This window comes from Bufo bufo, chromosome 1 (genome assembly GCF_905171765.1).
Source record: "Bufo bufo chromosome 1, aBufBuf1.1, whole genome shotgun sequence".
Lineage (NCBI taxonomy): Eukaryota > Metazoa > Chordata > Amphibia > Anura > Bufonidae > Bufo > Bufo bufo.
In genome coordinates, this window is record NC_053389.1 from 303,438,801 (window position 1) to 303,510,889 (window position 72,089).

Sequence of the window (72,089 nt, forward strand, 5' to 3'; positions counted from 1 at the left end):
GAACGAAAAGACTTCTAAAAAAACGTATCTCAGAACATATTACTAATATTAAAAAGGGCCTAGAAACCCATACACTGTCCAAACATTTCAAATTAATGCATGATCAAAACCCGACAGGCTTGAAATTTGCGGCAATTGACAAAGTAGAGAAAGGATGGAGGGGAGGGGACCACATAAGTAAAATGTCCAGACTAGAGTCCCAACGAATATATGAACTGAATACTTTGATGCCAGGTGGATTGAATGCAGAATTCGAGTTATTCGGATTCTTGTAAATTGGTGGATGTCCCCCGTGGACGGCAAAACCCCTGCAGGTTTTTCTCTTTCCTGGGGGGTTCGGCCCTTCGTGGGGGACCTCCACCCAACATCTTATTCCCCATTTTTTGGGAAGTCTCAATCCACCCTGGTTTCCAAATGATGAAGAAGAATGGAAGTGTTTTTAGTTAAATTAATTAATAAATTATATATTTTAAAATAACAAATATAAAAGTTTTTTCAGTTGGGAAAGTTTTTTTCGTTGGGAATGATGCACATGGTCCCCATAGGAAGTTTTATCAGTGGGATATGGAAGATGAAATGAAGTGATATGAAACTATCACTATATTTGGTTACTAAGGGGTTAATGCCCTAATCCCTGGGAATGACATGGGTCATCTGACTATCCCATTGTTGGTGTATTTTATTTTATTTTATTTTATTCTATATTTACAAACTGCAGTCACATGCAAATGACAGGGGATAACAAAGAATGATCGCTATTTAATTTGTTATTTATAACCCCCCGACTATTAAATCAATACCGCATAGATACCGCAAGAGACTTTTTGAAAATAAATAAAGCCAATGAAATATACATATTTTTTGGTGTAAAACAAAAGAAGTAAATCAAATATAACAATCTCATATAGGAATATATTACATATAGGAACCGGCGAATATTAATGTGCATTAAGTAGCATGTTAGTTGGAATTTAAGTTTTATTATGGATAATTGGGTTGAACTGAATGGAATGGACTTTACTCCGTATCAGTCTTTGAGTAAAATGAGGAGGATCATCATGTGTTTGAATAATTACAATTTGTATGGCATTATAAAAGCAGACACTTGCGGGGGAGTCACTACCACTGAAGAAGGGGCAAGTACCCCGAAATGCGTTTGGTGAAGAAGACCCCCAGAGTAATCTCAAGAAGTACATGCTGGAATTATCAAAAGCTGTGCGGTAATTCAAACCCATTGAGGATTCTGTGTCTTACCAAACCCTGACACGCCGGCGGTTACAAGCGCAACACATGAGGATATACAGGAGTGTGTCGCAGATCAGCCGACGTGGGGAAAAAGCAACTTTGAGTCCCAGTGCTGACCGGCTCTTTGCCACTATGGAGCGATAGCCAGAGGACTGTAAGGACACGGGAAGAAAGGCACAGCATCACCCAGCTACTACAGGAGTAGCCTAGAACGTTATTGGCCTCCAAGTCTACCAGCACAAAAGAACCACACTGCACAGTGAGTATAAGCGGGACGCCGCGAGTACACTCACTTAAGTAAAGTGTTCTGACCACAGTATTTTTTACTCTCCTCCAACGAGTTAGGACTGCGAACTCTATATGACTTTGTGAGGCTAGTCATTAACCTAAGCCACCAGTCGGGATATCCAGTTTTTTCGCTGTACATGGACTGATCCCTTTCCATCTTCAGCCCCAACACGGCTGGCTATATTTATTAGATCTATTTATTGCCAATAATTTAATATTTATTTTATCCCAATTCACTTAATAATAGGTTTTATTGTGTTAATGTGCTCATATACTAACTGATTGTATTTTATATGCGTTCTTAGAGTAATTGAGTGTATTTTATCTTATATGTCTATTAATAAAAAGTATGATTCTGCATAAGTGAGTGTGCCCAGTATACTTTTTTATCATTATTTATACACTTTTAGAGGAAGGGCGGATCCTCTTTACCAAATGCCAACTTTGTATAAAAAAATGGGAAAAGTTTTCTTTTGCCAAGATATTTCTCTGATTCTCTTTATGTATTTAAAAGTTTCTATCATATCCCCTCTGTCTCGTCTTTCTTCCAAGCTATACATGTTAAGGTCCTTTAATCTTGCAGTACGCAGCCCTGCAGGGTGAGCGAATGTGAGGTCACAGGGGTAGTTAACAAACCGAGGGTTGTTCTTGGTACTCACAGTTTTTATATACCCTGGGCAGGTGTACAGCAGTGATGGAGAGGCTGGCACATGGATCCTCTGGGGCACTCTCTGTGTATAGGGACCAGGCCAGGTGGTAGGTGAGGTGCCCTGGGTGTGGTGGGTTTAGTATGCCTGTGGCAAGATCCCTTATAGTTCGTGACGTTAGTGCCGGTAACGGTGGCACACCGATTTGTTGTAGGAATAATTGAGGTACACAAAGTTGCAGTGAACCAGAACTTTTTTTTACTGAACAGTCCAACTATATACAGTCTTCAGTTAGTTCCATATGTATAATGTTGAATACAGGCAGGCTTCATACAAATGGCAGGCAAAGTCTTTGCAAGATACTCAGAGGGAATAACACTTACAGATCAGGCCGTACTTTCCTCAGATCCTGTCTGGCTTTCACCAAGGCCCGCATGCCCTATTGCTGGCTTTATCCTTGGGTAGGGGAACCTTCCTCTGGTATATATCTTCTTGCTGTAATTATCCTTCTGCCCTTCAGCTTTCTATTTGGCTGGATAAAAGTGGCTCTGCACTGTACTTTTAAAGGTGCTAGATATCCTCAGGAGGCAACTTCTTCCCCTGGATTAACTTCTGAGCTTCTCTGGGTCAGGGACCTCAGGCAGGCTAGCCTGAGCTACTTAGCCTCCTGGCTTAGACTGAACTAACTCTTTCCTGTCTGGGCCTAATTATATATACTAGGGGGTTCCCTAGCTCCCTCTACATCCTAGAAAGGAGGAGCTAGACCCCTAACAGGCCTGGTACACAGGAGATAACATTAAATTATCCATTACAATGCAATATAAAATGCAATAGCACTTTCCCACAGGAGGTGGGGCAACATGACCGTTAGTAGTGCCCACCCTTACGTAGTGGGACACTACAATCTTTCCTGCCAAGTTTTATCCTGCAATCCATGTACCAGTTTAGTAGCTCTTCTCTGAACTCTCTCCAAAGTATCAATATCCTTCTGGAGATATGGTCTCCAGTACTGAGCACAATACTCCCAAATGAGGTCTCACTTGTGCTCTGTAGAGCGGCATGAGCACCTCCCCCTTTCTACTGGTAATTCCTCTCCCTATACACCCAAGCATTCTGCTAGCATTTGTCTGCTTACCTTTAAGTCTTCTGAAATAATGACCCCTAAATCCCTTTCCTCAGATACTGAGGTTAGGATTGTATCACTGATTTTATATTCTCCTCTTGGGTTTTTACGCCCCAGGTGCATTATCTTGCACTTATCAACATAAAATTTTAGTTGCCAGATTTTTGACCATTCATCTAGTTTTCCCAAATCCTTTTCCATTTGGTGTACCCCTCCAGGAACATCAACCCTGTTACAAATCTTTGTGTCATTAGCCAAAAGACACACCTTACCATCAAGGCCTTCTGCAATTTCGCTGATAAAGATTCATAGTCTTGTCATAAGACTATGAAACCAATAACATATAAAGCATCATCAATCCTTACATAAAGATTCACTACCATGAGACTACATGACAATAAATCCACATGAACTCCAAAATGAGACACTGTACACCTCCAGGAATACCTATAATAAAAAGAAAACTTTAAACCACATCACCTGTATAGAAGGGGGGAGGGTTCGGGTGGCAAGGGAAATGTTTAGGGAAAGTATTATTGCACTGTTTATATGTGTTTTATCTTTGTTTTCACTGCACATATCTGTCAAAAAGAAATATTACCTGTAATTTGATCCAATATGTACCTTTGAATGTAAATGTGCTAATTATATCAAAACCTAATAAAATGTATTTTTAAACAAACTATGAAACCAATAGATGGCGCTGTTCATAAATCATGAACAGCGCCATCTATTGGATTCATAGGCTTGTCATAAGACAATGAAACCAATAGATGGTGCTGTTTATGAGTCATGAACAGCGCCATCTATTGGATTCATAGTCTTTTTATAAGACTATGAATCGAATAAATGGCACTGTTCATGAGTAGTGTTGATCGCAAATTTTTATCACAAATTTTCCATGCAAATGGTGTTTCAGCTGATAAACAATTTCAGCTAATTTGCATATGCCCACGGTTATGCAAATGAATTTACATGACAAAACTGTATAGAAAGGTTATTGAATATTATGTTACGACAATCAGAAAACCTTTTGTCACCCTAATGATAATGATCTAGGTGTGCAGGTCCACCCAAGCCAGTTACAACATGAAGCAACTTTGAGGTTTACTGCCTCTCAGTCAGATGAGAGCTGGTTTTAAATGTTTCATAGTGCACACGGCTGCCATTGTAAGGTGTCTCATGGATAGATTGTTGGCTTGCACATACCCAGCATTTGGCATATAGCCTTTGTGTGGTTGTCTATTGTATGTCATAGGCAATGGGAGTCCAAGATGCATCCAGATATCCTTCCCATGCTGTTTTCATACCGTTTTGGTGGTGTTTCCATCAATTTCTAACCTTTTTCTGTGAACCAGACACCCTCTCTTCTACAGAGCACGGGGTGCCTGGTTTAATGCTCATGTCTCCCATTGATTTTCATTACAGAGATCACCAGATCCATCATATTAAGTGGCCCCTATGTCAAGTTCCCTCTCTTTTACAAGATTTAAGGGGATGTGGCGGGGAAGACCTAAGCCGGTTATCCATCTATTATAAAAGAGAGTGAACTGTTGGGGAACATTATAATAATACAAGGGAATAATAATACTGTAGGTATTAATGAGAGGTGGCATTATAAATGCAGGAGGGTACTGCTTGGGGGCATTAAACATACTGGGGACAGTACAGGGGTGCAAATGATAAATACTAGGGCATTAAATATAGGTGGCACTACTGAGGGACTTTTTAATCCTTGTGCTCATTAACCATATGAGTGGCACTACTAGGGTATTATAACTGCATTATTACTACATGGGTACTATGGGGGCATTATTATTGGGCACAATATGCAGGGCATTGCTACTAATAGGGGGCACTCTTGGAGAGCGTTATAACTATTGAGGGCACTGTAGGGGGCCCTACTACTAATAATGACAGTCTGGGATAGAGTTATTTCTATTGGTGGGACTTTTTGGAGCATTTTGGGGACTATATGGCACTGTATATTTTTGCAGTATAGTATTTGGGGGCATTGGGAAGCACAGCAGGTACAGTATTGGGGTAGAAGCAGGATAGCACTGTTGCAGAACTAGGAGAGGGAGAATGATGGAAAAGTGAGGAATTTAAGATGTCTGTGTGTCAAACTCTGCAGACGTGGCTGAAATACTTTGTCATGGCAGTCTGGACAAATGGAGAAGATGAGGAAAGGGAACATCTATATCTGGGGAGCCATCACTGGATGTAAAAGGTATGTGGTGCTGTATGTAATGTTCAATTCAAATATTCCTTTATTAGTGGGGCTGAAAGGAGAGGTTGGACTGAGAATTTGGCATGGTGGTGGGGACGCCACTTCAGCTTTTACCTCAGGCAGCAGAAAGCTAGAACTGACCCAGGCTGTAACTTTAAACTGTATCTGCGGCCTAAGAATGCAGTTACTGTTGTGGACAGATAGGGAACCGCTGCTGGAAATAGGGATTTCCTTCTGGCTGTCTTGATTAGGGCCTCTAGACATAATTTTGTAGTGGGCTCCAGAAATGCCAAGCCCGCCCCTGTGTGCCTATTGGAACTCTTGCCATAATATGGGAGCAGTCATCTCATGCTCGCACAGTGCCGCCCTTGTTCCACTCTGTAGCTCTCAGTGCTCCATTTTACATTCCAATAAAAATTCTTTTGCAAGTCAGGACTCTGACTGCAGCAGTAAAATTTGGAAATCTAGATTCAAAATGAGAAGACTGAGCACTCAGCAGGAGTCATGTATCAAGCCGACTCAATTAAAATCATAGGGAACTCTCCCACCGTGGTTTATCAAGTCTGCTGCTTCTGACATGAGTTTCTCATTCAGCATAAGATTCCTGCAGCAATGACATGCTGAATTAATTGTGCATAAAACCTACAGAAAAACTATGGTGGGTAATTTAGAAATCAATACATGCTTTAAGCGTCAATGTGTTAATCAACTTCTCACATGAAAAGGCACAGCGGTATTAAAACAACACAGAAAACAGGTGCATTTGGTCTGTGTATGTATAGCCAGCAAGCATATAATGCTTAAACCTGGAATTATAAAGGTGGAACAGTTTGGTGCATTGTGATTAATGATAAACGGATATGAACAGATTCATTAAAGGGATATCACAGTTTTGATAAATACAATGTGCAGATAGGTTCTTCCTTTCCTCTTGGCTCTGCACTGCTTGGGATAGGTGGCACAAGATGACCAGAACAAAACATGATTTTGCAATATTGCGTCACAAGATGTCTATGTGCAGTAGCAGGGTTCTTATAAACTGTTTTTGTTGTGCATGATGTTATTTAACCCTTTCAGGACCAGGCAATTTTTTGCAAATCTGACATACAGTCATGTGAAAAAATTAGGACACCCTTTGAAAGCATGTGGTTTTTTGTAACATTTTTAATAAATGGTTATTTCATCTCCGTTTCAACAATACAGAGAGATTAAAGTAATCCGACTAAACAAAGAAAACTGAAGAAAAGTCTTTTCAAGATCTTCTGTAAATGTCATTCTACAAAAATGCCTATTCTAACTGAGGAAAAAGATAGGACACCCTTGCCCCTAATAGCGAGTGTTACCTCCTTTGGCTGAAATAACTGCAGTGAGACGGTTCTTGTAGCCATCTACCAGTCTTCGACATCGGTCTGAGGAAATTTTACCCCACTCCTCAATGCAGAACTTTTTCAGCTGTGAGATGTTTGAGGGGTTTCTTGCACGTACAGCCCTTTTCAAGTCACCCCACAGCATCTCAATGGGATTCAAATCTGGACTTTGACTTGGCCATTCCAGGACTCTCCATTTCTTCTTTTTCAGCCAATCTTTGGTTGATTTACTAGTATGTTTTGGGTCATTGTCATGTTGCATGGTCCAGTTCCGTTTCAGCTTTAATTTTCTAACTGATGGTCTCACATGTTCTTCAAGCACCTTCTGATACACAGTAGAATTCATCGTGGATTCTATGATGGTGAGCTGACCAGGTCCTGCTGCAGCAAAGCAGCCCCAAACCATGACACTTCCACCTCCATGCTTCACAGTTGGTATGAGGTTCTTTTCTTGGAATGCTGTGTTTGGTTTACGCCAAACATGTCCTCTGCTGTTGTGTCCAAATAATTCAATTTTGGACTCATCTGTCCAAAGAACATTATTCCAGAAGTCCTGGTCTTTGTCAACTTTATCGCTGGCAAATGTCAGTCTGGCCTCGATGTTTCTCTTGGAAAGCAAAGGTTTCCTCCTTGCACACCTCCCATGCAAGTTAAACTTGTACAGTCTCTTTCTGATTGTAGAGGCATGTACTTCTACATCAACAGTAGCCAGAGCCTGCTGTAGTTCTCGAGATGACACTTTAGGGTTTTTGGATACCTCTTTTAGCATCTTGCGGTCTGCTCTTGGGGTGAACTTGCTGGGGCGACCAGTCCTGGGCATGTTGGCAGTTGTTTTGAAAGCCCTCCACTTGTAGACTATCTTCCGGACAGTGGAATGGCTGATTTCAAAATCTTTTGAGATCTTTTTAAATCCCTTCCCAGACTCATAGGCTGCTACAATCTTTTTTCTGAAGTCCTCTGACAGCTCTTTTGCTCTCACCATGGTGCTCACTCTCACTTCAACAGTCAGGAGCACACCAAACTAAATGTCTGAGGTTTAAATAGGGCAAGCCTCATTCAACATGCAGAGTAACGATCTACTAATTATGTGCACCTGGTGTGATATACCTGTGTGAGATCTGAGCCAATTTAAGAGGGAATACATGTGAGGGTGTCCTATCTTTTTCCTCAGTTAGAATAGGCATTTTTGTAGAATGACATTTACAGAAGATCTTGAAAAGACTTTTCTTCAGTTTTCTTTGTTTAGTTGGATTACTTTAATCTCTCTGTATTGTTGAAACGGAGATGAAATAACCATTTATTAAAAATGTTACAAAAAACCACATGCTTTCAAAGGGTGTCCTAATTTTTTCACATGACTGTATGTTACTTTATGTGGTGATAACTTTAAAACGCTTTACTTATCCAGGCCATTCTGAGATTGTTTTCTCGTCACAGAGTGGTAAAATTTAGTAAAAAAATTTCATTTTTATTTATAAAAAATAACAGTTACAATTTTTTTTTATAATTTCCAAATTTCCAAATTTCAATTTCTCTAGTTTTAGAATAGATAGAAATACCTCCAAAAATAATTATTACTTTACATTCCCCATATGTCTACTTCATGTTTGGATCATTTTTTGAATACTATTTTATTTTTTGGGAACGTTAGAAGGCTTAGAAGTTTAGAAGAAAATCTTGAAATTTTTCAGAAAATTTCCAAAACCCACTTTTTAAGGACCAGTTCAAGTCTGAAGTCACTTTGTGAGACTTACGTAATAGAAACCACCCAAAAATGACCCCATTTTAGAAACTGCACCCCTCAAGGTATTCATAACCCTTTTGGTAATCCACAAGAATTAAAAGAAAATGGAGATAAAATTTCAGAATTTCACTTTTTTGGCAGATTTTCCATTTTAATCCATTTTTTCCCAGTAACAAAGCATTGCAGGGCACAGAAGGAAAGGAACGCCATATGGTTTTTGAAAGGCAGATTTTGCTGGAATGTTTTTTTGACACCATGTCCCATTTGAAGCCCCCCTGATGCACCCCTAGAGTAGAAACTCCCAAAAAGTGACCCCATTTTCGAAACTATGGGATAAGGTGGCAGTTTTGTTGGTACTATTTTAGGGTACATATGATTTTTGGTTGCTCTATATTACACTTTTTTGAGGCAAGGTAATAAAAAATAGCGGTTTTGGCACCGTTTTTTGTTTTTGTTATTTACAATGTTGATCTGACAGGTTAGATCATGTGCTATTTTTATAGAGCAGGTTGTTATGGACGTGACAATACCAAATATGACTATTACATTTTACATAATAAAGCATTTTTGAAAAAAAAATATATTTTGTGTCTCCACATTCTGAAAGCCGTATTTTTTTTCTTTTCTTTTTTGGGCGACTGTCTTATGTAGGGGCTCATTTTCTTTAGTATGAGATGATGGTTTGATTGGTACTACTTGAGGGTGACTTTTAATCGCTTGGTATGACACTTTTTGTGATGTAAGGTGACAAAAAATTGCTTTTTTGACACACTTTTTTATTTACGGTGTAAACCTGAGGGGTTAGGTCATGTGATAGTTTTATACAGCAGGTTCTTACGGATGCGGAGATACCTAATATGTCTACTTCTTTTTATTTATTTAAGTTTTACACAATAATGTCATTCTGAAACAAAAAAAAAATATTTTAGTGTCTCCAAAGTCTGAGAGCCATAGATTTTTTTTATGTTTTGGGCGATTGTCTTAGGCAGAGTAGCATTTTTTCGTGATGAAATGACGGTTTGATTGGCACTATTTTGGGGTGCATTTGACTTTTTGATCGCTTGCTATTACACTTTTTGTGATGTAAGGTGACAAAAAATAGCTTTTTTGACACCGTTTTTATATTTTTTTTCTATGGTGTTCACCTGAGGGGTTAGGTAATTTGGTATTTTTATAGAGCAGGTTGTTATGGACGCGGAGATACCTAATATGTATACTTTTTTATTTTAAGTTTTACACAATAACAGCGTTTTTTAAACCAAAAAATTATGTTTTAGTGTCTCCATATTCTGAAAGCCATAGTTTTTTTTTTTTTGGGTGATTGTCTTAGGTAGGGGATTATTTTTTGTGGGATGAGGTGACGGTTAGATTGGTACTATTTTTGGGGGCATACACCTTTTTGATCGCCTGCTGTTGCACTTTTAGCGATAGGAGGTGACAAAAAAAGTTTTTTAGCACAGTTTTTATAAAAAAAAATTGACGGCATTCATCTGAGGGGTTAGGTCATGTGATAGTTACCTAATATGTCTACTTTTCTTTTTTTTCTTATTTTTTAAAAATTTATAATACAATTTTTACTCTATTTTGGGAAAAGGAAGCTTATTATTATTTTTTTACTTGAAACTTTTAATTTTTTTGTGAAACTTTATTTTTTCACTTTATTTTTTGTCCCACTCTGGGACTTCAACTTTTTGGGGTCTGATCCCCTTTACAATGCTTTACAATACTTCTGTATTGAAGCATTGGCTGTAATTGTATTACTGAATGTAATACACTTCAGCCTGCTTGCCTGTGAGATCCGCATCTCCTGCACCCCCCCCCCCCCTCAATCACCATGTACGGCACTAGTCTTTAAATCGCAGACATCTGCGCCGTACATGTACAGCGCAGGTCGTTAAGGGTTTAATGTACTACCTTGTAATTAGTGTTGAGCGAATCGAAGTCCATGAAGTAGAATTCAATCTGAATTTCAGGGAAAATTTTATTTGTCGGGAAGCTGAATTTCCTTGGGCTTTGTGGTAACAAATCAATTTTTCCTGAATGGTGGTAAAAACAAAAAAATACTTAAATCATCCATTTGAGCACAAAGAGCAGGCCACCGTCATCTTGATTGAAGATCCTGCGCAAGCACGGAGACGTATGATGGCACCATGCTGGCAGATGTGATGACACGGCATCTGGGGGGGAGCAATAACAGCTACAGTGCAATCACCGCTCCCTGTCTTTACACCCCCTACTTACAAAGAAATGTGCTTCATGACGAAGCAATTTGTTACAAAGCAAATTATCTTGTAATATTCTGCGAAGCAGCCAAATCGAATTTTCCCATACTTCGCTCATCTCTACTTGTAATGTACCAGCATATCTCTGTATGGATCAGTCAGGGTTAATAATCCTGACTCTACCCCTGTAGGAAGTTAGGTGATGGACTTGGGTCTGCCCCTAGCTCAGTTAATTGTCTACTAGTGGAGGAAGTGAGGCAGCTACATGTGCTCACGCCTCAGAGAACTAGGCTTTCCTCCCAGAGAATCAATATCTCTGAGAAAGTAACAAGGAGAAAATCATCTCTATTTTGCAGTACTCCAGAGAGAGAAAGAAAGAACTAAAAGGTCCAGAACCTACATGGCCAAACATTGAGGTAATACTGACTCCAGCACCATACTCTACTGTATATATCTTGCCTTGCACCTGCACTAAAACCACAACCATCAAGCAACAGTAGGGTACTAAGGAGGGCCGAGGGAGTACGGTCTGCACTGGGTTCCGCTGTCAGGGGGTTGCCAGAGCCTAGAAGCAATGAGCGCTTCCATTAATACAGATGGAAGTGCTCATTACTGGAGTGCCGGGAGCTGATGTCCTGTCACTCAGCTCCCCACGCTCTGTCTCTCTCGCACTGAGCGGTGAAGCAGAGAGACTTTTCCCTGCACCGCCATTTAGCCTGCAGGCACGGATCGGGCTGCTGCTTTGTGTGGGAGGAGTCTGGAGCCCAGCAAGCTGCCTAAGCTCCGCCCACACAGTGCTGCAGAACGATCTGTACCTGCAGGGGACAGAGGGATGTCATCTTCAGGAACAGAACAAGGTAAGTAGGTACTGTTTTTTTTTTTTTGTTTTTTTTAACAGAGGGGGCACAGAGGGCATTTCTACCTTGGAGGGGGCACAGAGGGCAATACTACTGCAAAGAGAGCACAGAAGGCTTTACTATGACAAAGGGGGCACAGAGGGCAATACTACTACAAAGGGGGCACAGAGGGCAATACTACTACAAAGTGGGCACAGAGGGCAATACTACCACAAAGGGGGCACAGAGAGCAATACTACTGTGAAGAGGGCCCAATGGGAGTTTCTACCACATAGGGGCACAGAGGGCATTACTACTACAAAGAGGGCACAGAGGGCATTACTACTACAAAGGGGGCACAGAGGGCAATACTACTACAAAGGAGGCACAGAGGGAAATACTACTACAAAGGAGTACAGAGGGCATTACTAATATTAAGGGGGCACAACTGGCATTACTACTATTAAGGGGGCACAATGGGCATTACTACTATGGAGGGGGCACAATGGACATTATTACTATGAACGTTGCACAGAGGGCAATATTACTATAAATGGGAAACACTTGCCATTATTCCTATGAAGGGGGCACAATGGGCATTACTACTGTGAAAGAGGCACAATGGGCATTACTACTATGAAGGGAGAACAATGGTCAATACTATTATGAAGGGAGCACAATGGGCATTATTTCTATGAAGGGAGCACAATGGGCATTACTACTACTATTATATGGGCATAACTACCATTAGGGGGCACATATCTAGAAAAAACTACTGTGAAGGTTGTACAAATAGGGCAATACTACTGTGAGGGTGTACAATTTTTTAGTATTGGGGGGACGGGTACCAGAGAAAGGACCCGCCTGGGTGCAAAACACCCTAGCCACGCCACTGTCAAGCAGGACCCCCCACATTAGAGCGTGTACTAAGGGAAGAAAGGGTGTGCCTTTTTATCACTGCATTAGAGTATGCATCAGAGTAAGAACTGCCTCTGTGTATGATTATTGCAGCCAGAGCCACTACAAATCCTCCACTTCGATCCTCCGGGGCTTGTGGCATTGGCATATACTATATGGCCCTGATTTATTATTCTTTCACTCTAGAATTCTGGTTTAGTAAAGTTGCAAAATGGGGCTTTTGTGACTTTTTACAGTCTCTTGCTCAAAAATTTTGACTTTTTGCATTTTTACACCACTCACTCCAGTTTTGTAATGTGGGTAGAAAAGTCGGTGTGATTAAGTTAATGTTTCACTCCAGATTTATCATTGAGACTTTTTTTTAAAGTTGCAAAAAAGTGCTATACAGTTTGCCCCTTCTAGACTTATTCTGCTAGTTCTGCTCAGTACAGACATGGAAAAAGCTTTCGATAGATTGGCAGTTTCTACGGAGGTCTTTATTGCGCTTTGGTGTCCCAGCCACTTATGGACAGGCGGTCATGTCACTTTATACACAACCGAGTGCGAGGATTAGGGTCAACAGGACATTGTCTGTCCCATTGACATATATAATGGAACCAGACAGGGTTGCTCGCTTTCTCCCACTCTGTTGATCCTGGAAACACTACTCCAGGCAAAAAGAGAACATAAACATATTCAGGGCTTTAGGGTGGGAGATGTCATACACCAAAATTCGGCCTTCACAGACGATCTCCTCGTATTTATCACTAACCCAGCCACGGCTTTCCCACACATCATTGACTTGTTTGAAGAAGCGGTAGTGGATATCCTTATTCCTATTCCCAGTTGAAATGCCTAAGTATCTTTCTAACAAAATAATAAGATATGCTTTATAGGGAAAATTACCCACCGCTGATCTGTAAGGTCAAGGACATATTTTCCTCCCTCTCTATACCTTATGTTTCTTGGATGGGGCGCAAGAATCTACTTTGCACGTATGTCTTGCATAAACTATTGTACTTGCTCCAGATGGTACTCATTTTTCTTTTTTCTTAGCCAGTCCTTCTTCTTTATGGTCAAATCAATTTTTACTTCCTTTCTATGGAAGGGGAGAAAGCCTAGGATAGCATATGATAACCTCACTTTACCTTGCTCCATAGGAGGATTTGGTCTCCCAGACCTATTGATTTATTATAGAGCTATTCAGCTCAAACATTGGCTCTACCTTTGTGTCACCAGTTGTCAGTTGTTGGGGGCAGACATTGGGCCAGATTTATCATTACTCTGACAGCTCACTCCACTTTCACATATGGCTAAAGTCAGTTTTAGCTAAGTCAGATTTATGATCGGCCCTATAAGACTGTGATAAATGTGGTTTGACAATAGCAGTTTATCCGTCAGTAAGCGGCTTTAAAAAAGTTGGACGTCTTTACAAAAAAGTTGTATGTTCTTTTAAAAAGTCGCATAAGATAAGCATGGTCCACACTGGAGTGATTTTGTGACTTTTTAAATTGTCGCAATAGTAAATCTGTCTAGAGATTCGTTTACATAATAAAACACGCCCACTTTCAGAAAACTGCCGAGCATAGTGCAGAGCCAATAAGAGTCGCAAATTTTTGCGCAGTTTAAGTGATTGCGCAAAAATTTGACTTTTTCACTCCATTATTCTGACTTAAGCTAATGATAAATCTGGCCCATTGAGTATGGCGCACTAGGTGACCAACAAATTAGTATTCTGTGGGGCTTGGATGAACCTCAATAACAGTTCCCCACTGCTGTCCAATCTTCCTCCGTCCCTTCCAGCTTATTTGCTTCCATACTATGTTCTCCCTTCTCTTACTCATGCTCTGAGTTTCTAGGCTAGACTAAAGAGTAAGTCAGTTGGAGAGCTTTTAAGGGAATTAGGAACAGAAGAGAGTATATCAGCTTATTGTTCTACAACACTCACATCTGGGAGTTTTCTAGAGAAAAATGAACTCTTCAGTTCCCTCATTGCCCTGATCTTGGCAAAGAATGATTCAGGGGACCCCACTTGGCTAGAAAAATCACTCAAACCAGTGCATGACCACCCTAGGTGGATTTCCTTCCATTTCTTCGCCCTTTCCTCTTTAAAAAAAAAAAACATCCGGTATACATAGGCAGTTGGGAGAAAGAGCTACAGAGATGTTTTACTGAACCTGAGATTGTTACCATTCACCTTAGGTCCCATGGGTTCTCTACTTGCATTTGAATGCAGGAACAATCATTTAAGTTTTCCACTATATGTTACAATTATCCCCAAAAAACTATTTCAAATGGTCCTATCCCAATTAGACCTATGCTGGAGGTGCATGTATTCTAATCTTGTCCACCTATTCAGGTGTATTGGCAACAGATACAGAACAGGATCAATGAGATATGCAGTACTCAGATTCGATTGTCCCCCAAATCAGTTCTCTTATGGCTACAAAATGATTAGTGGTCTCCAACAGCACATAACTTACCCATTCTACTAGTACAGGCAGCACGCCTTTTAATCCCCCTAAAGTGTCTCAGTAAAGATGTGCCAACAATTGACCAATTGTAAAGCAAACTTGATCAACTATGTAGATTAGAGGAACTAGCCAGTTGGTCCTCCAGACAACATGCCAAATTCCAAAAATTATGGCAAGCGTGGAGGCAGTATAGAAGGACCCAAGGGACCTAGGATTCATGAAGAGGCCTTAGTGCTACAGTGTTTTGGAGAATATATATTTTCAGTTTTTAAAAGGCCACGTACCCTGAACTCGAAAAATTTTGAGGACATAGTTGACTGGCTTACACAGGACACCCAATCTTCTACAGCTTCCGCTCTGAACCTTGGCGCACCATCCTCCTCCAGCTCAGCTTCGGGCACCTCTCAAGTTACCATTCGCCCGCCCGCCGCCACCACCAACACTAGCACCACAGCCGCTTCACTGTCAGAGGAGTTATTTACACATCAGTTGGAAGAAATGAGTGATGCACAACCATTATTGCCAGAGGATGTAGATAACAGGGATATGTCTCAGTCAGGCAGCATTACACACATGGACATACGGTGTGATGATGATGATGTTGCACCCGCTGCTGCTTCCTTTGCTGAGTTGTCAGATACAAGTGAAGCGGTTGATGATGACGATGTGTCCGTGAATGTCACGTGGGTGCCCGCTAGAAGAGAAGAAGAACAGGGGGAAAGTTCAGATGGGGAGACAGAAAGGAGGAGGAGACGAGTTGGAAGCAGGGGGAGGTCGTCGCAACGAGCTAGTGGCACAGTCAGACAGTATGTATCGGCACCCGGGGTCAGCCAGACAGCACGCCAATCAACGCATGCTGTTGCCACCACCAGAATACCGTCATTGCAAAGCTCAGCAGTGTGGCATTTTTTTAGTGTGTCTGCCTCTGATAACAGTGATGCCATTTGCAACCTGTGCCAAAAGAAATTGAGTCGTGGGAAGTCCAACACCCACATAGGTACAACTGCTTTGCGAAGGCACATGATCTCACATCACAAACGCCTATGGGATCAACACATGAGTACAAGCAGCACACAAACTCAAAGCCACCATCCTCCGCCTGGTCCAGCATCTTCAGCCACGTCAACCACTGCTGTCCTCCTTGCCCCCTCTCAACCACCCGCCACTCCGCCTCTCACCTTCAGCAGTTCCTGCTCATCTGCCCACAGTCAGGTATCTGACCACTGATACCTGGTCTGCAAAGCACGGTCAGGGCAGGTATATCACGTACACTGTGCATTGGGTAAACCTGCTGACGGCTGCCAAGCATGGAATGCATGGCTTTGCAGCGGAGTTGGTGACACCGCCACGACTTGCAGGCAGGCCTGCTGCCACCTCTTGCTCCACATCAACTGCACCCCCCAGCTCCCCAGGGGCTATTCCACATCCCGGATATGACAGTGTCACGTCGTCTTGGGGTTGACTTGCCTGAAAGCAGAGAGTCACACCGGACCAGCACTCCTGTCCGCCCTGAATGCACAGGTGGATCAGTGACTGACCCTGCACCAACTGGAGATCGGCAAAGTGGTGTGTGACAACGGAAGCAATCTGTTGGCGGCATTGAATTTGGGCAAGTTGACACATGTGCCGTGCATGGCACATGTGTTGAATCTGATCGTACAATGCTTTGTGTATAAGTACCCAGGCTTACAGGATATCCTCAAGCAGGCCAGGAATTTGTGTGGCCATTTCAGGCGTTCCTACACGGCCATGGCGCACTTTTCCGATATTCCGCGGCGAAACAACATGCCAGTAAGGCGCTTGATTTGCGACAGCCCGACACGTTGGAATTCAACACTCCTAATGTTCGACCGCCTGCTCCAGTAAGAAAAAGCAGTCAATGAGTATTTGTATGAACGGGGTGCTAGGACAGCCTCTGCGGAGCTGGGTATTTTTTTGCCACGTTACTGGACGCTCATGCACCTTGCCTATAGGCTCATGAGTCCTTTTGAGGAGGTGACAAACCTAGTCAGTCGCACCGAAGGCACCATTAGCGACCTCATCCCATTTGTTTTCTTCCTGGAGCGTGCCCTGCGAAGAGTGCTGGATCAGGCCGCAGATGAGCGTAAAGAGGAAGAGTTGTGGTCACCATCACCACCAGAAACAGCCTTATCAGCATCGCTTGCTGGACCTGCGGCAACGCTGGAAGAGGAGTCTGAGGAAGAGGAGTCAGAGGAGGAATGTGGCTTTGAGGAGGAGGAATAAAAAACCACAGCAGGCATCCCAGGGTGCTCGTTGTCACCTATCTGGTACCCGTGGTGTTGTACGTGGCTGGGGGGAAGAACAGACCTTCAATGAGATCAGTGAGAACGAGGAACGGGACATGAGTAGCTCGGCATCCAACCTTGTGCAAATGGGGTCTTTCATGCTGTCATGCCTGTTGAGGGACCCTCGTATAAAAAGGCTGAAGGAGAACGACCTGTACTGGGTGGCCATGCTACTAGACCCCCGGTATAAGCAGAGAGTGGCTGAAATGTTACCGAATTACCGGAAGTCGGAAAGGATGCAGCAGTTCCAAAACAAGTTAAAAAGTATGCTTTACACAGCGTATAAGGATGATGTCACAGCACAACGGGAATCTAACAGGGGAAGAGGTGAAAGTAATTCTCCTCCTACCACGACCACGCCAGCAAGGACAGGACGCTTTACAGACTTGTTATAGCTTGCTATAGCAGCGGCTGCAACAATACCTGGTTTTTCAGGCATGTGTACATGCCTAATTTTTCTGGCCTCTGGTGCTGCACTGTGGCTGCTAAAACAAAACAAAAAAAAAGGCACATACATGTGTCAATTCCCCTTCGTGATCGTTACCTTGTTGTGGTGAAGGGGCTTGCGTATCACAATGAAGCGATCATCTCTATGAGTGTGTTGGCAATGTTGGCACACCCCAGATGATAAGGTCGTTGCTTCATTGTGAACAGACCAAAAGCGATCGGCTGGATAATTTTTCATAGAAAAAACATTCATTTTCTTTGTGATCATCTGAGGTGATCATTAAAGCCTACTAGGCCAACAATAGGCCCACACTGCAGAATCATTGTTTTCTGGGTCACTTAACTGTCACTGAACTACCTCAGCACGACCATAGGCTTTGAAAAACAGCCATCGCCTGCAATCTCCCAAACATGCGCACGAGCACAGTCATCATTACACCAAGATTGACGCATAGAGGTATAAAATTTATGTCATGAGTGTGTCAACTATTGACAACTCTTTGCGGTTGTCTAAAATCTATTCGATACACGTCCCCTGAAAGGGGACGTAACAGGGATTAAACTGATAGGAATAATACTACTTAACACACCACTCATATAAGGTGGCACAGTACATTGCACAGAGCACGCGCAGTGCCCCAAATTGGAGGTAAGAGGACCGACCAATCATCTTTTTCCATCTCCCGGTTCCTAAAATCTATTTGATACACATCCCCTGATAGGGGACGTAACAGGAAATAAACTGATGGGAATAGTACTACTTAACACACCACTCATATAGGGTGTCACAGTACATTGCACGGCGCACGCGCAGTGCCCCAAATTGGAAGTAAGAGGACCGACCAACCATCTTTTTCAATCTCCCGGTTCCTAAAATCTATTCCATACACCGGCCCCTGATAGGGGAAAAAACAGAGATTAAACTGTTAAGAACAGATTTTTTTAATTTTAAAAAAAGAGGACAGCCTCTGCGGAGCTTGGTATTTTTTGGCTGCGTTACTGAACGCTCATGCACAATGGCTGTAGGCTCATGCATCCTTTTGTGGAGGTGACAAACCTGGTCAGTCATACCCAAGGCAACATCATCGACCTCATCCCATATGCGTTTTTTTGGGAGCGTGACCTGCGAAGAGTGCTGGATCAGGCCGTAGAGGAGCATGAAGAGGAAGAGTTGTGGTCACCATCACCACCAGAAGCAGCCTTGTCGTCGTCAATTGCTGGACCTGCGGCAACGCAGAGAGAGGAGTCTGAAGAAGAGGAGTCAGAGGAGGAAGGTGGCTTTGAGGAGGTGGAAGACGAACCACAGCAGGTGTCCCAGGGGGCTTGTTGTCACCTTTCGGGGACCCTTGGTATTGTACGTGGCTGGGTGGAGGAAGAGAGCTTCAATGACGTCAGTGAGGACAAGGAATAGGACATGGCTAGCTTGGTATCCAACCTTATGCAAATGGGGAGTTTGCGGTAGTGCAAATGGACTGTTTTTCGGTTGTATGCGGTGCGTTAAACGGGGAGTTTGGTCTGTCAGAGTTTGGTCTGTCACTGTGAAGCGGGCGTAATCCTTACACTACCTGATCGATACAACATCATACCTGATCGTATACACACACTGGATGTTTTAAAGCACGTTATTCCAAACAATTTAGGAATGTTAGCTGATTCATGCCCTTTATGGATTAAAACCCGACTCTGCGTCAACTACGTAATTTTCCATGGGAGTTTTGCCATGGATCCCCCTCCGGCATGCCACAGTCCAGGTGTTAGTCCCCTTGAAACAACTTTTCCATCACTATTATGGCCAGAAAGAGTCCCTGTGGGCTTTAAAATTCACCTGCCTATTGAAGTCTATGGCGCTTCGCCCGGTTTGCCCGTTCGCAAACATTTGCGGAAATTCGCATTCGCCGTTCGCGAACGGAAAATTTTATGTTCGCGACATCTCTAATTGGCAATTTCTACGGAGGTCTTTATTGCGCTTTGGTGTCCCAGCCACTTATGTACAGGCGGTCATGTCACTTTATGCTCAACCGCTCTGTTGATCCTTGTCATGGAAACACTACTCCAGGCCAACAGAGAACATAAACATATTCAGGGCTTTAGGGTGGGAGATGTCATACACCAAAATTCGGCCTTCACAGACGATCTCCTCGTATTTATCACTAACCCAGCCACGGCTTTCCCACACATCATTGACTTGTTTGAAGAAGCGGTAGTGGAAATCCTTTTTCCTATTCACAGTTGAAATGCCTAGGTATCTTTCTAACAAAAGAATAAGATATGCTTTATAGGGAAAATTACCCACCGCTGATCTGTAAGGTCAAGGACATATTTTCCTCCCTCTCTATACCTTATGTTTCTTGGATGGGGCACTCGCCGTCCGGTGTCCAGCGCCGCCTTCCCTAGCTCAGCGCGGCCTCCTCAATCCTATCCGTCCCTCTGCCCAGATGCCGCGCCTGCGTACTAGGCTCAGCCCGATGCGCCGCAGACTCCTGGCAGCGGCTTCGTTGAGCAAAGTGCGCATGCGCCGGCCTGATGCGCATGCGCACTTCGCTCAGCGAAGCTGCTGCCAGGAGTCCGCGGCGCATCAGGCTGAACCGAGTGCGCAGGCGTGGCATCTGGCAGAGGGACGGATAGGATTGCAGAGGCGGCGTAGAGCTGGGGAAAGCGGCGCTGGGCACCGGACGGCGAGGGGTGCGGCCGGGCATCCTGTATTAACAGACCTCCCCTTGGGCACCTTAAGTGAGTGAAGCATCATTTATGGATACTACGGCTTTTGCTTCGCTGATGGAGCATCTGTAGATTTGAAATACTAGTCTGATAAGTCTGATTGTATGCATGTCTGCATACCTGCTCATTTATTGTTATAACTTAAAGAGAGCAACCTTTGTTCACCCTGCTCTTCCCTTATATGTTTGGGATCTTACGTATCTGTATTTGCGATGACTACTTAGGGTGCATTCACATCACCGTTTAGCTTTCCGTTCTTCTGATTCGTCAGAAGAAAAGAGAGAGAAAAAAAAAACAGGATCCAGTAAAAAAACGGATCCTGTTGCATGAGTTGTCATCCATTTGAACCATTTCCATCTGAGATCCATTTTTTTACAACTGCATGCAGTACTTTTGATTCCATCTAAAAAAAACGGATCTCAGACCAAAATGGCTAAGGGTACTTTCACACTTGCGGCAGAGGATTCGGGCAGGCAGTTCCATCACCGGCAATCCGGACGCAAACGGATGGCATTTGTCAGACGGATCTGGATGCGGATCCATCTGACAAATGCATTGAAATACCAGATCCGTCTCTCCGGTGTCATCCGGAAAAACGGATCCGGTAATTTTTTTTACACAGATTTAAAGGTCTGCGCATGCACGGACCGAAAGAACGGATCCGTCAAAGCGCCAATTTTAATGCACTAATACATTTCAATGGAAATAAATGCAGGATCCGGCATTCCGGCAAGTGTTGAGGATTTTTGGCCGGAGAGAAAAATACAGGCCAAAAGTCATAAGAGGGACTGAACTGATGCATCCTGATGCATACTGAGCGGTTTCCTCTCCATTCAGAATGTATTAGGATAAAACTGATCATTTTTTTCCAGGTATAGAGCCCCTATGACGGAACTCAATACCGGAAAAGAAAAACACCAGTGTGAAAGTACCCTAAAACGGATGACAACTGATGCAACAAGATCCGGTTTTTTACAGGATCCTGTTTTTTTTTTTCTCTCTCTCTTCTTCTGATGGATCAGAAGAATGAAAAGCAAAATGGTGATGTGAATGCACCCTTAATAAAAAAATAAAATTAAAAAATAAATAAAGTAACACTCCAGGAGGAGAGTGGAGCAAAACTGGACTAGATTTTCTAGACAAAAGTGCTAGGTTTAAGGATAAGACAAATTTATCAAACAAAAAATGTGGGGGATTCAGTCAGCACAACCCTATATGCAGGTGCACATCGCTATGGCAAAATACATATACAAAGAAAAAAACACAAATGCAATAGCACTCTGCAACCAGCACTCTGCCCTGCCTCCATGCTGGATGATGAATGAGGCATTGGTGTACATTTTGGCCAAAGCATAATAAGCCACTCACCACGTCAAGGTCGCCTCTATGAGTGGTCCCTAACACTAGTTCCTACTAGGGATGAGCGAACCCGAACTGTATAGTTCGGGTTCGTACCGAATTTTGGGGTGTCCGTGACACGGACCCGAACCCGAACATTTTCGTAAAAGTCCGGGTTCGGGTTCGGTGTTCGGCGCTTTCTTGGCGCTTTTTGAAAGGCTGCAAAGAAGCCAATCAACAGGCGTCATACTACTTGCCCCAAGAGGCCATCACAGCCATGCCTACTATTGGCATGGCTGTGATTGGCCAGTGCACCATGTGACCCAGCCTCTATTTAAGCTGGAGTCACGTAGCGCCGCACGTTACTCTGCTATGATCAGTATAGGGAGAGGTTGCAGCTGCGACGTTAGGGCGAGATTAGGCAGATTAACTCCTCCAAAAGACTTCATTCTGTGATCGATCTGCAGCTGTGGATCATTGAAGTGCTATTATTGACTTGCTCACTTTTTTTAGGCTGCCCAGAACGTTTTTAGATCACTTTTTTTCTGGGGTGATCGGCGGCCATTTTGTGACTTGTGGTGCGCCAGCACAAGCTATCACAAAGTGTATTTAACCATCGATAGTGTGGTTATTTTGTGCTATATCCTACATCAGCTGCAGGCTGAGCCTGTGTCACCGAAGTGCATTTAACCATCAACAGTCTGGTTATTTTTTGGCCATATACTACATCAGCTGCAGGCAGAGCCTGTGTCACCGAAGTGCATTTAACCATCGACAGTCTGATTATTTGTTGGCCATATACTACATCTGGTGCAGGCTGAGCCTGTGTCACCCAAGTGCATTTAACCATCAACAGTGTGGTTATTTTTTGGCCATATATTACATCAGGGGCAAGTTGAGCCTGTCACCCAGCGCCTAAAAAATAGACCTGACATTTCTATTCAACCAAATCTGTACTGTTTTAGCTGGTCAAGTTATTTGTAGTGACCGTAAAAGCACACTTTTTTTTCTGGGTTGAAAAACCATTCCCAAATTTGCCATTCTCAAAATAACTAGTTTCTGGTATTTGAGGCCTACTTGAAATCTATCCCAAAAAGAATATCTTACATTGAAGCTAGTGATAGTGTCATTCAGAAAAACCTAAGACACACGCTAGCGTGCTGATAGAAATCTGATTCTGTGATTAAACCTATACCTGTCACACAGCGCAAAAAAAAACAGGCCTCACATCTCTATTTAACCAAATCTGTACTGCTTTAGCTGGTCAAGTTATTTGTAGTGACCGTAAAAGCACACTTTTTTTTCTGGGTTGAAAAACCATTCCCAAATTTGCCATTCTCAAAATAACTAGTTTCTGGTATTTGAGGCCTACTTGAAATCTATCCCAAAAAGAATATCTTACATTGAAGCTAGTGATAGTGTCATTCAGAAAAACCTAAGACACACGCTAGCGTGCTGATAGAAATCTGATTCTGTGATTAAACCTATACCTGTCACACAGCGCAAAAAAAAACAGGCCTCACATCTCTATTTAACCAAATCTCTACTGTTTTAGCTGGTCAAGTTATTTGTAGTGACCGTAAAAGCACACTTTTTTTTCTGGGTTGAAAAACCATTCCCAAATTTGCCATTCTCAAAATAACTAGTTTCTGGTATTTGAGGCCTACTTGAAATCTATCCCAAAAAGAATATCTTACATTGAAGCTAGTGATAGTGTCATTCAGAAAAACCTAAGACACACGCTAGCGTGCTGATAGAAATCTGATTCTGTGATTAAACCTATACCTGTCACACAGCGCAAAAAAAAACAGGCCTCACATCTCTATTTAACCAAATCTCTACTGTTTTAGCTGGTCAAGTTATTTGTAGTGACCGTAAAAGCACACTTTTTTTTCTGGGTTGAAAAACCATTCCCAAATTTGCCATTCTCAAAATAACTAGTTTCTGGTATTTGAGGCCTACTTGAAATCTATCCCAAACAGAATATCTTACATTGAAGCTAGTGATAGTGTCATTCAGAAAAACCTAAGACACACGCTAGCGTGCTGATAGAAATCTGATTCTGCGATTAAACCTATACCTGTCACACAGCGCAAAAAAAAAACAGGCCTCACATCTCTATTTGACCAAATCTCTACTGTTTTAGCTGGTCAAGTTATTTGTAGTGACCATAAAGGCACACTTTTTTTTCTGGGTTGAAAAAACATTCCCAAATTTGCCATTCGCAAAATAACTAGTTTCTGGTATTTGAGGCCTACTTGAAATCTATCCCAAAAAGAATATCTTACATTGAAGCTAGTGATAGTGTCATTCAGAAAAACCTAAGACACACGCTAGCGTGCTGATAGAAATCTGATTCTGTGATTAAACCTATACCTGTCACACAGCGCAAAAAAAAACAGGCCTCACATCTCTATTTAACCAAATCTCTACTGTTTTAGCTGGTCAAGTTATTTGTAGTGACCGTAAAAGCACACTTTTTTTTCTGGGTTGAAAAACCATTCCCAAATTTGCCATTCTCAAAATAACTAGTTTCTGGTATTTGAGGCCTACTTGAAATCTATCCCAAACAGAATATCTTACATTGAAGCTAGTGATAGTGTCATTCAGAAAAACCTAAGACACACGCTAGCGTGCTGATAGAAATCTGATTCTGTGATTAAACCTATACCTGTCACACAGCGCAAAAAAAAAACAGGCCTCACATCTCTATTTGACCAAATCTCTACTGTTTTAGCTGGTCAAGTTATTTGTAGTGACCATAAAGGCACACTTTTTTTTCTGGGTTGAAAAAACATTCCCAAATTTGCCATTCGCAAAATAACTAGTTTCTGGTATTTGAGGCCTACTTGAAATCTATCCCAAAAAGAATATCTTACATTGAAGCTAGTGATAGTGTCATTCAGAAAAACCTAAGACACACGCTAGCGTGCTGATAGAAATCTAAATCTGTGATTAAACCTATACCTGTCACACAGCGCAAAAAAAAACAGGCCTCACATCTCTATTTAACCAAATCTCTACTGTTTTAGCTGGTCAAGTTATTTGTAGTGACCGTAAAAGCACACTTTTTTTTCTGGGTTGAAAAACCATTCCCAAATTTGCCATTCTCAAAATAACTAGTTTCTGGTATTTGAGGCCTACTTGAAATCTATCCCAAACAGAATATCTTACATTGAAGCTAGTGATAGTGTCATTCAGAAAAACCTAAGACACACGCTAGCGTGCTGATAGAAATCTGATTCTGTGATTAAACCTATACCTGTCACACAGCGCCAAAAAAAACAGGCCTCACATCTCTATTTAACCAAATCTCTACTGTTTTAGCTGGTCAAGTTATTTGTAGTGACCGTAAAAGCACACTTTTTTTTCTGGGTTGAAAAACCATTCCCAAATTTGCCATTCTCAAAATAACTAGTTTCTGGTATTTGAGGCCTACTTGAAATCTATCCCAAAAAGAATATCTTACATTGAAGCTAGTGATAGTGTCATTCAGAAAAACCTAAGACACACGCTAGCGTGCTGATAGAAATCTGATTCTGTGATTAAATCTATACCTGTCACACAGCGCAAAAAAAAACAGGCCTCACATCTCTATTTAACCAAATCTCTACTGTTTTAGCTGGTCAAGTTATTTGTAGTGACCGTAAAAGCACACTTTTTTTTCTGGGTTGAAAAACCATTCCCAAATTTGCCATTCTCAAAATAACTAGTTTCTGGTATTTGAGGCCTACTTGAAATCTATCCCAAAAAGAATATCTTACATTGAAGCTAGTGACAGTGTCATTCAGAAAAACCTAAGACACACGCTAGCGTGCTGATAGAAATCTGATTCTGTGATTAAATCTATACCTGTCACACAGCGCAAAAAAAAACAGGCCTCACATCTCTATTTAACCAAATCTCTACTGTTTTAGCTGGTCAAGTTATTTGTAGTGACCGTAAAAGCACACTTTTTTTTCTGGGCTGAAAAACCATTCCCAAATTTGCCATTCTCAAAATAACTAGTTTCTGGTATTTGAGGCCTACTTGAAATCTATCCCAAACAGAATATCTGACATTGAAGCTAGTGATAGTGTCATTCAGAAAAACCTAAGACACACGCTAGCGTGCTGATAGAAATCTGATTCTGTGATTAAACCTATACCTGTCACACAGCGCAAAAATAAACAGGCCTCACATCTCTATTTAACCAAATCTCTACTGTTTTAGCTGGTCAAGTTATTTGTAGTGACCGTAAAAGCACACTTTTTTTTCTGGGTTGAAAAACCATTCCCAAATTTGCCATTCTCAAAATTGTGGTGAACGGGAACAATGAGGAAAACATCTAATAAGGGACGCGGACGTGGACATGGTCGTGGTGGTGTTAGTGGACCCTCTGGTGCCGGTTTGCCACAGCCACACGACCTAGTGAACCAACTACCTCAGGTCCCAGTAGCCAGCAGAATTTACAGCGATATTTGGTGGGGCCCAATGTCGTTCTAAGGATGGTAAGGCCTGAGCAGGTGCAGGCATTAGTCAATTGGCTGGCCGACAGTGGATCCAGCACGTTCACATTATCTCCCACCCAGTCTTCTGCAGAAAGCGCACAGATGGCGCATGAAAACCAAGCCCATCAGTCTGTCACATCACCCCCATGCATATCAGGGAAACTGTCTGAGCCTCAAGTTATGCAGCAGTCTCTTATGCTGTTTGAAGACTCTGCTGCCAGGGTTTCCCAAGGGCATCCACATAGCCCTTCACCAGGGGTGGAAGAGATAGAATGCACTAACGCACAACCACTTATGTTTCCTGATGATGAGGACATGGGAATACCACCTCAGCACGTCTCTGATGATGACGAAACACAGGTGCCAACTGCTGTGTCTTTCTGCAGTGTGCAGACTGAACAGGAGGTCAGGGGTCAAGACTGGGTGGAAGACGATGCAGGGGACGATGAGGTCCTAGACCCCACATGGAATGAAGGTCGTGCCACTGACTTTCACAGTTCGGAGGAAGAGGCAGTGGTGAGACCGAGCCAACAGCGTAGCAAAAGAGGGAGCAGTGGGCAAAATAAGAACACCCGCCGCCAAGAGACTCCGCCTGCTACTGACCGCCGCCATCTGGGACCGAGCACCCCAAAGGCAGCTTCAAGGAGTTCCCTGGCATGGCACTTCTTCAAACAATGTGCTGATGACAAGACCGAGTGGTTTGCACGCTGTGCCATCAGAGCCTGAAGCGAGGCATTAACGTTCTGAACCTTAGCACAACCTGCATGACCAGGCACCTGCATGCAAAGCATGAACTGCAGTGGAGTAAACACCTTAAAAACAAAGAAGTCACTCAGGCTCCCCCTGCTACCTCTTCTGCTGCTGCTGCCTCGGCATCTTCTGCTGCTGCCGCCGCCTCGGCCTCTTCCTCCGCCTCTGGAGGAACGTTGGCACCTGCCGCCCAGCAAACATGGGATGTACCACCAACACCACCACCTGTGTCACCAAGCATCTCAACCATGTCACACGGCAGCGTTCAGCTCTCCATCTCACAAACATTTGAGAGAAAGCGTAAATTCCCACCTAGCCACCCTCGATCCCTGGCCCTGAATGCCAGCATTTCTAAACTACTGGCCTATGAAATGCTGTCATTTAGGCTGGTGGACACACACAGCTTCAAACAGCTCATGTCACTTGCTGTCCCACAGTATGTTGTTCCCAGCCACCACTACTTCTCCAAGAGAGCCGTGCCTTCCCTGCACAAACAAGTGTCCGATAAAATCAAGTGTGCACTGCGCAACGCCATCTGTGGCAAGGTCCACCTAACCACAGATACGTGGACCAGTAAGCACGGCCAGGGACGCTATATCTCCCTAACTGCACACTGGGTAAATGTAGTGGCGGCTGGGCCCCAGGCGGAGAGCTGTTTGGCGCACGTCCTTCCGCTGCCAAGGATCGCAGGGCAACATTCTTTGCCTCCTGTCTCCTCCTCCTCCTACTCAGCTTCCTCCTCCTCTTCTTCCACCTGCTCATCCAGTCAGCCACACACCTTCACCACCAACTTCAGCACAGCACGGGGTAAACGTCAGCAGGCCATTCTGAAACTCATATGTTTGGGGGACAGGCCCCACACCACACAGGAGTTGTGGCGGGGTATAGAAAAACAGTCCGACGAGTGGTTGCTGCCGGTGAGCCTCAAGCCCGGCCTGGTGGTGTGCGATAATGGGCGAAATCTCGTTGCAGCTCTGGGACTAGCCGGTTTGACGCACATCCCTTGCCTGGCGCATGTGCTGAATTTGGTGGTGCAGAAGTTCATTCGCAACTATCCCGACATGTCAGAGCTGCTGCATAAAGTGCAGGCCGTCTGTTCGCGCTTCAGGCGTTCACACCCTGCCGCTGCTCGCCTGTCTGCGCTACAGCGTAACTTCGGCCTTCCCGCTCACCGCCTCATATGCGACGTACCCACCAGGTGGAACTCCCCCTTACATATGCTGGACAGACTGTGCGAGCAGCAGCAGGCCATAGTGGAGTTTCAGCTGCAGCACGCACGGGTCAGTCGCACTGCGGATCAGACCCACTTCACCACCAATGACTGGGCCTCCATGCGAGACCTGTGTGCCCTGTTGCGCTGTTTCGAGTACTCCACCTACATGGCCAGTGGCGATGACGCCGTTATCAGCGTTACAATACCACTTCTATGTCTCCTTGAGAAAACACTTAGGGCGATGATGGAAGAGGAGGTGGCCCAGGAGGAAGAGGAGGAAGAGGGGTCATTTTTAGCACTTTCAGGCCAGTCTCTTCGAAGTGACTCAGAGGGAGGTTTTTTGCAACACCAGAGGCCAGGTACAAATGTGGCCAGACAGGGCCCACTACTGGAGGACGAGGAGGACGAGGATGAGGAGGAGGTGGAGGAGGATGAGGATGAAGCATGTTCACAGCGGGGTGGCACCCAAAGCAGCTCGGGCCCATCACTGGTGCGTGGCTGGGGGGAAACACAGGACGATGACGATACGCCTCCCACAGGGGACAGCTTGTCCTTACCTCTGGGCAGCCTGGCACACATGAGCGACTACATGCTGCAGTGCCTGCGCAACGACAGCAGAGTTGCCCACATTTTAACGTGTGCGGAATACTGGGTTGCCACCCTGCTGGATCCCCGGTACAAAGACAATGTGCCCACCTTACTTCCTACACTGGAGCGTGATAGGAAGATGCGCGAGTACAAGCACACGTTGGTAGACGCTCTACTGAGAGCATTCCCAAATGTCACAGGGGAACCAGTGGAAGCCCAAGGCGAAGGCAGAGGAGGGGCAAGAGGTCGCCAACGCAGCTGTGTCACGGCCAGCTCCTCTGAGGGCAGGGTTAGCATGGCAGAGATGTGGAAAAGTTTTGTCACCACGCCACAGCTAACTGCACCACCACCTGATACGGAACGTGTTAGCAGGAGGCAACATTTCACTAACATGGTGGAACAGTACCTGTGCACACCCCTCCACGTACTGACTGATGGTTCGGCCCCATTCAACTTCTGGGTCTCCAAATTGTCCACGTGGCCAGAGCTAGCCTTTTATGCCTTGGAGGTGCTGGCCTGCCCGGCGGCCAGCGTTTTGTCTGAACGTGTATTCAGCACGGCAGGGGGCGTCATTACAGACAAACGCAGCCGCCTGTCTACAGCCAATGTGGACAAGCTGACGTTCATAAAAATGAACCAGGCATGGATCCCACAGGACCTGTCCATCCCTTGTGCAGATTAGATATTAACTACCTCCCCTTAACAATATATTATTCTACTCCAGGGCACTTCCTCATTCAATACTATTTTTAATTTCATTTTACCATTATATTGCGGGGCAACCCAAAGTTGAATGAACCTCTCCTCTGCCTGGGTGCCGGGGCCTAAATGTGTGACAGTGGCCTGTTCCAGTGGTGGGTGACGTGAAGCCTGATTCTCTGCTATGACATGAATACAGATTCTGAGCTGACATAAGGCCAGATTCTCTGTTACGGGACCGCTCTCCTCTGTCTGGTTGCCTGGGCCTAAATGTGTGACAGTGGCCTGTTCCAGTGGTTGGTGACGTGAAGCCTGATTCTCTGCTATTGTAGTGTACGGGGACTGTAATGCCCGTCACTACGGAAGGGTCACTTGTGTGCTGTCGTCACCCCTTATTTATGGGGAAGTTGGTATAAGTCGTCTTTATAAAATGTAATGTAATGTAATGCATTGTACTTCCCTGTTACTGTGAAATTTGCATGTGCAGGCCTGCTAGGGGTGTCATTCCAGCTCTTGGTCACTAGAGGGAGCTAGGGAGCCCTAGTTTATATAAGGCCCAGTCAGGGTAAGGAGAGGAGTCTGGAGTCTGGAGTCTAGAGTCTAAGGTTGATAGTCTAGTCTAACCAGAGATTAGACAATGTCAGAGTCAAGTCCAGGCCTGAAGCCTGCAGACTAGGAGAGGGTAATGCAGTCCCTGTAACCGGGTTCCAGATCCAAGGAGAAGGTTCCCCTCCTGAATTCCTATACGCAGAAGCAGGAACACTACAGTTAATGAGCCTGAGGAAACTGAGAGAGAGACAGAGGCAAGTCAGGAAAAGCAAGAGGTACTCAAGACAACAGAGGAGGTACTTGATAGAGATAAAACCAAGGATATACGCCAGAGCTAGGGCATTGGACCTTGGAGAAGAGTTTCTATGTTCCAGGATCAGTCAGGAATAGAGTGCAAGCTGCCTGTACTGCAAGTCCTGTGTTTAACACTCTAAAGTCACCTTGCTATATATATATATATATTGCCTGCATCAACTGTATTGAAAATCAACTGTCTTCAAAGGAACTGCGCTTCCGTCAATGTCCCTAAATGATGACTACTAAAGTTTGAATTCTGTTTGAACATCACGTGGTTCTTCAGTTATTCCTGCTAACAGCAAACGGCGTGCCACCGTTTAATTGGCACTGGCGTCACGAACATTTCTCATCATCACCTGCCCTTGCAGAGAGTCAGCCGTCTCAGGTTAGTGTCTATTGCACTACAACACCCAGGAACATTTCTAAACTTAACTTGAGTACGCTGCACCTCTCTTTTGGCGTCACGAACAGGATGCACACGCTTTCTAGTGCAAGAAGCGTGAACTTCGTGCCTTATACAGTTGCCCTGTGACCAAAGTGACAAATTGCCTGTTTTATTAAAGTAGACTTTGTGGACTGAAAAACATACCCAAAGTGTGCCTAAAACCTCCAAAAAGCGCTTTGCATGTCTGCCAGTATGGACTCCGCCTTCCCCATACTGGAATACCTGGGGGGCGGCCTCCCAGTGCAATGGGAGGATCTGGCTGATCTTATTGGCGCCACCCTGTCGCTCTCCAGAGAAGGATCGAGCATGTTGGAGAGTGAGCACTGCTTTGCTACCACGTCCGCGCCTGAAATACCGAAAATGAATAATGTTGGTGTAGAGCCTGAGGACGCTCCACCGGCCTACTCTCCAGGACCGGAGAAACCTGCCTGCCCGCCACGGGAGAAAGAACCGGAGCCCTGCTATGGCTCCTGGAGAGACTTCTTTCAACCCTCTTTCAAGTGGTCTTCACTAATGGCAGAGATCCGGGAGGCCGCTATAAAGCGGAATACAAAGACCAAAATCTATTATGAGGAACTGACCAAGACTATCCATGAACGACACACCAACACCCAACCCCGCCTGGAAAGGAGAAAGGGGTTGGTGGTGTCCTTTGACAAAACCCGTGGCTACGGGTTCATACAAGATACCTGACTGGCAGAGATCTATATGTTAACAGAAGATCTGTCAAGAGAGACTACCTCCCTTCCTATCAGCACAGCCTCCGCGAGGGAGAGGAGGTGGAGTTCACCCCTGCCGAGAGCCTGAGAGGCCCATATGCGACTGCTGTGACCCGTCCCAAGCGAGAACCTGAGGACTGGGAGGCAGAAGAAGACTACTCTGGCTGAGAGCGGGAACATTAACGCTCTCCAGAACAGGCCCACCACGCCTTCCAGGAGCGGGGCTCCTTCATTGGGCCTAATGTCTTCTGGCAGCCAACCGTGTTGGAAAAATGGGTGAGCCCCTATCCTTCCCCCGAGCTGCCTCGACGGGAGAAGACAACCCAGGACTTAGAAAATTTAAAAGGACTCAGCGTTACCCTGGAAAATATCCGTAAAGGTCGGAGACCAGATGCGCCACCGGAGCCTGCAGCGGCCGTGTCCGACGCATCGTGTACTGTACCTGCGCCGGCGGCGCCAGCAGAGGACAGCGATTCCGACACGGAAAGCATCGGTGACCAGATCGTCCGGCTGGAGGAAAAGTTGCGGGAGCTGCGCAAGATTGCCACCGCCAGGATCCAGACGCCGCCTAAAGGAGACGAGGTAAGGGTGCCTGTCACCACCCGTAAACCACCGTCTGCTAACACTGCTCCGTCCAGGTCCCAAAGAAGACCCACCATTCCTGGGAATTGCTGCACAGAGCCCACCGGACCGCTTGCGGCGGCGGTACCCAATGCAGCACAACCCACAATCATTATGCCGGGACCGGTACGGTCCACAAGAGTGTTTACCCCTAGGCCTATGGGGCCAATACCTATCAGGGGCCCCTTCACTTTGCAGCTGCCCCCTAACACTGGGATGTGGGCACATCCTCCTGTAGAGGACTACTACAGGCCGTTTTTGCCAGCAGAGCCAGGTGATTATGACATGCCACTGTGAATCAGCCTGCTAGGCCTTTGATTTATTTTGCTAAAGAATGATGTTGAAAGCTTAACCCTTCCAGGACAGGAGTCCTATGTTTCTTGGTCGTTTGTTGCTGCTGCCAGTTTATCCACGGCTCAGTGGTAGGTGTTAACCACTGAAGTATTAAAGTCAACGAAGCCAAGTTTGTTTCCAGGACCTCCTGCCTGCTTTTGCTATCCCACGCCAAGTTGTGCCTGTTCCTTTGTTGCACCTTTTACCCTAACCCCCGTTTCAGGTTGATCAGGGGTATTACAGCACTAGTTTTATATTGTGCAACTTGATACTAAGGAACTGTGCCCGGAGGTAGACTCAAAAGAACCTGAGCCTCTGAGATTCTTACTCTTTTTTAAAGGAAATGTGCCCAGAGATGGACTCCACCGCATGAGAGCCTCTGTGATTTATAGGAAAGTAACCTGGGTACGGACTCATATTTGTTCTTTGAGCCTCCAATAACTTTTATACTGTTTTACCGTTTCTTGCTGTTCTATTAAGGACAATTTGCACATATGGACTATCCTGGTATTAATGTCACGCTGTGCCAGGTCAGCGCCCCAGTTCCATTCACTATCCTGAGAGAAGAGAACGACGCCCCTTGTCACCAACCTTCACCTTTGCCAATTGGACCTGATATGAATGTAAATGCAGATGAATTACATATATGTATGCCTGCATGTCTCTTTTTCTATTTCAGGTGAAAATTCCAGTTGGGCGGGCCCTGATGGAGTACGAGGTCGTACTCAGCTTAAAGCAGTGGGGTATGTAGTGTACGGGGACTGTAATGCCCGTCACTACGGAAGGGTCACTTGTGTGCTGTCGTCCCCCTTATTTATGGGGAAGTTGGTATAAGTCGTCTTTATAAAATGTAATGTAATGTAATGCTATGTACTTCCCTGTTACTGTGAAATTTGCATGTGCAGGCCTGCTAGGGGTGTCATTCCAGCTCTTGGTCACTAGAGGGAGCTAGGGAGCCCTAGTTTATATAAGGCCCAGTCAGGGTAAGGAGAGGAGTCTGGAGTCTAGAGTCTAAGGTTGATAGTCTAGTCTAACCAGAGATTAGACAATGTCAGAGTCAAGTCCAGGCCTGAAGCCTGCAGACTAGGAGAGGGTAATGCAGTCCCTGTAACCGGGTTCCAGATCCAAGGAGAAGGTTCCCCTCCTGAATTCCTATACGCAGAAGCAGGAACACTACAGTTAATGAGCCTGAGGAAACTGAGAGAGAGACAGAGGCAAGTCAGGAAAAGCAAGAGGTACTCAAGACAACAGAGGAGGTACTTGATAGAGATAAAACCAAGGATATACGCCAGAGCTAGGGCATTGGACTTTGGAGAAGAGTTTCTATGTTCCAGGATCAGTCAGGAATAGAGTGCAAGCTGCCTGTACTGCAAGTCCTGTGTTTAACACTCTAAAGTCACCTTGCTATATATATATATATATTGCCTGCATCAACTGTATTGAAAATCAACTGTCTTCAAAGGAACTGCGCTTCCGTCAATGTCCCTAAATGATGACTACTAAAGTTTGAATTCTGTTTGAACATCACGTGGTTCCTCAGTTATTCCTGCTAACAGCAAACGGCGTGCCACCGTTTAATTGGCACTGGCGTCACAAACATTTCTCATCATCACCTGCCCTTGCAGAGAGTCAGCCGTCTCAGGTTAGTGTCTATTGCACTACAACACCCAGGAACATTTCTAAACTTAACTTGAGTACGCTGCACTATGACATGAATACAGATTCTGCGCTGACATAAGGCCAGATTCTCTGTTACGGGACCTCTCTCCTCTGCCTGGGTGCCTGGGCCTAAATGTGTGACAGAGGCCTGTTCCAGTGGTGGGTGACGTGAAGCCTGATTCTCTGCTATGACATGAAGACAGATTCTGCGCTGACATAAGGCCAGATTCTCTGTTACGGGACCTCTCTCCTCTGCCTGGGTGCCTAAGCCTAAATGTGTGACAGTGGCCTGTTCCAGTGGTGGGTGACGTGAAGCCTGATTCTCTGCTATGACATGAAGACAGATTCTGCGCTGACATAAGGCCAGATTCTCTGTTACGGGACCGCTCTCCTCTGTCTGGGTGCCGGGGCCTAAATGTGTGACAGTGGCCTGTTCCAGTGGTGGGTGACGTGAAGCCTGATTCTCTGCTATGACATGAATACAGATTCTGCGCTGACATAAGGCCATATTCTCTGTTACGGGACCTCTCTCCTCTGCCTGGGTGCCTGGGCCTAAATGTGTGACAGTGGCCTGTTCCAGTGGTGGGTGACGTGAAGCCTGATTCTCTGCTATGACATGAAGACAGATTCTGCGCTGACATAAGGCCAGATTCTCTGTTACGGGACCTCACTCCTCTGCCTGGGTGCCTGGGCCTAAATGTGTGACAGTGGCCTGTTCCAGTGGTGGGTGACGTGAAGCCTGATTCTCTGCTATGACATGAAGACAGATTCTGCGCTGACATAAGGCCAGATTCTCTGTTACGGGACCTCTCTCCTCTGCCTGGGTGCCTGGGCCTAAATGTGTGACAGTGGCCTGTTCCAGTGGTGGGTGACGTGAAGCCTGATTCTCTGCTATGACATGAAGACAGATTCTGCGCTGACATAAGGCCAGATTCTCTGTTACGGGACCGCTCTCCTCTGTCTGGGTGCCGGGGCCTAAATGTGTGACAGTGGCCTGTTCCAGTGGTGGGTGACGTGAAGCCTGATTCTCTGCTATGACATGAAGACAGATTCTGCGCTGACATAAGGCCAGATTCTCTGTTACGGGACCTCTCCTCTGCCTGGGTGCCTGGGCCTAAATGTGTGACAGTGGCCTGTTCCAGTGGTGGGTGACGTGAAGCCTGATTCTCTGCTATGACATGAAGACTGATTCTGCGCTGACATGAAGCCAGATTCTCTGCTATGGCATGAAGAGACTGATTCTCTGCTGACATGAAGCCAGATTCTTTGCTATGGCATGAAGAGACTGATTCTCTGCTGACGTGAAGCCAGATTCTCTGCTATGGGACCTCTGTCCAATTGATATTGGTTCATTTTAATTTTTTTATTTTTTATTTTAATTCATTTCCCTATCCACATTTGTTTGCAGGGGATTTACCTACATGTTGCTGCCTTTTGCAGCCCTCTAGCTCTTTCCTGGGCTGTTTTACAGCCTTTTTAGTGCCCAAAAGTTCGGGTCCCCATTGACTTCAATGGGGTTCGGGTTCGGGACGAAGTTTGGATCGGGTTCGGATCCCGAACCCGAACATTTCCGGGAAGTTCGGCCGAACTTCTCGAACCCGAACATCCAGGTGTTCGCTCAACTCTAGTTCCTACCTGTTTATGGGCCATGACAGCCACACAAAGTCCAGAGAGCATAGGTACAGCATGCACGCCAGGCACACTCTGCTTTTAACCCCGTCCGGTGCCGTTACAGCTTTCATCGGATCCAGGGATGCAAGTATCAACATGCATGCTGAGCCCACTATATACTTCTCCTGGAGCCAAATGGCTACTGGTAGGCCCTGTAGAAGTTGACTCAGTTTTATACTGACTTTAAAACCAGCCTCCAGGGCAGACTAACTGGTCAGGTGTGCATGACTGCATGGAGATCGCCACGCCTCCAATATATACTACAAAGAAAAAATGTGGGGGATTCAGTCAGCACAACCCTGTATGCAGGTGCACATCGCTATGGCGAAATACACATACAAACGCAGAAACACAAATGCAATAGCACTCTGCAACCAGCACTCTGCCCTGCCTCTATGATGAATGAGGCATTGGTGTACATTTTGGCCAAAGCGTAATAAGCCACTCACCACGTCAAGGTCGCCTCTATGAGTGTTTCCTAACACTAGTTCCTAACTGTTTATGGGCCATGACAGCCACACAAAGTCCAGAGAGCGCAGGTACAGCATGCACGCCAGGAACACTCTGCTTTTAAAGGTTTTGTCAGCTGGCTGAGATATTGCATTATGTTTGCTTTGTTCCAAATTGAATTCTTTAACCAAATTCAAAGAATTAGTGATATTTCATTAATATTTGGGGGAATATTCATCATATATTCGCTAATTCACAAATTCGAGGTTATTTTCTTGATCGCGAAAAATCGGCAATGTAATATTCACGTAATGAACGCGAAATACAGGCGTGGGTCACTTTTGCTACATTTTCCAAGCTGCTAGAAGTTTCCTGAGATTGGAGAAAATGGTTGGCACGGCAGAACATAAAAAAATGGCTTTATATGCAGATAGAGTGCTCCAATATATTTGCGATTGCTCAATCGGCACTAACAATGCAAATAGTTTGGTGCAATACGTGAAACTTCACATTTTAGCAGGTCTGCATATATGTATGGACAGCAGAACACATCACATTACCTAACACACTGCACCAGCTGCACTATATCAGGATATAACCTACACTGACTATCTCCCACTAACTAGCTGTATTATATATATATATATATATATATATATATGTATATATATGCGCTATCTAACTATCTATTTAATGTAGTGTGGAAATCAATGAGCACAGCAATGACACTGCTCTCTCTCTCAGAACTTTAAAAAACAGTAAAAAATGGCTGCTGGGGAGGTTCTTATATAGTAAGGGGTAGGCAACTTTCCTATTGGTTGCTAGGGATGTTGCTAAGCTCAGACAAAGACATTGCAGCCTTACTCATTGGCCCACAAGCAAGAAGGGAGGTTACTGATGAAAAAAAAAATCTAGAATATTAGAAATTACGAACATACACTCACCTAAAGAATTATTAGGAACACCATACTAATACGGTGTTGGACCCCCTTTTGCTTTCAGAACTGCCTTAATTCTATGTGGCATTGATTCCACAAGGTGCTGATAGCATTCTTTAGAAATGTTGGCCCATATTGATAGGATAGCATCTTGCAGTTGATGGAGATTTTGAGGGATGCACATCCAGGGCACGAAGCTCCCGTTCAACCACATCCCAAAGATGCTCTATTGGGTTGAGATCTGGCGACTGTGGGGGCCATTTTAGTACAGTGAACTCATTGTCATGTTCAAGAAACCAATTTGAAATGTTTCGAGCTTTGTGACATGGTGCATTATCCTGCTGGAAGTAGCCATCAGAGGATGGATACGTGTTCTCATTCTGTTTACCCCAAATTCGGACTCTACCATTCGAATGTCTCAACAGAAATCGAGACTCATCAGACCAGGCAAAATTTTTCCAGTCTTCAACAGTCCAATTTTGGTGAGCTCGTGCAAATTGTAGCCTCTTTTTCCTATTTGTAGTGGAGATGAGTGGTACCCGGTGGGGTCTTCTGCTGTTGGAGCCCATCCGCCTCAAGGTTGTGCGTGTTGTGGCTTCACAAATGCTTTGCTGCATACCTCGGTTGTAACGAGTGGTTATTTCAGTCAACGTTGCTCTTCTATCAGCTTGAATCAGTCGGCCCATTCTCCTCTGACCTCTAGCATCCACAAGGCATTTTTGCCCACAGGACTGCCACGTACTGGATGTTTTTCCCTTTTCACACCATTCTTTGTAAACTTTAGAATTGGTTGTGCGTGAAAATCCAAGTAACTGGGCAGATTGTGAAATACTCAGACCGCCTGTCTGGCACCAACGACCATGCCATGCTCAAAATTGCTTAAATCAACTTTCTTTCCCATTCTGACATTCAGTTTGGAGTTCAGGAGATTGTCTTGACCAGGACCACATCCCTAAATGCATTGAAGCAACTGCCATGTGATTGGTTGACTAGATAATTGCATTAATGAGAAATAGAACAGGTGTTCCTAATAATTCTTTAGGTGAGTGTATATCACTATATTCTAAATATTTGCGAATTCTCAAAGTGACGATATTCGCGAATAATATTCGCGATTCGAATTTTTTGTGATCAACACTAGTGGACACATTTGTATGTATTGTAAGATGGTCAATTATATATTTCAATATACTTACTCTTAATTTCTTACAGCCTTCACAATCTCTGTCAACAGTAAATGACAGCAAGCAGAGATCTTATAAGCTGAGAGAACTAATGCACACTTTGGACTGTCACACATTGAGGCTATGTGTCAGTAATTGTTCTTTCACTTGCAATATAATTGGGGCATTTTAGAAATCTTACTTCAAAGTGATCAACATTTTCATCCTCTTAAATTCCCAGAAATCCCAGAAATGTTTGGCCCTAATGACCATGCCAATCAGCATTACTATAATGACAGTTATCGCTGTTAGGGTACGTTCTCATGAAAAGTAAATTGCTGTAGAAAAATCTGCCATTGAGTCAGATGGTGATTAGAGATGAGCAAATCGATTCCATAGAACCAGAATTTAATTCAAACTTCTTAAGATATTTGGATTTTATAGAATCAGAATTTCACAGGGTAAATGTTAATAGGGTGATGTCAGGCCTATTTAATATAAGAAACGGCACAAGACAGGGGTGCCCACTCTCGCCCCTTCTTTTTATTTTGTCCTTAGAACCATTCCTTGCGAGAATTAGACAAAATGGAAATATTACAGGAATTAAAACTTCTAGAATGACTCATAAAATAGCCGCTTATGCAGATGATATTTTATTTTTTGTAACAAACCCGCTAGAAACGATTCCTAATATTTTGTCTGAACTAGAATTATATGGCAAATTACCATATATACTCGAGTATAAGACGAGTTTTTTGGCACATATTTTTGTGCTCAAAAAGCCCCCTCGTCTTATACTCGAGTCTAGTCTAGCTCCGGTAATAGCAGGCAGTGCGGGGGGCGGCGCTCACTCACTGACGTCACACGCCTGCGCCGCCTAGTGGGAGCAGGCGCGTGACGTCAGTAAGTGAGCGCCGCCCCCCTCACTGCCTGCTATTACCGGAGCTAAGACAAAGTACCGGTAAGATATCCAAATAATCAGAGTAAAGAGCTCAGCAATGAGCGATGATTAAAGTTAAAGTACGGTAGTTACTGATTACGGTAGTTTATAAATATACTGCTGTGAGCGTCGGGGAGGGGGATCTGTAGATGGCACTGTAGGGGGATCTGTGGATGGCAGTGCCATCCACAGATCCCCCTACAGTGCCATCCACAGATCCCCCCTCCCCTAAACAGTGCCATCATGGCACTGTTTAGGGGAGGGGGGGATCTGTGGATGGCACTGTTTAGGGGGGGATCTGTGGATGGCACTGTTTAGGGGGGAGATCTGTGGATGGCACTGTTTAGGGGGGAGATCTGTGGATGGCTCTCTGTATTTAATGCAGAGTGTGTGTGTATATAATGCACACACTCTGCATTAAATACAGGGAGTCAGAGTCAGACTCCCATCAATCTGAGTCACCCTCTTGCAGATGTGTCTATATAATGTAGAGTGTGTGCATTATATACACATACACTCTGCATTATAGCTGCATTTCCCACCCTAGTCTTATACTCGAGTCAATAATTTTCCCCATTTTTTTGGGGTAAAATTAGGGGCCTCGGCTTATACTCGGGTCGGCTTATACTCGAGTATATACGGTATGTTACTTCAAAGTAAATTTAAATAAATCCATAATTTATAATGTAAATATTGAAAAGCAGATTTGGAACCAAGTTAAACGGTTAGGTCAACTATTTTCGGTCATGTCACATTTTAAATATATTGGAGTCAAGATTGCATCTACTCAAAAAGAGATTTATGATTTAAATTTTCCTCCTCTTCTAACGGATTTAAGAAAGGAAATATCAAATTGGGAAGACCTTTTTGTCTCTTGGGTGGGAAGAGTAAATTTAATAAAAATGATAATTTTGCCAAAAGTTCTCTATCCTATGCAGGGTGTTCCCATAAATCTTCCTAAATTTTTTTATAAAACACTGAAGAAAATTATAATGTCCTTCATCTGGAAAACGGGCCAACACAGGATTTCTTACACCACTCTGACTAAACCGAAAAAATTGTGAGGATTGGGTTTACCAGATTTTGAAGGTTACGGAGAAGCGGCAAATATGTCTAGGGTGCTGGAATGGAACGTAAGACCGATTAGGAAGCCTTAGGTTGACTTAGAAGAAAGCTGTGCGAACCTATCACTTAATCAAATAACATGGAAGACAGCTTATAATCAAGATTTGTTTAGGGAAATAAAGAATTCCTACTATACTAATAACACTAATATTGCCACAAATTTCCCAGAAAGATCATTCCCAATTGAGTGAACATATTGCTTCACTCAACATTAAGGGTAATCCATTATCTAATTTTAAGGGTTTGACCAAAATGATTCTAGAAAAAAGTCTGGTTCCACATAATATCTCAATTACCTACTCATTACTTAAAGAAGGTGAGCCCCCTCTGACATATCTAGATGCATGGAGTAAAGAACTTGGTAGGCAATCAATGAAAGAGAGAAACAAATTATTTTAGCCTCCTCAATCCCCAACGTTACTTCTGTCAGGCTACACGAGGTACATTACAAACTTTTGTCAAGATGGTATTGCACACCAGTTCTCCTAAATAGAATAATAACAATATCCCATCTGAATGTTGGAGATGTGGGAACCAAAAGGGATCTTTTTCTCATATTTGGGTCACCTGTTATAAAATTGCCCCAGTATGGGAAAAATTCAATCAAATATTAACAAAGATATATGGTTTTTCCATTAAAGTAAACAGAGACATAATACTGTTTGGTTTAAATACTCAAGACTCCCGCTTGGCAAAAGATAAACTATTCCCTTTCTTGTTGACAACTTTTAAAGCTAATATCCCAAAACACTGGATGAGTGACAATGTCCCAACCATAAATGAATGGCTTCTGGAAATTAACATGACTAATAGTTTCAAAAGAATTAAATGGTCAACTATCGGGAATTATGAAAAATATTTAAAGATCTGGTCTAAATGGAATGACTTTATTTCAACAGACAAGATAGTTAAATATTTGGATGGATAGGATACTCCTGAAATTTTGAGAAGAGAAATATACTTTTAAATAAATGTGACAAAGTTCTTGTTTCGTGTTAATTTTTATTTTTTTTCCTTCCCTCTTTTTCTCCCACTTCTCCTTTTTCTTTCCCCTCTTTCCTTTCTTTTTCTTTATTTAACAGGTTCTTCTACAGAATCATATATAGTTAGTAGATTGTAGACAAAAATTTATACACTAATGCAAATGACAGGAATTAAATGTCACAAAATAAAAATTCAGGGTGATAAGATTAGTTTGCCTATTTAGGTACTAACACAACCTGATATAATAAAGGTACTAACACCTACCAAAAGTTTTAATGATCAATATGTTATATACAGATTTAAGGTGATTATCAGTAGATCGTCTGAGTTATAAAGCTCCTTTAGTTAAAAGATAAAAATTACCTGTTGAAATCAGGTTAAGTTGGTTTATACACTCACCTAAAGAATTATTAGGAACACCATACTAATACAGTGTTGGACCCCCTTTTGCCTTCAGAACTGCCTTAATTCTACGTGGCATTGATTCAACAAGGTGCTGATAGCATTCTTTAGAAATGTTGGCCCATATTGATAGGATAGCATCTTGCAGTTGATGGAGATTTGAGGGATGCACATCCAGGGCACGAAGCTCCCGTTCCACCACATCCCAAAGATGCTCTATTGGGTTGAGATCTGGTGACTGTGGGGGCCATTTTAGTACAGTGAACTCATTGTCATGTTCAAGAAACCAATTTGAAATGATTCGAGCTTTGTGACAGCTTGAATCAGTCGGCCCATTCTCCTCTGACCTCTAGCATCCACAAGGCATTTTTGCCAACAAGACTGCCGCATACTGGATGTTTTTCCCTTTTCACACCATTCTTTGTAAACCCTAGAAATGGTTGTGCGTGAAAATCCCAGTAACTGAGCAGATTGTGAAATATTCAGACCGGCCCGTCTGGCACCAACAACCATGCCACGCTCAAAATTGCTTAAATCACCTTTCTTTCCCATTCTGACATTCAGTTTGGAGTTCAGGAGATTGTCTTGACTAGGACCACCCCCCTAAATGCATTGAAGCAACTGCCATGTGATTGGTTGACTAGATAATTGCATTAATGAGAAATAGAACAGGTGTTCCTAATAATTCTTTAGGTGAGTTGTTACGCTGAGCGCTCCGGGTCCCCTGCTGGCCTCGGAGCGCTCACAGCGTATGCCCCCAGGCAGCACTCCAGCGTCTCGGCGTGTGCGTCCTCGCTCTCTAGGGCGTGCGCGCGCCGGGACTCTTAGATTCAAAGGACCAGTGCACCAGTGATTGGTGCCTGGTCCAAAGGGGTTATTAAGGGTTAAGGTTGTGAGAGGCAGTGCTGACTTAATTAGGCTGCACTTGTGCACTGCCCATTTATACCTTCTCCCCCTCCACAGCTTTCTGCCGGATCTTTGTGCCTTGTGCCTCAGAGAAAGCGTTCCCTACGATGTTAGTTTGCCTTACCTGTTGCCGTACCCGTTGCTACCGTCCACTCGCCTTTGAACCTTTGCCGCCTGCCCTGACCGCTGCTACGTCCGACTACGCTCTTACCTTCTCCCTGTGTACCACGCCTTATCAGCTGCCAGAGAGGTCGAGTTGTTACTAGGGGACACGACCTGGTAGTTACCGCCGCGGCAAATCCACCCCGCCTTGCGGCGGGCTCTGGTGAAGACCAGTAACTGCTTAGTACCGGTCCTCTAGTACTACCCGCGCCATCGCCTCTCTGGTCCAGAGGATTCACTACCTGTCCTGCCGGTTCGTGACAGTAAGATCCGGCCATGAATCCCGCTGATGTTCCCCTGCCAAGCCTGCAGGACCTCACCACCATTGTGGCCCAGCAGGGTCAACAGCTGGCCCAGTTGACCGCTATGTTGCAGCAGCTTCTCCCTTCTCTGCAACAGCCAGCTCCTCCGTCTGCTCCTGCTGCATCACCTCCGCCTGCAGTTACCACCGGTTCCAGAATCCGTTTGTCCTTACCAGACAAATATGACGGAGATCCTAAGCAGTGCCGTGGGTTCTTGTCGCAGTGCTCTCTCCACCTCGAGCTTCTGTCCGACCAGTTTCCTTCTGAGCGAGCCAAGGTAGCCTTTATACTCAGTTTACTGTCCGGGAAGGCCCTGGCCTGGGCTACACCACTATATGACCGCGCAGATCCTGCCACCGCTTCCGTCCAGAGCTTCTGCCTAGAGTTCCGGAATGTTTTTGAGGAGCCTGCCCGGGTTACCTCCGCAGAGACTGCCTTACTAAATTTGACCCAAGGAGGTTCTTCCGTGGGTGACTATGCCATTCAGTTCCACACCCTGGCCTCTGAGCTGAACTGGAACAATGAAGCCCTTTGCGCCACCTTCAAGAAAGGACTTAACAGTGAAGTAAAGGACGTTCTTGCTGCATGTGAGCTTCCTTCCACTCTTAGTGACCTTATCTTGCTGGCCACTAGGATAGACAAACATTTCGCCGAAAGACAAGAGGAACTCCTCCTTGAAAAGGAAAAAGCTCGTCCTAGACGCTTACCTCGTCTGGCTCCCGTTTTTCTGCATCCACCTCAACCCGCTACTGGGTTTTCCGCCATGGAAGCCATGCAGGTGGATCGGTCACGCTTGACTCCGCAAGAACGAAGCCGCCGCAGAAATGAGAACCTGTGTCTGTACTGTGCCAGTACCGAGCACTTCCTTAGAGATTGTCCTCTCCGTCCACCGCGTTCGGGAAACGCTCACACCTAGTAAGCGTGGGAGAGGCGTTGCTAGGTGTGGATTCTTCCTCTCCACGTCTCATCATACCCTTGCAGTTGATCATCTCTTCCAAGTCCTCTTTCTCCGCAGCCGCCTTCTTGGATTCCGGTTCAGCTGGCAACTTCATTCACGCCTCCTTGGTTGACAAGTACCGTATTCCAGTAATCCATCTACCCAAGCCGTTTTTCATCTTTACTGTTAACGGTGAGAGACTCTCAGCCACCGTGCAGTTCCGTACCCAGCCTCTGCAGATGGACATCGGAATATTTCATACCGAGAGTTTTTTAGAGTTCTTTGTCCTTCCCTTCTTTTCCTCCGAACTCCTCCTGGGTCTGCCATGGCTTCAACGTCATAGCCCTGTCCTGAATTGGTCCACTGGTGAGATCCTGCGTTGGACAGAACCCGCAAGTTTCTCCGCCTTCTGGGCTGCCCAAGCCATACCATTCCTTCACGGATATCTTCTGCAAAAAACAAGCTGAGGTTCTTCCTCCTCACCGATCCTATGATTGCCCGATCGACCTGATACTCGGTTCTACTCCACCTCGGGGCAGAATTTATCCTCTCTCACCTCCTGAGACTCTTGCCATGTCCAACTATATACGTGAGAACCTACAGAGAGGATTCATAAGAAAATCTTCTTCTCCTGCTGGGGCCGGTTTTTTCTTCGTGACTAAAAAAGACGGCTCCCTCCGCCCCTGCATTGATTACAGAGGTCTTAATAAAATTACCATCAAGAATCGTTACCCTCTGCCTCTAATCTCTGAGCTATTTGATCGTCTCCGAGGGGCTAAGATCTTCACTAAATTGGATCTTCGAAGGGCCTATAATCTGATCCGTATCCGTGAGGGAGACGAATGGAAGACCGCCTTTAACACAAGGGACGGCCTTTTCGAGTATTTGGTGATGCCCTTCAGCCTCTGCAACGCACCTGCTGTCTTCAAGGAATTCGTCAATGATATTTTCAGGGACTTACTTTACACCTGCGTGGTCGTATACCTGAATGATATCCTCATCTTTTCCTCCAATTTGGATCAACACCGGGTCCATGTGCAACAAGTTCTTACTCGTCTTAGGAGAAATCGCCTGTACGCTAAACTTGAAAAATGTCTTTTTGAACGGACCTCCCTGCCTTTCCTGGGATACATTATCTCAGCCCAAGGACTTCAAATGGACCCAGCCAAACTCTCGGCGGTTCTGGATTGGCCACGTCCCTCTGGTCTCTGAGCCATACAAAGATTTCTGGGCTTTGCGAATTACTACAGGCAATTCATCCCTCACTATTCCACTCTGGTAGCTCCTATCGTGGCCCTCATTAGAAAAGGAGCTAACCCCAAATCCTGGACTTCCCAAGCCGAGGAAGCCTTCCAGTCCCTGAAATCCGCCTTTGCCTCTGCACCCGTTCTCTCTAGACCAGATTCCACCAAGCCCTTCTCTCTTGAAGTGGATGCCTCCTCGGTGGGAGCCGGAGCTGTCCTCACCCAGAAGTCTTCCCGGGGCAAGACTTCAACTTGTGGCTTCTTTTCTAAAACTTTCTCTCCCGCTGAGAGAAATTACTCCATTGGGGACAGGGAACTGCTGGCTATTAAATTGGCACTGGAGGAATGGAGACATTTACTCGAGGGCGCCACACATCCTGTGTACATCTTCACGGACCACAAGAACCTGGCTTATCTCCAGTCTGCTCAGAGATTAAATCCCCGTCAGACTCGTTGGTCTCTGTTCTTCGTCCGCTTTAACTTTGAGATCCATTTCCGTCCGGCTTGTAAGAACATTAGGGCAGATGCTCTGTCTCGCTCCTCTGATGTGGTGGGCGACGAGTTAACACCTTGATATATTATCCCTCCAGAACGCCTTATTACAGTTGCTCCCGTGGACCAGCGCCTTCTTCCTCCTGGCAAATCCTACGTACCTCCACGTCAGCGGCTGCGAATTCTCAAGTGGGGCCACGCCTCCCCTTTTGCCGGTCATCCAGGGGTGCTAAAGTCTCTCCAACTAATCTCCCAAAGGTACTGGTGGTCTTCTCTGGAGAAAGATATCTCGGACTTCGTCCAGGCCTGTACGATTTGCGCCCAGGATAAATCGCCTCGCCAGAAACCAGCGGGTCTCCTCTTGCCTCTACCTGTTCCTGAAGTTCCCTGGTCTCACATCGCCATGGACTTTATTACAGATCTTCCCTCCTCCCATGGCAAGTCTGTTATTTGGGTCGTGGTGGATCGCTTCTCCAAGATGGCTCACTTTGTACCCCTGCCCGGTCTACCCTCTGCACCCATGTTGGCCAAACAATTTTTCAAACACATCTTCCGTCTCCATGGCCTTCCCAAACATATTGTCTCGGATCGTGGGGTACAATTCGTCTCCAAATTCTGGAGGGCTCTATGTGCTCAGCTCGGGATCAAATTGGACTTTTCTTCTTCGTACCATCCTCAGTCTAACGGCCAAGTAGAACGGGTGAACCAGTTTTTGGGTGACTATCTGCGTCACTTTGTATCCTCACGCCGTGACGACTGGGTTGATCTACTTCCCTGGGCGGAGTTCTCCTACAACTACAAACAATCCTCTGCCTCTAACAAGTCTCCTTTCCTTGTAGTTTTTGGCTGTCATCCTCTTCCACCTCTGCCGCAGTCTCCCACTCCTTCTTCTGTACCTGCCGTTGACAGTCTTGTACAGGATTTTTCCTCCATCTGGCGAGAAACCCACGCTGCTCTCCTCAGGGCTTCCGCCCGTATGAAGGTTCAAGCTGACAAGAGACGCAGATCTCCACCGGAATTTCGTCCGGGTGACAAGGTGTGGCTCTCCTCTAGGTACATCCGATTTAGGGTCTTAGATTTAGGGTCTTAGATTCAAAGGACCAGTGCACCAGTGATTGGTGCCTGGTCCAAAGGGGTTATTAAGGGTTAAGGCTGTGAGAGGCAGTGCTGACTTAATTAGGCTGCACCTGTGCACTGCCCATTTATACCTTCTCCTCCCACAGCTTTCTGCCGGATCTTTGTGCCTTGTGCCTCAGAGAAAGCGTTCCCTACGATGTTAGTTTGCCTTACCTGTTGCCGTACCCGTTGCTACCGTCCACTCGCCTTTGAACCTTTTCCGCCTGCCCTGACCGCTGCTACGTCCGACTACGCTCTTACCTTCTCCCTGTGTACCACGCCTTATCAGCTGCCAGAGAGGTCGAGTTGTTACTAGGGGACACGACCTGGTAGTTACCGCCGCGGCAAATCCACCCCGCCTTGCGGCGGGCTCTGGTGAAGACCAGTAACTGCTTAGAACCGGTCATCTAGTACTAGCCGCGCCATCCCCTCTCTGGTCCAGAGGATTCACTACCTGTCCTGCCGGTTCGTGACATGAGTGTAGTCAAAAGGGTATTTAATTCAAAATGTACTCTACTAACACAATGGATGTAACTTTGATCCGTGATTATGGAAGGGTATCTTGTATTTAGAACCTGTTTCTTTATACCCATGTTTTATATTAATGTTGTAAATTTATTATTTTTTGAAAAATTCAATAAACTTAAATTTACAAGAATTTCACGTGATTCCATTCAGGAGAACCTTTGCAAAGAAAGGGAGATTGAGAGAAAGAATACCAGAATGCCATTAACAGCTTTTGTGGGAGATTGCAGCTCTTCGAGTACATTCAATTTGGCTTTGAAACAAATCAAATGCCTGATGTGAATGAATCAGACCCTAATAAAACTTCCAGTAATTCAATAAATTAGCTCACCACATTAATGGTGCTCTTTCCTGGATTTTGTTGTGGCTTAGCTATGGATTCTTCCCTACATATTGCAGAGGGGTAGTTTCTGATGTAGCTTTACAGCAGGCACCTGTACTTAAGAAAACAAAGTCAGAGAATGACCCATTGACTTGCATAGGAGAGTGTTGTGAGCAGGCTCTGGGGCATGCACAGCAGTCACTGGGAAAGATTTACCAAGCTGGTGTCCATAGTTGCTCTAGGAGCAAGAAGGGTGTTGCCATCACACCTAGAGTCTCTGCTCTTTGCACCCTCTGCACTTTGATTGACAGGGTCAGGCACTGTAAGCATCATCGCATATTGCCTTGTCAAAGTGCAGAGGACACAGCAGTCACAGAGCCTCCAGGTGTAATGACAACACCCCTGTTGCTCTTAGAGTCTCTTTTGCATATATTAAAAGATAATTTTTCTCAGCAATGAGGGGACATATGAACATGGGACCAACACAGATGCCTTCGGCTGCCAAGTCCACATGTAACAGGTCAGCCAGTTTCATAGGTAAAAATCTGCTGACAGATGCCCCTAGAATGCCAGGGCAGTATAACTACCCCACAAGTGACCCCATTTTGGAAAGAAGACATCCCAAGGTATTTCGTGATGGGCATGGCGAGTTCCTAGAATTTTTTATTTTTTTGTCACAAGTTAGTGGAATATGAGACTTTGTAAGAAAAAAACAAACAAAAAAAATCATCATTTTCCGCTAACTTGTGACAAAAAATAAAAAATTCTAGGAACTCGCCATGCCCCTCACGGAATACCTTGGCGTGTCTTCTTTCCAAAATAGGGTCACTTGTGGGGTAGTTATACTGCCCTGGCATACTAGGGGCCCTAATGTGTGGTAAGTAGTTTGAAATCAAAATGTGTAAAAAATGACCTGTGAAATCCTAAAGGTGCTCTTTGGAATGTGGGCCCCTTTGCCCACCTAGGCTGCAAAAAAGTGTCACACATGTGGTATTGCTGTACTCAGGAGAAGTTGGGGAATGTATTTTGGGGTGTCATTTTACATATACCCATGCTGGGTGAGAGAAATATCTTGGCAAAAGACAACTTTTCCCATTTTTTTATGCAAAGTTGGCATTTGACCAAGATATTTATCTCACCCAGCATGGGTATATGTAAAATGACACCCCAAAACACATTGCCCAACTTCTCCTGAGTACGGCAATACCACATGTGTGACACTTTTTTGCAGCCTAGATGCGCAAAGGGGCCCACATTCCTTTTAGGAGGGCATTTTTAGACATTTGGATCCCAGACTTCTTCGCACGCTTTAGGGCCCCTAAAATGCCAGGGCAGTATAAATACCCCACATGTGACCCCATTTTGGAAAGAAGACGCCCCAAGGTATTCAATGAGGGGCATGGCGAGTTCATAGATTTTTTTTTTTTTGCCACAAGTTAGCGGAAATAGATTTTTTTAGTTTTTTATCACAAAGTCTCCCTTTCCGCTAACTTGGGACAAAAATTTCAATCTTTCATGGACTCAATATGCCCCTCAGTGAATACCTTGGGGTGTCTTCTTTCCAAAATGGGGTCATTTGTGGGGTGTTTGTACTGCCCTGGCATTTGAGGGTCTCCGCAATCATTACATGTATGGCCAGCATTAGGAGTTTCTGCTATTCTCCTTATATTGAGCATACGGGTAATGAGATATTTTTTTTTCGTTCAGCCTCTGGCCTGGAACAAAAAATGAACGGCACAGATTTCTTCATTCGCATCGATCAATGTGGATGAAAAAATCTCTGCCTAAAAAAAAAAAAAGGAGGGGAAAGGCGTCTGCCAGGACATAGGAGCTCCGCCCAACATCCATACCCACTTAGCTCGTATGCCGTGGCAAACCAGATTTCTCCATTCACATCAATCGATGTGGATGAATAAATCATTGCCGGTATTTTTATTTTTTTTTTATATACAAAGTGTTTGCCAAAGCATATGAACACCGCCGCCTCCTCAGCTCATATGCCTCTGCAAACGTATCTTTTACTGCAGAGGAGAAATCTCGTCTTGCAGCGCCGCATACACTGACTTTTGTGTAATCTGACAGCAGCGCAATGCTTCTGTCAGAAAGCACATCTGTGCTGCAGCTGGTTCATCGGTTGGTCCACCTGGAAGGTAAAAAAAACAAAACAAAAAAGAAAAAAACAGGCCGCAACGCAATAAATTTATTAACTTTATAATAACTTTTGAACAGAACATATAAACTTTATTGAACTCAACGTTAACTATTTTTGCTTACCGGTGTTTTTTTTTTTTTTTTTTTTTTTTTTTACCTTTATAGGACATACCTCTCCTTCCCCATGGGACAATGTGCAAAGCGCAAATCGCCCAAAGATGTGGCGAAGTACATTATGCACTTTATCCCAGGTGAAAGGAGAGGTTTGCAGCAGCTGTGAGTAAAAGGGCTCTAATAGCCCTGTGTGCCTGTCCTGTGAGATGCAATCCCTATGCTAAGTGTACCTGTGTGTGGTACTTCCTGAATTACTCCCCTAAGCATAGGGCAGGGTGGTCAGGGCAGTCAGGACAGAAATAGCGGGTGTCACGCCTTATTCCACTCCTGCTACAGACACAACATTTTTTTCGGGGTGACGGTTGGGTTGAGGTACCAGCAACGACATTGGGGAAATGTCGCTCGTCTAGACGGCTCACTACACTGGTGGTTGGGGCCACGGAACCTCCTGGATACAGGAGGTTCTCGATGATCTCTTCCTGAAATTTGAGGAAGGATCCTGTTCTCCCAGCCTTACTGTAGAGAACAAAACTATTATATGCAGCCAATTGAATCAAATATACAGACACCTTCTTATACCAGCGTCTGGTGCGTCGGGAAACTAAATAGGGAGCCAACATCTGGTCATTGAAGTCCACCCCTCCCATGAGCGCATTATAGTCGTGGACTGAGAGGGGCTTTTCAATGACACGGGTTGCCCGTTCAATTTGTATTGTCGTGTCTGCGTGAATGGAGGAGAGCATGTAAACGTCACGCTTGTCTCTCCATTTCACCGCGAGCAGTTCTTCGTTACACAAGGCAGCCCTCTCCCCCCTTGCAAGACGGGTGGTAACGAGCCGTTGGGGGAAACCACAGCAGCCAATCTGTTCTAGGAACAAATGCCTGAAGAGGGGCACACTTGTGTAAAAATTGTCCACATAAAGATGGTACCCCTTGCCAAATAAGGGTGACACCAAGTCCCAGACTGTCTTCCCACTGCTCCCCAGGTAGTCAGGGCAACCGACCGGCTCCAGGGTCTGATCTTTTCCCTCATAGATCTGAAATTTGTGGGTATAGCCTGTGGCCCTTTCACAGAGCTTATACAATTTGACCCCATACCGGGCGCGCTTGCTTGGGTTGTATTGTTTGAAGCCAAGGCGCCCGGTAAAATGTATTAGGGACTTCGTCTACGCAGATGTTTTGCTCAGGGGTATACAAATCTGCAAATTTCTGGTTGAAGTGGTCTATGAGGGGCCGAATTTTGTGGAGCCGGTCAAAAGCTGGGTGGCCTCTGGGACGGGAGGTGGTGTTGTCGCCAGTGTCGGACTGGGGTGCCTAGGGCCCACCAGTGGAATTGATTTTGGGGGCCCATCCTAGAGCTGGAGATATAACTTGTTCATTTTTCAGTCACGCACACATGAATGTATGCATTTTAGCACACAATACAGTAACAGTATGCTAAACAGAACAGTATTGTGCACTGCACTATATCAAATAGTTTCTCTTTAAAGGGAGTCTGTCATCACAGTTTCACCTTTTTAACCCTTCCCATAGCTTTTGAGCAGCATTACAGTTGATAAAAACGTTACCTTTATAAGCAATCGTGGACTTATAAAACTGGCAAAAATCATCTTAGTAGGATGTGCAAATGAGGGCTCGCAAGTGCCCAGGGGCCGCGTCAACCTCGTAGTTGCCCAGGCAGCTCTGCCTTATCGTCGCTTCCCCCCGCCCAGTCTTTCCCTCTGCCAGCCCATCTTCTTACTTCTTCTTTCGCCGAGATCCTGCGCACTGAGTCCGTTAGCCGGCGCATGCGCATTAATTACTGTGATGCCATACCAGGAATGGAATGCGCCGGCCGATGGACTCAGTGCGCAGGCGCGGGATCTCGGCGAAAGAAGAAGTAAGAAGATGGGCGAGCAGAGGGAAAGGATGGGCGGGGGGAAGCGACGATAAGGCAGAGCTGCCTGGGCACCTACGAGGTTGACGCCGCCCCTGGGCACTTGCGAGCCCTCATTTGCACATCCTACTAAGATGATTTTTGCCAGTTTTATAAGTCCACGATTGCTTATAAAGGTAACGTTTTTATCAACTGTAATGCTGCTCAAAAGCTATGGGAAGGGTTAAAAAGGTGAAACTGTGATGACAGACTCCCTTTAAGCAACTCATTTAGTTGATAACTGTATCTGTTATTTACAGTAGTTTGGACAGCAGTCACACATGGACATTCCATGTCCTAGATCAGGGGTGCACAACCTGCGGCCCGGGGGCCACATGCGGCCCTTGATACCATTCAGTGCGGCCCCCAACCATCTGGTAACAGACATGTATGCCTATGTCTTGTGGCTGCGCACATGTATTTTTTATGTATTTCTCCCATTAGATGGAAGTCCTGGAAGTGTAACTAGACATTATTGGTATACAATGTGTATTCAATATGCCATAAGTACAATATTTCTGTTAATACACCTTTAAATTTTAATTTCGGCCCTCGTCATTGGTTCAGTCTGGCAATGTGGCCCCCAACCAGGAAACGTTGTGCACCCCTGTCCTAGATGAACCACCCAGTCCCCCAGCCTAAACAATATCCAAAGTGAAGGAAATGTTTCCTGCATATTCAAAAGGATGTTTATTGAAGTGCTGGCAGTAGTGCCCCGGCCTCCTCACAGCTCACCAAGCTCAGCGCCATACATTGTATAGCGGCTGTGCTTGGCATCATGTTCAGCCCCTTTCACCTCTATGGGGCTGAGCTGCTCCTAGGCCACTTGATCAATGAACGTGACGTCACATGGCCCACAAAAATCACAGAGAAGGGCACAGGGCTCACAGGAGCCCCGGTGCCTTGTCAAACAGCTGATCGGCAGTGGTCCCAGGTAGGGATCGACCGATTATCGGATTTACCGATATTATCGGCCGATATTCAGGATTTTCAAAGTTATCGGTATCAGCATCTAACCTTGCTGATATGCCGATAACGAATCGCGAACATGGATCGCACTGCTATCAACGCGATCAATGTTCCCTCAGCAGCACACCAGTGAGAGGCAAGAGGGGAGGAGGAGGGGAGGGGCTGTGGCCATTGCGCCACCAATGATGTTAACTCAGTTATTAATTCAAATATAGGAGGCGGGTGAATCATATAGCTGCACCTGAGGGGTTAACTGTTGCGGATCGCAACTACCCCTCATAGAGGTCAGGTGTCGCTATATTTGAATTAATGGGCAAGTTATCTTCATTGGTGGCAGTGGCAGCTTCTGATCAGAGCCCAAGCAGTGTAATTGCGGGGCTCTGATCGGTTACCATGGCAGCCAGGACGCTACTGACGCCCTGGCTGCCATAGTCAGCTCCCTGCTGCCATGTGTACTATGCACAGGGCAGCAGGGAGAGTGTGACGTCCTATTCACCCTGATAGAGCTCTATTAGGGTGAATAGGACAAGGGATCCAGGTTCTAGCCCCTAAGGGGGAAATAGTTATTAAATTAAAAAAAACACCAAAATATTAAGTATAAATATTTAATCTTAGATATATAATGGCATCTCTTCGTTTAACAACAGATTTGTGTAGGAATTTTTTTATTTTTTTTCAAAAATGAAAATGCACAAAATATTGGTATAAATTATCGGCTATCGGCCTGAAAGTTCACAGGTTATCAGCTCTAAAAAAATCAATATCGGTCGATCCCTAGTCCCGGGTATCAGACCCCCACCAATCAGATACTGATGACCTATCCACAGTCATATGTGACTGATATCAGCCGCTCCTCTTATAACACTCTAGTACTGATATAACCTCCAGAGACATTACATCACATGTGACTGATATCAGCCGCTCCTCTTATAACGCTCCAGCACTGATATAACCTCCAGAGACATTACATCACATGTGACTGATATCAGCCGCTCCTCTTATAACACTCTAGTACTGATATACCGTATTTTTCGCCCTATAAGATGCACCGGCCCATAAGACGCACCTAGGTTTTTGGGGAGGAAAATAAGAAAAAAAATATTTTTAACCAAAAGGTGTGCTTTTGGTGGGTTTGGAACTAATGGTGGTCTGTGGATGGCACTATTACTGGGGATCTGTGAAGGACACTGTTATGGAGGGGGATCTGTGAAGGACACTGTTATGGGGGGGATCTGGGGATGGCACTGTTATGGGGGGGGATCTGGGGATGGCGCACTGTTATGGGGGATCTGTGGATGACGCACTGTTAGGCCTCATGCACACGACCGTTGTTTTATTCTGTGTCCGTTGCTCCGTTTTCGTGATTTTCTGCGGACCCATTGACTTTCAATGGGTTTGTTGAAAACTCGGCTAATGCACCGTTTGTCATCCGCGTCCGTGATCCCTGGTTCCAGTCCGTCAAAAAAATATAACCTGTCCTATTTTTTCCACGGAAAACGGTTTGCGGATCCATTCAAGTCAATGGGACCGTGAAAAAACGCGGAGGCACACAAGATTGTCATCCGCGTCCGCGTCTGTTTTTTCCCTATCATTTGCATGGCAAACTTGACTTAGATTTTTTTTACTTTCCTTCATGTCTGGTGATCCTCCAAAAATAAATGACACACGGAAACAAAAACGGAAACGGAACAATGGAACCCCATTTTGCGGAACGGAACACAACAACGGTCGTGTGCATGAGGCCTTATGGGGGATCTGTGGATGACGCACTGTTATGGGGGGGATCTGTGGATGACGCACTGTTATGGGGGGGATCTGTGGATGATGCACTGTTATGGGGGTATCTGTGACGGACACTGTTATGGAGGGGTATCTGTGGATGGCACTGTTATGGAGGGGGATCTGTGGATGGCACTGTTATGGAGGGGGATCTGTGGATGGCACTGTTGTGGAGGGGGATCTGTGGATGGCACTGTTGTGGAGGGGGATCTGCGGGTGGCACTGTTATGGAGGGGGATCTGCGGGTGGCACTGTTATGGAGGGGGATCCGCGGGTGGCACTGTTATGGAGGGGGATCCGCGGGTGGCACTGTTATGGAGGGGGATCCGCGGGTGGCCCTGTTATGGAGGGGGATCCGCGGGTGGCACTGTTATGGAGGGGGATCCGCGGGTGGCACTGTTATGGAGGGGGATCTGCGGGTGGCACTGTTATGGAGGGGGATCTGCGGGTGGCACTGTTATGGAGGGGGATCTGCGGGTGGCACTGTTATGGAGGGGGATCTGCGGGTGGCACTGTTATGGAGGGGGATCTGCGGGTGGCACTGTTATGGAGGGGGATCTGCGGGTGGCACTGTTATGGAGGGGGATCTGCGGGTGGCACTGTTATGATGGGGGATCTGCAGGTGGCACTGTTATGATGGGGGATCTGCGGGTGGCACTGTTATGATGGGGGATCTGCGGGTGGCACTGTTATGGAGGGGGATCTGCGGGTGGCACTGTTATGGGGGGTGATCTGCGGGTGGCACTGTTATGGAGGGGGATCTGCGGGTGGCACTGTTATGGAGGGGGATCTGCGGGTGGCACTGTTATGGAGGGGGACCTGTGGGTGGCACTGTTATATATGTGCCATCACAGACCCCCCACCCCATAACAGTGCCATCCACAGACCCCCCCACCCCTTAACAGTGCCATCCACAGATGTCCCCCATAAAACTTTCATCCACAGATCCCCCCCCCCACCGCTCCAGTATACAAATATAAAATGTCTGATTCAATTAAAAGTTATTACACATGCCCCCTCACTCCTAATATTACTGTACACCCTAACAGCTTCTGTACAACGCAGGCAGGCCGGGCGGCCAGCGCGTCACTCACTGACGTCACGTGCCTGCGCTGCCTGCTTGATTCATAAAGTAGGCGGCGCAGGCACGTGACATCAGGGAGTTATGCTGCCGCCCACCCGGCTGTTAGGGTGTATGGTAATATTAAAAGTGTGTGTGGGGGGGGGCGCATGTTTAATCACTTTTAATTGAATGAGACATTTTATATTTGAATATTGCAGCACCGGAGCGGCGGGGCCGGAGTACAGTGACCGCACCCAGTCCCTCCCCGCTCTCGTATACATCGCAGCCTGTAAAAATGTCAGCATTCACCCCATAAGACGCAGGGGCATTTTCCCATTTTTGGGGGGAAAAAGTGCGTTTTATAGGGCGAAAAATAACGTAACCTCCAGAGACATTACATCCTATGTGACTGATATCAGCCGCTCCTCTTATATCGCTCCAGTACTGATATAACCTCCAGAGCAGAGGCGTACATACAGGGGTCGCGGCTGGGCCCGGCACTCCAGGGGGCCCGGCCGCCTGTGGACCCCTGGCCCCGCCCTGCAGTAGTGCTGTGCCTGCCTGTATAAGGGCTGTTTCACACGAGCGAGTCGATTGCGGGAATCACGCTCCGTGTGTGAGTGTGAACCTCCGCTCTGGACATAGTGACATAAAGCGGTCAGTATGATTCTGTGGAAAAAAGGCCATGCAGAGACACATAGTATTATGAATCATGATAATGCCGTGCGCTCCTGCAAGTCCAGAGCGGAGGATCACACTCACACACGGAGCGCGATTCCCGCAATGGACTCGCTCGTGTGAAACAGCCTTAATCCGGGCGGCCGACCCGGGGCCCGCCACCCAGTGTTGCGTTTCTGCGCTGTAGTGCCAGGCCAGGCCAGCCCTACCCTCCTTGAGTGAGAGTCTCCCCCCCCGATTCTCCTCCCCGTGCGGGTGCGGCGTGCCTAGTCATTTCCTGTTGGGCGGCCGCACCGGACATGACGTTTCCCTAGGCTGCGCAGGCGCACAACAACGCCGAGACGCAGCAGGAAGAAGGCACCGGAGAGCGTGAAGAAGCCGGTGCCGGTTCGGAAGTGAAGATAAGATTTGTAAAAAAATAAAAATAAATAAGTCTTCATAATTGCTCACCACATTTATGGTCAGTGAGTTCAGATTAGACTCAGAGTAGGGTCTGATGGGGGCTGGCTTTATAACTAGCTCTGCTATATTTCTGTAGCCTGCAACCTCTGACTGCCCAGTTGGGCTGAAACTACTACACCCAGCATGTTCTGGCAGTAATAGTAAATGGATATTGGTGCAATTCTGAGCTACTAGTCTATATAATATTATATTGTATTATATAGACTAGTAGCTCAGAATTGCACCAATATCCATTTACTATTACTGCCAGAACATGCTGGGTGTAGTAGTTTCAGCCCAACTGGGCAGTCAGAGGTTGCAGGCTACAGAAATATAGCAGAGTTAGGCTACTTTCACACCTGCGTTTCTGGGTCCGCCTGTGAGATCCGTTCAGGGCTCTCACAAGCGGTCCAAGACGGATCAGTTTAGCCCCAATGCATTCTGAATGGATGCGGATCCGCTTCCAGAATGCATCAGTTTGCCTCCGTTCAGCCTCCATTCCGCTCTGGAGGCGGACACCAAAACGCTGCTTGCAGCCAAACGGATCTGTTCTGAACGGATACATGCATTTGCATTATAGGTGCAGATCCGTCTGTGCAGATTCGTTTTGGTGTCCGCCTGACAATGCGGAGCCAAACGGATCCGTCCTGACTTACAATGTAAGTCAATGAGGACGGATCCGTTTTCACTGACACAATATGGTGCAATTGAAAACGGATCCGTCCCCCATTGACTTTCAGTGTAAGTCAAAATGGATCCGTTTGCATTATCTTTTTTTTTTTTTTTTCGTGGTAATGCAAACGGATCCGTTCTGAACGGATACAAGCATTTGCATTATCGATGCGGATCCGTCTGTGCAGATACCAGACGGATCCGCACCTAACGCAGGTGTGAAAGTAGCCTAAGGCTGCATTCACACGTCTGTGGTGTGTTGCGGACCCGCAAATTGCGGGTCCGCAACACACCAGCCCGGCGCCCCCATAGAAATGCCTATTCTTGTCCGCAAGCTGCGGACAAGAATAGGACATGCTCTATCTTCTTGCGAAGCTGCGGACCCAAAATCAGGGCCGCACTCCGCAATTGCGGCTGCAGACAGCATACTGTGTGCTGCCCGCATCCATTCCGTCCCCTTAGAGAATGAATGGGTCCGCACCCATTCCGCAAAATTGCGGAAAGGATGCGGACCCATTTTGCGGACGTGTGAATGGAGCCTAACTCTGCTGCTGGTGGAGGGAGGTTGGGGGGGGGGGGGCGGCGAGGGGAGGGGGGGCCCCATGGTTCAGTTTTGCACCGGGGCCCCATGTATTGTGTGCACGCCACTGCTCCAGAGACATTACATATTATGTGGGGGTGAGGGGCTGGGAAAGTGTGAAATGCCACTGATGAGAGGGAAGAGGGGGACACTGGGAGACATGACTTCTTGCCCTGTATAAAGTATAGGTAAGATAGTTGGTGGGAAAGGTCTGTGAGGGGCAACAGGGACACAAGATGTGCAGGGGCAACAGCTTCAGGACTCTCTTCCCACTTCCCTCCCACAGTAGCTTACCCCAGTGCTGCTGTGTGGAGTAGTGGGACCAGTGAGAGAAGAGGACTTTATACTGGAGGGAGGCACAGTGACTCAGAGAGAGCAGCGTCTCCATCTCCTGCTGCTGCCTCGGCTGTCGGCTCCTCTGGCTCCGCCCCCTCCTCACACATGAAGGAATATCACACTGCAGAGAGGAGGGGGGGAGCTTTCTGCTCATGTCGGGTCGGTGAAGTTTACTTTGGAGAAAGGAGCAAGCGCTGCAAAGTATTGTGCTGTCCCTTTCACCAAAGTAAAATGATATGTGTGCCAGTGCTGCAGTCCAGCACCTGATAACAGCCAGGCGCCTGAAACTGAAAGTATAGCAACTGCCCTGCCCCTGCTGGTGGCTCTGGCTGCAGTATAAGCAGACAGGCAAGGGGCCCACCGGGCATTTCACCGGCTTCCCGGTGAGCCAGTCCGAGCCTGGTTGTCGCTAAAGTGCAGGAAACGCAGGATGGTCTCAAAACGTGTCCTGGACATAGCAGCAGAGAACATGGGCATGTGATGAATTGGGTTCGTGGACCAATATGATCGCAATTCATGCTTTTTAGTTAGACCCATGTTCAGGAGAAGGCCCAGAAAAATTTTAATTTCGGAAACTTGGACTGGTTTCCACCGGAAAGGCTGGGCATAAAAGCTTCCCGGGTTTGCGGTTATAAATTGTGTGGCATACCGATTTGTTTCTGCCATGACTAAGTCCAAGAGCTCCGCAATCAAGTACAGCTCAAAAAATCCCAGGGCCGAACTGATCTGAGCTGTCTCAACCCGAACTCCAGACTGGGCGGTGAAAGGGGAAATACTGGCGCGGCTGAAGTTGGGGACTGCCAATCAGGGTTTGCCAGCACCTCAGGGACTCTAGGGGCTCTACGGGCCTGTCTTTGCAGTGGCTGCGACGGGGTAACTACTGCACGTGCCACCGTACCAGCTTCAACTGCCCTTCTGGTGCTCGCCACTTCACCATGTTGTACGGCAGTGCTGGTACTAGGTCCAGGATGGGCTGCTGGTGTATGCCTCACCACGTAATCCGACAGCGCCAGCCCCACTCTGCTGCCCTTGAAACGGATCCTGCACAACCTGTGGTCTAGCGACACGGGGCCGGGTACACCTGGTGCTATCAGGGACCTCAACCTCCTCGTCCGAACTTTGGGTCAGACTGCCACTGCTTTCTACAGGTTCATATTCTGACCCGCTAGATTCGTCAGATGAGGGTTCCCATTCCTCATCCGACTGGGTCAGAATCCTGTAGACCTCTTCAGAAGAATACCCCCTGTTTGACATTTGGACTACTAAATTTAGGGGTATTCCCTGAGACTACCCAAGAAAAAAAGCAAACCTGTCTTACAAATGGGAGGCTAGCGAAGTACCGGAGGCCGCTGCGATTGCTAAAAAATACCAAAACTGATTTTTTTTTATCGCCGCAGTGTGTGTAAAGTGATTGTGCAGTGATCAAAAACAAATAAATTTTTGTCACTGCGGTGGGGCGGGCGTGGGTGAACGCACGTGTGGGCGACCGATCAGGCCTGATCGGGCAAACACTGCGTTTTGGGTGGAGGGCGAGCTAAGGTGACACTAATACAATTATAGATCTGACTGTGATCAGTTTTGATCACTTACAGATACTATAAATGTACAAATGCTGATTAGCGATACGCTAATCAGCGAATAAGTGACTGCGGTGCGGTGGGCTGGGCGCTAACTGACGCTAACTACCTAACCAAGGGGCCTAAACTATCCTAAAACCTAACAGTCAATACTAGTGGAAAAAAAAAAAAGTGACAGTTTACACTGATCACTTTTTTCCCTTTCACTAGGTGATTGACAGGGGGCGATCAAGGGGTTAATTGGGGTGATGGGGGTGATGGAGGGTGATCTGGGGGCTAAGTGTGGTGTTGGTGGGTACTCACAGTGATGTCTGAGGAGCAGAGAAGCCATTTAACACCTTATATTTATAAATATAAGGTGTTAGATGGCTTCTGATTTGATTTTTTAAAAATCAGCAACCTGCCAGCAACGATCATTGGCTAGCAGGTTGCTGACGAAATATTCCTCGAACTTTTGCCTGCCCGCGATGCGCATGCGCGGGCCGGCTCTGACCGAAATCTCGCGTCTCGCGAGAGGACGCGTATATGCGTCCAGGAGGAATGAATCGACCGCCTCCAGGATGCGTCGCTGCGTTCGGTGGTCCGGAGGCGGTTAATGTCACTACTTCATGAAGTCTAATGTGACTCACTATAAATTTTTATCAAAGAAAGCTGTGTCATAAACTAGACCTGGAAACCAGTAAAGCAGGAAATAACATGCAGGATAAAACCATCACCCTTATTTATGGCACTTAGGGTACTTTCAGACTAGTGTTAAAGTTTTCCGGTATTGAGTTCCGTCACAGGGGCTCAATACCAGAAAAAAACTGATCAGTTTTATCCTAAGGCCTCTTTCACACGGGCGCTAAGGATTGGGGCCGGATAGGATGCGGGTGCATGGTGGGGAAATCGTGCGAGTGAGCACACAATTTCAGTCAGTTTTGACTGCGATTACGTTGTGTGGTTCAATTTTTTCCACGTGAGTGCAATGCGTTTTGCACGCGCGTGAGAAAAAACTGAATGTTGTACCCAGACCCGAACTTCTTCAACGAAGTTCGGGTTTGGGTTAGTTGTAGTGTAGATTAATTTTTTTCCCCTTATAACATGGTTATAAGGGAAAATAATAGCATTCTTTAATACAGAATGCTTAGTAGAAGGTCAATTGAGGGTTAAAAAATAAAAATTAACTCACCTCCTCCATAGCTGCCGGTCTCTGCTCTTTCTTCAGGACCTGTGGTGACGTCACTGAGCTCATCACATGGTCCAATCACATGGTCCATCACCACCGTGATGGACCATGTGATTGGACCATGTGATCTGATGTCACCACAGGTCCTTTAGCTGGCAGCTCATGATTAAAGAAGTAAGAAGAGATCGGCAACTACGCGATCAAGAGGAGGAGGTGAGTTAATTTTTGTTTGTTTTTTTATCCCTCAATCCACATTTTACTAAGCATTCTGTATAGAGAATGCTATTATTTTCCCTTATAACAATATTATAATGGAACATAATAAAGATTGGGTTCCCATCCTGATCGTCACCTAGCAACCAGGTGTGAAAATCGCACCGTATCCGCACTTGCTTGCGGATGCTTGCGATTTTCACGCAGCCCCATTCACTTCTACGGGGCCTGCGTTGCGTGAAAAACGCACAAAATAGAGCATGCTGCGATTTTCACGCAACGCACAAGTGAGGCGTGAAAATCACCGCTCATGTGCACAGCCCCATAGAAATGAATGGGTCCGGATTCAGTGCGGGTGCAATGCGTTTACCTCACGCATTGCACCAGCGCGGAAATCTCGCCCGTGTGAAAGAGGCCTAATGCATTCTGAATGGAGAGCAATCCATTCAGTATGCATCAGGATGTCTTCAGTTCAGTCACTCTTATGGTATTTGGCCGGAGAAAATACTGCAGCATGCTGCGGTATTTTCTCCGTCCAAAATTCTGGAACACTTGCCGGTGTTTTGGATCTGGTCAAGATACCAGGTAGGTTGATGTACTGTTCCAAATTAGTAGATATTGGGCCAGATTTATCATTACTCTGACAGCTCACTCCACTTTCACATAAGGCTAAAGTCAGTTTTAGCCAAGTCAGATTTATGATCGGCCCTTTAAGACTGTGATAAATGTGGTTTGATGGTAGCAGTTTATCCATCAGTAAGCAACTTTACAAAAGTCGCACGTCTTTACCAAAAAGTCGCATGTTCTATTAAAAAGTCTCATAAGACAAGCATGGTCCTCACTGGAGTGAAATTGTGCATTTTTTTTGCGACTTTTATGCAACTTTTTAAATAGTCACAATAGTAAATCTGTCTAGAGATTCATTTACATACGAAAACACGCCCACTTTCAGAAAACTGGCGAGCATAGTGCAGAGCAGAAAAAAGTCGCTAATTTTTGCGCAGTTTTAGCGATTGCGCAAAAATTTGCGTCTTTTTCACTCCATTATTCTGACTTGAGCTAATGATAAATCTGGCCCATTGTCTTTATGTGCATGAAGAAATTAAGCAAAGGCACACACGCTGGGGTCAAAGAAAAATCTCTAGTTTATTGTGTGTTCACACAGAATATACCCTCCGGTGGGAGGTGACTAAATGTGGTGCATTTTTATTGGTTACTGGGAAATAATAGCAAGAATTTGATGGATTAATCTTACACTTCTTTTCCATCAGGCTGACTTAAGATATCAGCTTCACAGTGCAGCTCAGTAACCCCCTCACTGTACTTAGGACCTTGGAATGCGCTCCTTCCCCCCTCCTATCTTCAAGATTGTGGAAAAGCTGAGTGCGCCTAGTACATGCAGGAAGCAGGATTTTTCTACTGTGGTGTCTGAGCAGTGTAACGCAAGTGTATAGAACAAGCAAGTATCCATACTGCTTCAGTAGTCCATAACACCGGAATGCAGGATCCGGCATTATTTGCCATTGAAATGCATTAATGCCGGATCCGGCACCAAGTGTTCCGGCAAAACGCAGACCTTTTAAATTGCAAAAAAATTAAAATACCGGATCCGTTTTTTGTTTTTCTGGATAACACCGGAGAGACGGATCCGGTGATTCAATGCATTTGTTAGACGGATCTGAAACCTGATCCGTCTACAAATGCTATCTGTTTGCAAACGGATCTCCAGATCCGGCAGGCAGTTCCGGCGACAGAACTGCCTGCCGGATCTTCACAACGCAAGTGTGAAAGTATCCTTACTGCTCTTTATTTGCCAATACCTAGAGGCCCTGTATGCAGATGCCAACCTTGCCATTCTGTATTCTGGCCTTCCTTGGTCCCTGAGGCCCTTTAGCACATATAATTGGAAATTCTGAACATCCTTCTGGTGCAAGAGTCTAGAGCTTACACATTCTACCTACACTATGGATGTAATGCAATAGCCATTGCAATAGAGTCATGAAACCAAGGTTATAAAATTCACAATGATGACCATTTTTATTAGTCCCTCAAAAAAAAAGAAAAAGTTTCACATCAATATTTCTCCAAAATAAGAAAAGAACTGAAGGATTTTACAATATAGTATGTGCTCAGAATGACGAGTTTACGGTAGAGATGCATTGAATAGAAGATGGTAAGCTGCTCAGAATTGCTGGCTGCACATTGTCTCCATCTCAGTGTCTTAGACCTTTTATTATCTACTGTGCCAAATCTAAGCAAATTATAGCATTTTACAATGGTTGATTAAATATGCTCATATATTAGTAATAGTCATCATAGTATAATTGGGATCCGTTAGTAATGTAAAATGTACAAAATATTTAAATATGGTGTCCATCAGTGAAAATATATTGTAAGAAATTGGATGTATCACCTAAACCAAACTCGAAAGGCAGATTTAAAAATGCCCTGCAGCGTACTCCTGGGCTAGGATAACCAGGCACGCTGTCTAAGCACAGTATCCGGCAGTCCATGCACCTACACTGATATCTGTGCTATTGAGCTGGATGAGAATATTAGCAAAGGCTAAATCCCATCCTTCAACCGTCACCAGCCAATTGCAGTCATTTAACCCAAGTCAATCGCAGTGATCTAATTCAATTGTGACCACTGCATCTAATGTAGCTTTCAAAAAAATCATACACACGCCATAATGGTATCCATGAAAAGAACAGATTGCCCTGGAAAAAATTAACCTCTATACTGCTCTATAGACGTAAATATAAAAAAGTTATGGTGGGTGGGGGGGTGTTCACAAAATGGCGATGCAAAGCGAAAAACACAAGAAAATGTAAATAATTGTGGTATCACAGTAATCATACTGACCCAGAGAATGAAGGGAAATCTCAGTTTTGCAGCATAGGGAATGCCGTAAAAATGAAACCCATAAAACAGCGATGGAATTGTGTTTTTTCAAATTCACACCATTTTGAATTTTATTTTAGCTTCCCATTGCATCGTATGCTATATTAACCCCTTTGCAACCTCTGCTGTATGACAGAAGTCGTGACTTTAAAAATGGCGCCCTCTCGCAAGTGCATAGGATGACATAGCCCCAGGGTTTCTGCTGTTTCGAACAGCAGAGGCCTGGAGTGAATGTCTGCGATCAGTAATAAGGCCGATCGTAGGAATTTAACTCCTCATTTGCCGTGATATGGCATCTTTGGGGTGTAAATGTTGGAGCCGCATGCTCCACTGCCTGTAGCAACCTTCCCAATCTGATATCAGGGAATCTGTTATATCCCAGTGATGGCTCGGAGCCTTAAGCAGGCTACGATACTTATCGCTGGTATATTCCAATACAGGCCTGCAGGCGGCAGGTGTGTTCTGTGATGGATAAATACGCATCACAGAATACAACTGGCATTCTAATATATGGAGTAACTTAAAAAAATGTTTAAAAAAAATGAAAAAATATATAAAATTAAAATAAGATATAAAAGTTCAAATTACCCTCTTTCCCTAAAATTAAAATTATTAAACAATTTAAAAAAAATATCATAGCCGCAGCTGATAATGTTCATACTACTAAAATATAACAATATGTACCCCATTCGCCATTTTTTGTGACTTTACCTTCCCCAAAAAATGTATAAAAAGTCATCACAATGTCCACACAAACTTCAAAATCACTGAAAAGTACAGATCGCCCTACAAAATAATGAACCCTCACACAGCTCCATAAATATAGTTTTATTCCATAAATAAAGTTTTTTATTTCAGTAGACAAAAAAGTGTGGTATCGTTGTAATCCTACTGACCTGAAGCTAACAGGTCAATTTTATTTCATAGGGAACAAAAAAAGGCAACCCCCCCCCCCCCCCCCCCCCAAAAAAAAACTGCTAAAATTGAGTTTTTTCCAATTTTACCCTATTTGGAATTTGTTTTCAGCTCCCTACTGTATCTCATGCAATATTAAATGATGCCATTAGAAAGTACAACTTGTCCTACAAAATAACAAGCCCTCATACATCTATTTGAACTGAAAAAATTTAAATGTTATGGCCCTGGGAAGGCGGGGAATGAAAAACGAAAACGCAAAAATGGAAAATCTCAGGGTCCTCTGGGGTTAAATGCTACCATTAGAAAGTACAAATTGTCCTGCAAAAAGCATGCTCCATATAGCTATGTGAACAGAAAAATAAAAAAGTTATAGCTACAAGATGGCCAGGATCAAAAAACTAAAATGTTAAAAATACCCAGTCCAGAAAGGGTTAAGGACCAAGCCCTTTTTTAAATTTTTTTATTTAGTTTTCTCTTTATCTTAATCCTAGGGGCATATTTTTTTTTCCATTGACAGCTAAGGGTGTGTTTTTTAAGAATGAGTTACTGAATATTTTTCAATAGTCCCATTTTGACTATATACAACCATTTGTAATATATGTAACTTATTGAGTTACTTTTTAAATGTTGCACCATTCACCCGCTATTTTATTCTGCAGGCCCATGCAATTACAGCGATACCAAAATGATGTTTTTTTATGTTTTACTAGTTTTGCACAATAAAAAAGATACTTTTTGTAAAAAAAAAATATATAATTTGTGTTACTATATCCTGAGAGCCATAACTTTTTTTTTTGTCTATTGATGGAGGTATGTGCTTTATTTTTGTGGGATGAAATCTAGTTTTTATTGGTACCATATTGTAGTGTGTACGACTTTTTTATTTCTATTTATTACCTTTTCTTGGAAGGTAGCCTTAACAACATCAGTACTTTTGGTATTGTTTTCTATTTTTATTTTTTACAACATTCACCATGGGTTAAATAATGGGATATAGAGAAAAATTGTGGACTGGCACTCTGTATGTGTGGATAAAATCAATAATTGGTACAATATAAAGTGATCACATTCATTTAATATTACAAAACAAATTATATAAAACACAGAATAAAATCCCAATAAAAATCACAATAAGTCACCTAAAAATTGTATGTAACAAAGTTGATAGGTACTAATAACAAAGTGGATGGGGGTCTGTGGTATATGTCAATGCAAACAAATGTTAATATCGTACTTGCAAGAACAAAAGGGTCTGGCACATCTTGATGTTGTCCTACTGTTTTCAATAAAATGCACTAGTTGTAAATGGACAAATGTTCGTATAATTGAATCATATATTATCTATTCCCAATCACGGAATTCTCTATGGGAATCGAAATTCCTATTTGGTTTCAAATTATTGGTCAATGTCCAGACTCAATTTTTATATAACAATATAGAGTACTGGTTTGCACTGTGTAGAACCCTGTATGGGTCTTACCTTCTCCTCAGTCGAGGCAATATGTCTGGAGTTACGGCTTTCCAAACCTGGATATTGTATGCGGTGCTGTGTTAAGTAACTCCAACTTGTTCACACGGACGCCAGCATGTCACGTGATCTATTGCAAGGCTGTAGCGTGTGATTCACAGCAGGAAGTATCACGAGGGTTGGTGCCGAGGTTTCGGATGCAAAAAATTGTTATGGAATTCGGAACGCTCCAATCATTCGGAAATTGACCGAAAGTTTCTTTCAGATTTTTGCAAACATTCATGTAGAGGCCTCTTTCTTGAATCCAAAGGGAGTAGTAAGCTTGTTCACGCCAGACGCGTTTCGGGGACCTCTTACCCCTTCCTCAGTGGCAGCTACTCTCAGTTTTTGATGTGCGATTTTTTATGTGCAGTTTTTGATGCATATCGCATATAAAGAAACAAAGCTGAATCCTGAATCACTAATTCCACACCATCAATTTGGACAGACCTGGGCGGTCTATAAATAGCCAGTCCAAAATGGGAGAGTAGCTGCCACTGAGGAAGGGGTAAGAGGTCCCCGAAACGCGTCTGGCGTGAACAAGCTTACTACTCCCTTTGGATTCAAGAAAGAGGCCTCTACATGAATGTTTGCAAAAATCTGAAAGAAACTTTCGGTCAATTTCCGAATGATTGGAGCGCTCCGAATTTCATAACAATTTTTTGCATCCGAAACCTCGGCACCAACCCTCGCGATACTTCCTGCTGTGAATCACACGCTACAGCCTTGCAATAGATCACGTGACATGCTGGCATCCGTGTGAACAAGTTGGAGTTACTTAACACAGCACCGCAAACAATATCCAGGTTTGGAAGGCCGTAACTCCAGACATATTGCCTCAACCGAGGAGAAGGTAAGACCCATACAGGGTTCTACACAGTGCAAACTAGTACTCTATATTGTTATATAAAAATTGAGTCTGGACATTGACCAATAATTTGAAACAAAATAGGACTTTTGATTCCCATAGAGAATTCCGTGATTGGGAATAGACAATATATGATTCAATTATATACGAACATTTGTCCATTTACAACTAGTGCATTTTATTGAAAACAGTAGGACAACATCAAGATGTGCCAGATCCTTTTGTTCTTGCAAGTACGATCTTAACATTTGTTTGCGTTGACTTATACCACAGACCCCCATCCACTTTGTTATTAGTACCTATCACCTTTGTTACATACAATTTTTAGGTGACTTATTGTGATTTTTATTGGGATTTTATTCTGTGTTTTATATAATTTGTTTTGTAATATTAAATGAATGTGATCACTTTATATTGTACCAATTATTGATTTTATCCACACATACAGAGTGCCAGTCCACAATTTTTCTCTATTTCCAATATTTTTCTCTGTACGGGTGATACAGTTTATTGGACTAGAGCACCTGGTCCCTATCACATAGGAGTGAGTTATTCCTATTATCTAAAGTTTAAATAATGGAATACTTTAATATGGTTGTCATTAAAGTAGCAATTGAGTGTACTTATTTTTTTTTTATTTTTTTTAATAGTAGTTCATTCTAATTGGGGATTTTGGGTGGTTTATTATTATATTTTGATATGTTATTCAGCCATATCAAAAGTTGTGATCAGTGGGGGTCTGAGTACTGAGACCCCCATTGTTCTCTAGAACGAGGGGAGGGAAGAATGCACATATCACGCTCTCTCTCCTCGGTGCACAAGACGGGCTTCATAGAGGTCTATGGGTCCATCTTGATTCAATCCTCACCAGTGAGGATATGCGCAAATTTCTCTACCCTCATTCTAAAGAATGGTGGGGTTCTCAGCAGACCCCCACAAATCACAATTTTTGATATGTCTCTTTGACATATCAAAAGTTGTGTGAAAAGATAGTGACTCTATGGGAAAGACCCTCAAGGTGATATTCTTTGGGAAACTGCCTGTGCCATGCGCAACAAATGAAAATCAGCAAGAGCTCAGAGAGCTAAATGCATGACTTAAGTACTGGCGTACAACATTTTGGTATCCTAGAGCACTGGGATGACTTTGTTGGAGTGAAAACTGTATGCTAGAAAAATTTATATTGGGGGTGGCTAAGTACTTAAACTAGATATGGGGGGGTAAAGCAGAAGTGTTAGGTCAGAGAGGTCAGAGAGGGGTCATAATATATTGGTGGGTGGAGAAATACTTAATGGGTGAGTTATTAAAGCAGTAGATAAGGAGTGCCACATGTTACAATCCAACTATAAAAACCAAGGTACTCACAAAATCTCAAGAATTCATGTTCCTGGAACTGAATTTGGAAAGCTAAAGAATAATTCCCCAAAGGTGTACAATCTATTTAGTGCTTTTGTAAATATGTAGAAGTTGAGAAAGTGCTGAGAGATGCTGCATCTGGAAGAGAGATAAAGCCAGCCAAACCTGCATGGTAGTCAGCTAGCAAGTATAGGTGAATGACACTCAGAGATTGGTGCACCATAGCAGAGTGTAAAGTCAGAGCAGCTTTATATCCATAGCATAGAAGGGTAGCCTGGAGCAGGTGTATCTGACTTGTACTTATTAGCCACTGCACCGTTGAATATCAATGGACCTGTTAGTTGCTAGGTTGGAAGAAACAGACCAGCTAGCATTATGCAAGTATTAATCCCTGTGTAAATAGTAACATAGTAACATAGTAACATAGTACATAAGGCCGAAAAAAGACATTTGTCCATCCAGTTCGGCCTGTTATCCTGCAAGTTGATCCAGAGGAAGTCAAAAAACCCTGTGAGGTAGAAGCCAATTTTCTCCACTTTAGGGGAATAAAAAATTTCTTCCCGACTCCAATCAGAATAACTCCCTGGATCAACGACCCCTCTCTAGTAGCTATAGCCTGTAATATTATTACGCTCTAGAAACACATCCAGGCCCCTCTTGAATTCCTTTATTGTACTCACCATCACCACCTCCTCAGGCAGAGAGTTCCATAGTCTCACTGCTCTTACCGTAAAGAATCCTCTTCTATGTTTGTGTACAAACCTTCTTTCCTCCAGAGGCAGAGGATGTCCCCTCGTCACAGTCACAGTCCTGGGGATAAATAGCTGATGGGATAGATCTCTGTACTGACCCCTGATATATTTATACATATTAATTAGATCTCCCCTCAGTCGTCTTTTTTCTAAAGTGAATAACTCTAATTTTGATAATCTTTCAGGGTACTGTAGTTGCCCCATTCCAGTTATTACTTTAGTTGCCCTCCTCTGAACCCTCTCTAGCTCTGCTATGTCTGCCTTGTTTACAGGAGCCCAGAACTGTACACAGTACTCCATAGTGACACTGGGTATGTAGAGTGTGTCATGAGGAGAGATGCCTCAGCATGCAAAGATGAATGTGCTGAGTGTACTCATGAGGAGATCTGTGATGGCCTGCCAAGCAGCAAAAGTCCACATTAAGAGACTTTTTTTTAACCAAGCACACATAGTGAGAGCATGCCTCTTATTAGTATTTTATATCTATTAAGCCCGATGCCTCTTTTGAGAATACTACAATAGTTCAATCCATTTCCCCAAGCATTATCAGTAAAGCCTTTGTCCCACATTATAGCTGTGTCCACTAGATCATTCCTGTATCCTTGAGTGAGCACCATAGATGAGCGAAATTTTTGGGAAAAATTTGGTTCGATCCAAATAAATTCTCGGTGAATTATGTTAAAAAAAAGTCTATATAGAACATTGTGCCTTGCAGTAACACAAATATGGAGTCTGCTTTGGTAGTGAAATAATACTGTGAGACCGTATGACATGCAGATGACAGGCATCACACTTTGAATCACTGCACACTTCACTGATTTGGGCAGTCATGGGGCCAAAACTTACCAAATAAGTCACATATGAACTCAGCCTTACTGGTCAATGTTAGCGGCAAGAAGAAGTGCAAACCATTTACACCGTCATCAGCTGATTCCACATAGATGTCTACAGAACCTGTTCTATTAAACGCTTATAGAAGTAGAGCCACCCGACAGAGTGGAGAGGGTGTCAGCAGTAAGTGTGTGTTAACGTCACTGATTATTTTTCCCTTCCTCTGATCCGTCAGCACAATAACCCCCAGAAAATGTATCCGGTATGTGGAGCATACGCCTTTACTCGGTCAGCATTTGGTCAGTAATCCAATAGTATTGCTAATGCCGAATAAAACAGGAGTGGATCCAAAACTGAGATAACACATGAATGGAATATTTGCATGTCTTCTGTGTTTTGTACCTACTCCTGCTTTTGGCTACCAAATCATAAGCCAATTCTGATGGGACCATACAGGCCTTACAGCCTCTACATAGACAGGATCCATTGTGCGTCTCATTTTTCCTTCCTTCTGACAGATCAGAAGGGTCAAATAAATGATGATGTAAGCCCGGCCGAAAGGCAAAATAGTGGCCAGTCATGAAGTGGGGAGGGTGGGAACAGCATGAGAAGTCCACAGAGTGGCTGTTTGACATAGTGTTGAGGTGGAAGCATCAGGAGGAGGCCACAGAGTGGCACAATGACAGAGTGTGGAGGTGGCAGCAGCAGCATCAGGAGGAGGCCACAGAGTGGCACAATGACAGAGTGTGGAGGTGGCGGCAGCAGCAGCATCAGGAGGAGGCCACACAGTGTGGAGGTGGAGGCAGCATCATGAGGCCACAGAGTGGCAAGGTGAAATAGTGTGGAGGTGGCGGCAGCATGAGCAGATCACAGAGTGACTCAATGACAGAGTCTTGAGGTAGAGGCAGCATCAGGAGGCTGCAGAGTGGCACAATGACAGAGTATGTTGGTGGCAGCAGCATGAGGAGACCACAGAGTGGCAGAATGACAGAGTGTGGAGGTGGCAACAGCATTAGGAGGCCACAGACTGGCAAAATCACAGTGTGGAGGTGGCAGCAGAATGATGAGACCACAAAGTGGCACAATGACAGAGTCTGGAGGTGGTGGCAGCATCAGGAGGCTCAGAGTGGCAAGGTGACATACTGTGGAGGTGGGTGGCAATACCAGTACTCGCTGAAGATGGTGGGTAAAAGAAGGAGCACTTGGCATCAGATGTGTGGCATTTGGCGGGTGACAGCATCAGAATAGTAGCTGAGGCAGATAGCCAGAAGAAACCGGTCTCTTTTGTCAGTCTTGGTGTGGCACCATGGATGATCTAATTGTAATGACCGGCGTCACGCACAGGGAGGGAAAAGGGAAAGCCCTGCCCAAGG